Raw genomic sequence first — 72,089 nt, 5'->3', positions numbered from 1 at the left:
TTGGGGGAAAACCACCCTTCGAAAAAGTCTCTATACATGGACAACCAAACTCTGTCAGATGTTGTAAAGTTGTAAGGTCATGCATCCGATTAGGTAGGGACTTAAGATTCTCATAGCCAAAGATTAACGGTGTTTTGAGGTTATGGATGGGCAACTTACTTTCTGGAAATACTCCAAGGAAGAGCATTGATTTACATGCAACTCTGTGAGATGTACAAAGGAGGAAAGGAAATGAGGTAAAGCGCTCAAATTTTTACAGTTTCTAAACTAATGAATTCAAGGGACCTACTATTCAGCAGCAAGCTCTCTGGAATATAATCCAACAAATTGTAATCCTAAATCTCAAGGTTCTTAAGAGCATTTGGTAACTCATCAGCTAGAAACAATAGGAGAGATGGAAATCTCAGAATCGTCAAGCGTTCAAGATGACACTTAGTGATGCTATTGCTACCATTGTACACCAATCCTTTAGGTAGAGACTGTAATGAGGCACATTCCAAGATTACTAGTTTCTTTAGAAGAGAAAGAAAACTTTCACTTGGAAAAGACAATAGTTTGGGGAATCATCTAATACTTAATTCTTTCAATGTTCTAAGCTTTTGAATTCCAAGATGGGAACCTTAATCCTTCATAAAACAATATGCTGAGTTTCTTTAGATTGTGATAGGGTTCTAGCATGTTAGGAACTTCAAATTCATCTACTGCATTCTGAATATCATTAAGAGCACTACTTCATTTCATTATTAAATCATCAAGTCCACGTTCCTCATTTAAATTGGCAACCCTTACATCTCGAATCTCTGCCACATTTTTCAGGTCAAATAATGAAAGCTGCCCTTGAAGATAAGACATGCCTTTCAGCTCTGTTATGAAAATTTTTACATGATGAGCTCATCCTTGTTCTTGATATTCATATGAAGTACTTGACTAACATGCTTGATAAGGATATGTGCTAGGTCTTTTGGCCAAATTGTTTGAGTATGCTTTGAATACTTACCTTAATTGTAATTGAATGGGAAGTTAAAATTTCTATTATACAAACTTACTAAGCATAAAATGCTTACTCTGTTTTATTTCCTTTGTTTTATAGTATTTTGAAGCTCGTAAAGGTTAGAAGCTGGTCGGAGCTACATCACACTATCCACCGGCCTTTAACGGTATAATTACTAAATCAACTTTGGTTATAATGGCATGTATAGGTTAATTAGCCAATCTAGACATGTAAAATTTTTGGTATACTAGCCATTGGAAATGGCTTGTGACAGACATGTTGTGATATGTATATAAGAGGTTATTACATGTTTGATGTATTCTTTTTGAATTGGTTGATTGATAGAATTATTGGTATATTGATGATCTAATTGAGTTAGCATATTTGAGAAAATATGCATATATGAGAATATGGAAAGTTAGGTAAGTTTGTATACTTGGGTATATGAAGTATTATATCATGCATAAGACTTGAATTTGGCTTGGCTTAAATGTTTTGAATTAGCTTGGAAATGTGTTGAAGTGTTAATGTAGGTGTAAGGCAAATTGGGTGAGAAAACTGGCCTTGGAAATGAGCTATTTTCGTCCACACAGGCAGAGCCACAAACGTGTGTCTCAGCCGTGTGTCACATGCGCGTGTATCTTGGCCGTGTGTCCCCTGCATCTTAAAAATTCAAAACAGAATGCTTGGGATTTTTCACATGGCCTAGCACATAGGGGTGTGGCTTGGCCGTGTGACCCCTACAACTATACACAGCCTAGCACATGGGCGTGTGACTTGGCCGTGTGACCAAGTCAGAGAGTTACACGGGTACAGATAAGGGCGAGGACACGGTCGTGTGCCCTATTTCGAATGCCCACTCGGCCTGTGATACGGGTGTGTCTCTTTGCTATGTGAGCCGTATCTTATAGTTAGTTAAGCCATATCGTAACGAAACACTCAGTGAACTGCCTATCTACGTTTGATATACCATTCATATTGCCCTCTGATAGAAATAGAAATTTACTTTAAAAAAAGGAATTATTTTGATTCAATATTCTCTTGCCTGCTCAAATTCTATATTTTTGACACCGACGAAACTAATCACACAATATTCACAGTTTTTTTTATCTCTTTTGTGCGATTCAGGATATAGTAACCGATTTCATAGATCTATGTAGTTCCAAAAAAATAATTTATTTATCTTATTATTAATCAAGGATTTCGTATATAGCTAGAAGGACCTTAACAAATTGCGACTACTAATTTGTTAAGAATTAATGGAATTGAAGCTATATCGTCATCATTTGCTGAAATCGAAATATCTACGAACTCGGCATCTTTGAGCAGGGACTGGATCTTGAGGAGAATGGTTTGCCTATTATTGAAATGGTTAGGGGCTGTTCTTTGCGAGCAAACTCCAATAGCATAGGGGAGACCAGTTCCTCAGACAAAGTCTAAGGAGAGAAGAGATCTCAACCACTACTGTGGTTTCACAGTCGAAAAAAGAAATGCTATTATCATTATAACACCCATTACCCGTATCCAACACCGGAATAGGGTACGAGGCATTACCAAAACACATACACTTGTAAACGTATTAAACCGAGTTATAATTTCATCTGAATTAAAACTTTCAAAATAGTTAACATGCTTCTATAACTTTTCACAATATAACCTCAAAATATTATAACCATAATAATTAGGGCCTACGAGACCCGGTACATATTCATGCAATTCAATGCTTCATTTCCATTTCATTCAATTCGCAATTTCTCATGCTCACAATTTAAATCATATCACTAGCAATTTCCATTTAATTCACGTACAATTCAATGACATTAAGTTCAACACTAATACGTATTTACCATTTATCTTAATGTTTATCGATTATACCATTCAATAACATATTTATGAAATTCTCAATTTTGCAATGAAAATATCAGTTTAGCTTAAATAACAACATCATCCTGTTATAAATACACGACCACTTATCCATTTGCTTTAATTCTTTTGGGCCCATTTGTCACTTACCATCCTTAATCAAATTAGGGAACGGAAAATTGAGTACTTCACTTCCTCTTGGCCATAGTATAACTATGGTATTACGTATGATCACTTATCACTTGTCCCTGATCAGATAAGTGTAGCTAGGCTACCACTTATCACTTTGTGACTTGATCAGATAAGTGTAGCTAAAGCTACCACTTATCACTTTGTCACTTGATCAGATAAGTGTAGCTAGGCTACCACTTATCACTTTGTCACTTGATTAGATAAGTGTAGCTAAAGCTACCACTTATCATTTTGTCACTTGATTAGATAAGTGTAGCTAGGCTACCACTTATCACTTTGTCACTTGATCAGATAAGTGTAGCTAAAGCTACCACTTATTACTTTGTCACTTGATCAGAAGTACTCAAATCCAGCGTTCCGCTCAATTTGATCATTTAATCAGTTTTCGCATTTTTATTTTATTCTCATTTCAACAATAAATATATATTTCATCATAAATTATATAATTCATGAAATTAACATTTAATCATTAAATTTCAGCCATATGAACTTACTATTTCGTTATCTTTCCACACTTGTTCCTATGCACATCACACAAGATATAAACATATCATTCAACCATAGTTGCAAGCTAGTGTATTTAAACATAACTCTTTTTGGAACTAGCCACATGATAAACCATTCATGACATTATTTCATCATGCCAAATCATATACCGAGTATACCATACACACATACTATGAAACTTTATTTTCACACATGAGCTTAAACCATGACCAATAATGCACAAATATAAGCATCATTCATATTTCATCGTTTATCAGTTATAATCAAACATATGACCAATTATACACAAATCATGCATATATTTCCCAATTTTCCTCCACCTCCTCTCCATTCCTCATCCTTAATGTGTATAACACATTTAAACAACATTATTCGTACTTTCACTATTTTCTTGTATGTAAAATTCAAGTTGTCCGTCTGAGTTAGAGTCACTAAGTTATTTTTCCTTGGAGCTACAAAACTCCAAATTAATATCCGTAAATTTTAACCAAAACTAGATTCACATATCTTCTTACTATAAAAATTTCAGAATTTTTGGCTTAGCCAAATAGTACAGTTTATTCTTTAAAGTTCCCCTATTTCGCTGTCTGACAGTTCTGACATATCTTCACTAATAATTAATTATCTCATTGTACAGAATTTGGATGATGTTTCTGTTTATTTCTTTCGAAAATAGACTCATTAAGGATTCTAATAATATAAACTATAACTCATAATTATTTTTTTACAATTTTTAACAATTTTCCAAAGTCAGAATAGGGGATTCCAAACTCATTCTGAGTCGGTCTAACTAAACTTCAAATATCTCAAAATTTACAATTCCATTACTTACACTGTTTCTTCTATGAGAAACTAGACTCAACAAGATTTAATTTTATATTTTATTCATCCTCTAATTCAATTCCCACAATGTTTGGTGATTTTTCAAAGTTAGACTACTGTTGCTGTCCAAAACTGCTTTAGTGCAAAATGTTAATTTCCATTTTGCCCCAAATTTCACAGTTTATACAATTCGGTCCTTTCTCAATTAACCCCTCAATTAATCTAATTTTCTCAATTAATACTTTACCTAGACATTATAAGTTGTTACACAACTATTGAAATTCAGAATTTCCGCATATAACTCTATCTTCAAACTCTTTTACTATTAGGTCCCAAACATTCACTTTCTATTCAATTCTTTCAATAAAATCGGCATATGAAAAATTTAAAGCTCTAATTCCATGCTAAATCATCATATACTTCCAGCACATATTTATAGCAACTTTCAACTTCTTTCATAGAATAAAAAACTAATGAATTCAACAAGTGGGCCTAGTTGTAAAAGTCACAAAAACATAAAATTTTCAAGAAATAATCAAGAATTGAACTTACCTGCAGTAAAAATAGGAAGAACTAGATTAAGGAAACCCTTCTATGGTGTTTTTTCTGATGAGAATGCAGAAAAATAAAGAGAAATCTAGATAATTCGACTTTGGTCCTAACTTTATTAAGTAAATTTTACAATATTCCAATTTTGCCCTTAATTCTCCTTACTTTGTTGCAAATTTCATGCCTTTTCCGTCCAGCCCAAATAGACATTGGGTCTATTTACCTTTTAAGCCCTCTTCCTTTTATCATTTAAGCTATTTAATCATTTCCCATAATTTTGCATTTGTTACAATTTAGTCCTTTTTGTTCAATTAATTATCGGAACTTTAAAATTTCTTAACAAAACTTTAATACTAACTTTTTAACACTACATAAATATTTATAAAAATATTTATGGCTCAGTTTAAAATCCTCGAGGTCTCGATACCTCATTTTCGATTCTAATTATTTTAATATTTATTTCTAGTGTACTATTCACTATTTCAAAAATTTTCCTAACTTCACATTTAACTTATACTCACTAAATTAATAATATTTTCTACCCATTTGTCAAATTTAGTGATCTCAAATCACCGTTCTGACACCTCTGAAAATTCAGGCCATTACATTTTTCCTCGTCGGATTTGTGTTCCCAAAACCACTGTTTCGACTAGACCCAAGATCGGGTTGTTACAATCATCCTCACTAAATATTCACTCAAAGCCGTCAAAGTGTTTAATGTTCAAGTAATTTACACTCAACAGTCGAATAAGAAACACTATTACCATATGCTTGCTTGAAGACCAAATCTCCACCGGTAAAGAAATGAGATGACACACCAATCAAGAGATCTTAATAAGGTTGTAACAGAGCTTAGGTTAAGGGTATGGAAACTGTAAGAAGAGTTGGCTACAATGAAGAGTCGAGTTAAAAAGTTACCAAATTAGAAAAAATCGGTTGCTGAATTAAAAGAATTTACATAAATAAGATATAAAAGGCAGATGTGAGCTTTTATACAAACGATGAGATTCACAATTCAAGAAATTTTTTTATTTTTTCATTTATTATTTTTTATCTCTTTTTTGTTTTAGAAAAAAGAGAAACTTCAATAATGTAAGTGATGAAATATAATCAGAAAACTAATCAAATCGAATATTGACAAAAAAAGAGTCAATAAATTTTTTTTACAACTTTAATATGGGTTACGGATTAACACAAATGGGTGATAAGGAAAAAATGTGTTAGGATTAATGGGATTTACTAGGGGTTAATTCAACAGATAAGCTGATTAAAGGTTAAGCGGGTTAAATCTTAAGTGTCTCTATCATCTCAGTAAATCAAATCAATAATGTGGTCTTGACATGTATAATCGAAAAAAGTTCGAGAATAAAAATCAAGTTGGCATACTCACAACCAAAAATAAAATGAGCATGAAAAAAATATATGCTCTATGCTCACAAATTTTTTTTTGGTTTTGATGTCAAATTTGCAAATTTAAAATTTCAAGTTAATGCTTCAGTTTAGGGAGACAACTTAAAATAATAGTGTCTGAAAAACTACTTATCATGCTTGACTCTCTCGTGGTTTAAAGTATAAAAAACACAATGTATAAAAATTCACAAATTAATCCTAAACAAAATAAATAAAAAAACTCCAAAATAAAAAGAAATTAACTTTAATGGTAGGTGTAAGAAAATTATTTAAACACAAACAATAATTCAGGGACTATATCACATAAACATATAAAATCCTCCCTACATTTAATATGTACTTTGCTCTCAATGTACAAACAAATATAATCACAGTAAGTAAGATATCATAAGAAAATAGAGAAAAAGAATTGAAAATGCCTTGAATTTGGATGATTTCTCCAGAATAGTGAAATTTGGAATCATAGGAGATTCTAAATGAGGTACGTGTTTTCAAGTACATTAATAATAAGATAGAGAAAAATAAATAAGATAAAGAGATAACAAAATAGAAAAACAACCGATAAAACAATAAAAGTGTAACATCCTATACCTGGCCTGGATATTACAGTTGGATCATGGAGATTACATCGTACAAACAAAAGAAACAACCGTTTAGCTTTGAGGAAAACCAAGTTCGACAAACGGATGATCTAATTGAACAACTCTTTTGAAAACACTGCGACTTTCCGAAATCACAACTTAATTGTATTATCAAAATCAACACCTACTTATTGGAAAAGACTTATGTACCAAAACATTTTGGGAAGAATCTCAAATAGTCTTGTAGCGGAAAAACCTTATAGCTTTTTGTATATAAACCACAGTTCTTTTTAGTTATCCCAAGTTAAAACACTCTTAGACGTTAATGAAAAACTTGTGTGTGATAAATATAAAAATAATGCTAATGAACTAACCAAAATTAAAACGTCCATAACAAAAATAAAAAACCAAAACATTCCATAATGTACAAAATTAAAAATAGTCCATAGCGCATAATAAAAAATTGTGAAACCCGAGCTTTGGAGTCGCCATCCAATCCTAGGTCGGAGGATTACCTGAAACAAACCATACAAATCATGAGCTTTAAGCCCAATGTGTGATATGACTCGTATCTTTAGTATATATACAAACGTATCACAGAAAATTTCATTGCAATATTTCAAAATATTTCATAACGTACAAAAATCCATACAGACTGTATTTTATCATATCATAGCATTTCATGTTATATCAAATTGTAGTACTTCATACCAGATCAGACCATATCATATCATATCAAATCAAATCATAGCATAACAAAACATAACCTACCCCCATTCGCTACACACCATCTCTGTCCAACCAATCACACCATATAGGACTACAAGAGTCTATCCACCCAATCACACCAATATGTGGCAATGTGCCACTCTTAAATTTCCAACTGAGCTGCCATACATAAAGTTGCGGTCTAGCCTCCATATTTGTAGTATGAACTGCTATATACACTTCCCCTATCATATCATAACCCGCCCCCAAAACTCATGCATTTCATAATCATATATCACACATATTTATATCACAATACATATTTATATCACATAACATATCGCGACATATACAGATATTTCCATATAAATCATAACTTAACATATGGTTTATTTGTAAGTTGTCCTACCTAGTATACCTTTAAGCTTATACATATGTAATTATGTACTAAAATTACATTTTTTTGGCCCCATAACATGCCTACAAACCCAGATTTTGAGTCCCTCAAATAGCCCATAATCGAGCCTTAAAGTTGGGCAAAAAGGCCCATACGGCCCAAAAACCCAGCTCGTGTGGTCCACACGGTATGCACAATTTTACATGGCCGTGTGCCACACACGACCTGACCACATGGTCTACAGAGTTTCACGCAACCGTGTCCACACAAGGTCTATAGAGTTTTACACAGCCGTGTGTCACACACAGTCTACCACACGGCTTGACACATGATCGAGTGGCACTGGGTAGTTTCAAAAAACAACCATTGTTTCATGATTTTTTGAGTTTCTATCAAGCTTAAGGGTCATTTTCACACACGTAATTGTCAATTTGATGAAACCCACGATTAATGCTCTTCAAAGCCTACAAATTACATTTAATCGAACTAATTAAAACACGATTTAACTCCAAACGCATACAGCACACTCCTAATTTCATAAAGAATCTATCCCGAAATTAACTTTCAAACACTTACCTCACCGAAACAGTAAACAAGAAGACAATTACTCCGCTAGAAGGTCCTAATTCTCACCCCTCTCGCTTAAATAAGAAAACCAATAAATATTCAACAATTATTTTACGAGAATAACTCCAACAAATTCATCCTTATACCATGAAAACCATAGTACCCAAAATCACAGCCAAAATAATTAAAAACTTACATTATTTTTAGATATAATCAAATGCAAAGAATCACCAAAATTCTATAAGAAATCCCAAGAAAGTGAAAAGAAAACAAAGAAGGAATAAGCCAAAGGAAAGAAAATCACTACAAAGAGGAAAAGAGAAGAAAGAAACAAACGTGTATGGGAAAGGAAAATAATAGACGGTTAATTGTGATGAGCAAAAGTAGGGATTGGGTAAAGATTAATTTAAAATAGAATAAAATAATAAAATATTTATCCACCAGACTTCCTAGAATTGAAATTAAATTCTAACACCCAACTAAAGCCTAAGCAAAAAGAATAATGTTTCCCACTTGCGTATCATAGGATTCAAACACAAGACCAAAAAACAATTCACGAGCACCTTACCACTAAACCAGTAGGCTCATTTTGACATAATTTACCAAGAAATAAGATTTAAACCAAATAATCAAATATAATAATAGAAAAAAATTTAACAAAATTTTCAAAGAGAAACTCAAACCCAAAACCTCACGCACATAGTCACAACACCCAACCACTATACCATATTAACTTATATGACATAATTCCACATTCCATAATTTAAGAAATTCAGGACGTTGCAAAAATTAAAATGTATAATAAAACAAAACAAAACAAAACAAAACAAAACATATAAGTCTTAAAAATAAAATAAAAACAACTAATAATAAAAATAAAAGTACAAATAAAAATAAAACATAAAACTAAATAGAGTTAGTGATCGACATCATGTAGGTTGTCAGGATTGCGAGGATAGGTACAATAGTGGGATCTGGTGAAGAAATGTGAAAATGCTGGCACATCTACCGTATATAGGATTTGATGCGATCCTACTGACGCTGAAGCTGGCTGAAGTGCTCCAAATGTCACTACTCAAAGATATCGAGCCACTCAGACTGCCGCTGCTCAAGGTAGTCGATTCACTCGGATTGTTGCTATTGTGTGCGATAAATATCCTTAAGCATGACTGAATGTGCAGCAGTGGAGTGACTCGAAAAAGGAGAGGATCGAGTTGGGCCTACACGTCGAGGTGGGTCATCATCCAGGAGCTCTTCATACTCATGCTAAGGATTCGAATGAAATAAAGTATATCAATGTGAACCCACTCTGTGCTGGTGTTCAATCATTTGCATATGGATCATAATAGATAGTCTCTGTGGGACCATCTATCCAACCAAAGAGAAAGATGAAGTCTACTCTGGAATGTCGAGGAGCCTGAAATACCTCGCCAAACAAGTCACGTAAGGACCCATACAGATAAGGATATTTCTACTTACTCGGGTTATATTGCAACTCAGTCCCGAAAATGTCAGACCAACAGAGTGAGGTTGGTTGATGGATGTGTCTGGACAATTTCGGGAACTTAGAGGCACTCATAAACTCATAGGAATAAAGTCCAAGGGAAACTTCGACGCCCGGGACACTCAAGTAACATGTCATACCCCCAAAGTGGGAAAGATATAGCACAATGCTCATCCTAGCATGATATCGCCAGCTATAAAAAGAAAGTCCAATATAAATCCAGTGTGAGTTCTGTATACATGGAACCCATTATGGTGTAAAATCGGTCCCATAGTGTCGTGTCAATCAGTACCTGAACCCTGACAGCTAAGCGAGCCGCTTGTAGAGCCTCCCAATCAATGCAATGACCCAACCCTAAAGGTCACTCTTTAAAATGTTGATACTAGTCCTCATTTGGACCCTTAGTAAATTGGAGACATAGATTTCTCGTAAATATGGTAGGGGCCGAAGAGGAAGTGGCACCCAGTGTCTTCTACTTTTTGGAGACAATGATAGCGACCTTGGTTTACCTCTAGTATTTGTCATTATGTATTTGAAATAAAATATAACAACAAAATATTATAGAAATAGAAAAATCAACACCACCAATAACTAATCTAACAAATTAACAGATCAACAAAAAAAAAACAAGATAATTCGACAAACAATCCACTTATGATGAAAATCGATTCATCAAATAAGAAAAAACTAATATACTTAAATATAATAAGAGTAGAACTAAAAATAATGAGGAAACACTGACTAAACTAAATTGACATAATAATAATAGAAATAATAATAAAATAAAAAGAGAGTGGATGGAGTCAAATGGTGGTGGGAGTTGAATGGCCAATGGTGGCGCGAGGTACGGTGGTAGGAGAAAGAGGACAATGGCATAGGGCGAAAGGGGACTGAAAGAGAGAAAGTGAGAGAACAGTTGTGGTTGAGAGGGGTTGAATGAACGTTGGTTGGGGGGAAAAAGGACAAGAGAGATGAGACGAGGGGAGTCGGCATCTTGAGAGTGGTTGGGTCGCCAAAAAGAAGAGGAATGAGAGGGAAAGTGTTGAGCATGGATAAAGGGGGCAAAGGGAAAAATGGTGGTTCATGAATAGGGGAAACAATAAAAGGGAGGGATGTGATTGTGAGGTACGAAGATGACAATGAGGGTTTAGAGGTGTTTCAGAGGTAGGTTAAGGTTGAACTGCGATAAGGGGAAGAGGAATGAATGTGGGTGTGAGTAATCAGCGACGGAAAGGGATGTCGGTGACTAGAAGGGGAGACAACGACTAGGGTTTGGCTAAAAATAGAAAAAATAAAAAGATTAACAAACCCTAACAATAAAAAGGGGTACACGACCACGTGTCAGGCCATGTAGGCCACACAACCGTGTAACTTTCTAAGGCCATGTGGCTTATTAAAATTTAAAAGTATATTTGCTCTAGTGTTCACACGGCCGTGTGGTCTATCTCAAAATGTATGATGTTTTCGTTCACTTCTCTCACGATCGTATATAGGGGCATGTGTGTCACACGGTCATGTCACCAAGCTGTTTGCTTTCACTTAGGCCGTGTCTGTCGATTCTTTTTGAAAAATTAGCTCCAGTAATCACACAGTCAATGACACGCCCTTGCGTTCCACACAATTGCATCTCCAAGCCGTGTGGGTGTATTGTTCGCTTCTCCCACAATTGTGCCAAGGGGTGTGTGGGTCACACGGTTGTGTTTCTAGTCCGTGTAGCTCTCTTTATGGCCACGTGTGTCAAAATTTTTTGAAAAATTGGCTCCAGTAATCATACGGTCCATGACAAGCCCGTGTGTCTTGGTCGTGTGTTCCACTCGGTTGTGTCTCCAGGCCTTGTGGATTACCCCAAACCATGTGACACCTTTTTTTTAAAAGATGGAGAAATAATGAGAAATAATGAAGGATGGATTACCCCAGGCCATGCCTTATTTGAAGGATGGAGAAATAATGAGATAAAAAAATTAAAAAAAAAAAGAAGAAGAAAAATGGATGGAGTTGAAAATATAATTAGTGCTCATATTGGGGAAGTAGGGAATGATACTTTAAGGTTTTTATGATTCGTAAGTAACTAATGCTTAAGATTTGAGCTTAAATTGACCTTTCATCCTTATAACACCCTCTACTCGGCCTGGTCACAAAGCCCGAATATAAAGATGTCACACCACCGTCTCACTACTTGTACGTTACAACGTTCATTTTATTAAATTTGACACATGTTATTCTTTGCATTTGCACAGGTTTTAAGACATAAATGCATTAATCATCATTAAATCATGCATCCTTGTAACACCCTATACTCGTCCTGGTTGTAAAGCTCGAATATAAAGATGTCACACCACCGTCTCACTACTTATACGTTACAACGTTTATTTTATTAAAGTCGACACATGTTATTCTTCGCATTTGCACAGGTTTTAAGACATACATGCATTAATCATCATTAAATCATGCTAGGCATACATCAATGTAACTAACCGTGTAAAAAATTAAAGCATTTGAACCACTTAGCAAAATTTCCAAGACAATCACGTAGGTAATGATATTGACCTTAGGGTATCGATATTTTCCCAAAATGGTATCGATACCACATACAAAAATGATACCAAACTTGCATTTTGTTTCTCACCAAAATTCAAAATGTCAAAAATTATCAGTACCTTTCTTAAAGTATCGACAAATATACCTCGAGTATTGATACTCGAGTTAGGGTATCAATACCAAATCTTTATTTTGACTTCTTGCATGTTTTAAAGCATAGAGGTATCATTTTTAAAAACTAGAATATTGATACCTCTGCCTCTGAACATAAAAATACAGCATACAAGTGTATATTTCCATTCCAAATATGTTTCTAATCATCATGCATCAACTACTAAGACAAATAATCATCCAAATGGCTAAATCAATAGTTCAAAATACTAAAAACATGTTTGAGCAAGTATCATCATGCCATTATAAATATTCATAAACTCAAACAAATATATAAACCCATAAACCTCTAAAACAACAAAAGAAAAACCGACAAATAGTCCAAACACATCATGACATTAAACAAGTCTACCACATTGGCTTATTCCCCAATACGTAAATAAATAAATGAACACATATGATAACTAACAAGTCTTCCATGGATCACTCCCTCAGAAAACCACACCGTCCATACTAAAATGTCACTAATCTGCATATGTTGAAAAGAGTGGGTGAGCTTTAACAAGCTCAGTGAATGAGTAGGATAACCACAACGCAAACATGCCATCATGCATCCACAAACAACTATATAGCACAAACACATTGTTTTTATGACTAGTGTCATACCTTACTTATTCATGTATTATTTAGTAGTCCATTTACATAGCAATTGCATACTCATTCAGGCACAAATCTCATATCACATTTTCATTTAAGCATAAAACATGATTCACGCAGTCACATATAATAAGATAGATTGGAACTTGAGTTATGAAACATATAGTGAGGTCTATCATCACACATCGAATAAACAAATCTCCAATCACACAAAGTGAGTCAGAAAGTCAAATATGTCCCAAAAGCGAAACATATAGCTAACACTCTCCTTATTTCCCTTCACATGTCCTGTTGAATTAAGCTTAGCTCACATTCCGTTATCTCTCCAACATGTCCCAGGGACTCAACGCCCAAAATCACTGTACATATAGGTGAGTACTCACAATCCTATGGCATGCCAACTATATCCAATGATTTCAAGATCACAAGGCCAAAATATCCAATAAATAATCACATTTCACTTACCAATTATCCATGCACTATCACTGCATGTTAGCATCTTTTGCAAAACACTATCACTGTTATATAACATATATATATCATGTATACATTTGCACTTTCACAACAGTTAGCATATCCACATATCACATATTTGATCTTCTCATCACCATGCACAATTTCATAATCATGTAAGCACAAAACCAAAAAACGAATATAAATACAAGAAAAATTACACTCAAAATTAAGAGTAGGGATTTATGCTACTACTAAATTCCCAAATAACACATGACTCGTGTCTATGAGTAGCGATCTCAAACACTTGCCACTTTATGCTTTCGTCGGAAAGTCGAAAGCTCAACTAACTTTTCCTTAACTCGTAGCAGGGTCTAATGAATCAGAGGCTTCACACACAAAAATCATACAATAAACACAGTCAAATAGAAACCAATGACTCACTTTAACCAACCAAAACACAAGTCTAACCTAAGATATCATGTAACCAAAACCTTTAACATAACAAACTTTAAATTGGAATATCTTGATCTATACTCAGTCTTTTCACCTGAAACCAAATTCGTTCATCTTATGTTTCACCTACATCTAATTCCCAACCTTTAAACTACACAAAACTACGTAATTCATGGTATCGATATTTTTCGACATGTTTTAAAGCTATTTTCCAAAAATTCATTAAAACCTTAGAAATTTTTAATGAAACTTCAAAGTAAGTTTAGAAATCTTCTAATTATATCAAACCTAATTGAAAAACACTTTGAAACCACGCTTTTACTCAAAATCTCGAAACCTACCATTAACGACCCAATTTTTGGCTTTTAATCAAAACTTGCGATTTTGTAACTAAAAACTTAGTTTTAAAGTCTAAATATCATTAAAAACCAATGGGTAGATGAATGGTTACCTTTGATGAAAGAATGAATGAGTTTTGATGTAAATTCGAGAAACCTACAATTGAAGAAGATGATGAAATCTATGGAGTTTTTGGGTGTTTTTATTGGAGATTTATGAAGATAAATTGACTTAGGATTGATAGGAAATCAAAGTATAATAGCTTGGGAATAAAAAATAAATAAAAGAAACAAGGGAAAGCAAAGGATGAAAATACTAAAGAGAAGGGAAGAAGCTATCGTGAAAAAAGTTGGGAGTGGGGTTTATTAGGTTCAATTCTAAAAATTGGTGAAACTGCAACATAAATGCTCACATTTTTTACTCTATTACAAATCAACCCTTTTTCCAAAATTAAAGGTTTCTAAAGCACATTTTCGAAAATTGATTTGAATTTCTAAAAATTATAATCGAGAACATTATCGATATACCATGTTGTGAATTTCTAAACACTCTAAGGCTAAAATTCCTAAAATACCCCTAAAACTCCTAGACCCTATTTCGGGGTGTTACAATCCTACCTTAGCCCTAGCCTAATGTTACAAGCCAAAAGATCAAGTAAACTTGTTATGCATATTAGAATCAGATTAAAGGAGAGGGGAACTATTAACGGACTTACGAAATCATGATTATTATGCTTAACTTACAACCTATTACTGTTTAATGCGTTGATAAGATTGCATACAGGTAACTGCACACAAGCATAGATTTCTAAGGTTTCTAATTTTGCCTAATTATATAAATATTCATCTGACTATTTATATTTTGTCTAGCATCTATGGTTTCTATTTTCATCATCACTTCTTGTTTTATAATACTTTTGTACTTTTTTTACATTTTATTTAAATTTGTGTACTATTTTTGGGTAGCAGCAATTTTTTTTATTTTGTTGCTTGAGGACAAGCAAAAATTTAAGTGTAGGGGTATGATAAGTCATCATCATATGATTATTTTGAACTCTATCTTACTTACATTTGCTTGGTTTCCTAAGCATTTTTACATGTTTTAAATTCATTTTAGTGATTTGACCTTTTTTTTATTTGTATTGTAAATATTGTGTATTTTTAGTGTTTTTCATGCATTTAGTTTCAATAAAATATTCCATGTGGAATTTGCAGGTAAAATAGGTTTGGGAAGAAGATGTCAATACATAGAACCATGAGATTAATTGCACTAAGCCTAAAGTTGACCCAAGATAATGAGTGAAAGTTCAAAACTCAAAAGATTAAAAATTTGCAATTTGAACACTTTCAGAACTTTAAGTCGAAACACTTCTTAGTGTTTTGATCATGTCTTGAGCTTTAGGACTTCATTTTGGGTGTACCTTATATCGTCGAAAAGGGGATTTGAAGATCTATTCAAATATTAGAACATCAACACCAAAATACATCAGGAAGAAATACAAAAGTAATGATAATGTTACAAGTTTCACATTGATGGATAGTTTTGACGCATTTTCGTGTTTAGCTCATATCTCCTAACACAATTGGAGTTTGGATTTGAAATTTTTACAGCATATAGGCAAGATGCAGACCATCAATCAATTGTCTTGGATTTTTCCCATTGAGAGCCATTAACTTGGACCAAAGGAGTCTTCTTTGAACATGTGACAAATGCCTCAAAAGATGACAAAAAAGTAGGCCTAGAAGTTTAATATTAGCAAGTCCTTTGTATTGTCATTTTCCTCTTCACAAATTTGTATAAAAAGCCTTTGGTTTCAGCATAGAAGACATCTTGAAGTTAAGTTCAAGACCATTTTCTTGTTAAGTTTTTGTTTGTTTCATTATTCGTGTTAAATTTCAAGTTCCTTATTTCTAATATGTTTATTGCATCTAAGTTTGAGTTGTTTAATTTTGCTATGTTATTTTAAGTTTTCAATGCTGAGGTGAAAGGGTGAAACTCTCGGGAAATATTAAGGGAAATTCCATACTCATCAGTTGAGCTAAAATTAATTATCAATCACTTGTTATAATCATACTTGTAAAGTAAGATATTGTATTTATTATAGACAATATATGGCATAATGAATGCTTGGATAAATTAACCTTGATTTGTTGTAGACATAAAAATTGGCATAATAAATTTTTGAAATCTTTTTATAAGTCTTGAAGTTATCATGTGCTTATAATACCATATGGTTATACTAAACTTAAACAGTTGAACTGTCATATTGCACCATCATTTGCTTATGGATTCATTTGCTAAAATCTCGGACTTATTGGACAATCATTTTGGACACTTCATTGATGAACATACATTTGCTCATAGATTCATATGCTTAATTAGTGAACATTGATGGTCGTCGAGTCCACCAATATAAACCTACGCCTAATTTGCAATTTAAGTAGTATAGGGAGTAGGGTCGATCCCTCAGAGACTAGGTTTACTGAAAATTGTTTCTCTTTCTCAACCAGATTCTTGTTTGCGCAGTTGTCGTGCCCAAGAAATTTGGGGGGAGGATAAAATTGAAAACCTGAAAGAAACAGAAAAATAAGAAAACGTAAAAAGTAAAAGTTGAAAATAGAATAATAATAACAGTTAAATAAATCTGAAGAAAATTAATTAAGATTAGCTCAGCTTCAGGTACGGGTTTTTCCTCGTCTTTGAACTGATCCTCAAAATTAGATGAACACCTCTTTTCCAATAAGCTAGTTATAGCTACCAAGGACGCCTCAGACACCAACTCTTCCTTGTGTAAATTAGTTATGGAACGTCCTATAACTAATCTTTACCGATCGAACAACCAACGAAACGTTCGTGATTTAGAACTCCGGCAGCTTTGCGTTCTAGAAAAGCCTAGCTCAAACCAATTCTATAAATCGCATGGGACATTTAAATCCGGTTACTACTTCCCTTGACCGAACCAAACAACAATCCCCACTTGGCACGCCAATGTGTTCACGAAAAACCGATTAGACAATCGATCCTTTTGGAATTCCAACTGTATGTCTAACCACATTAACTCAAACGACATCTTTTTTGACTTAGTGTTGATTTCACTTTGTGAGTTGACGAAGTCATACTCTTAATCTGGAGAAATAATAAGTACTAAAATTAGGAATTAAATTGCTCGGGTTCGTAACTCATGGGTCTTTGACGGGGTTAACACAGACCTAAAGCTGAAAGGAGTTTAGTTGGCTAAAGTTTGAGGCATGTTGGAGTTGGACATATTTGGAGAGGGTTGAATAAAATAAATGAAAGTAGATGGATGTGGGTGACGGAAGGTTTTGAGTGCAGTATTTTTAAAGCTGAAAATTAAATAATGAAAAAGAAAATAAGGAACTAATTCTAGCAAATAAAGAAGAAACGAAAGATTATATTTCAGAAGATGAAAGCTTGATTGAAAACTTGATTAAAAACACTTGATGAAAAGACTTGATGGAAAGCTTAAAAACAACTTGATGCAAAACTTAATAAAAAAACTTGGTAATTAAAAACTTGATGAAAAACACTTTATGATTAAATGAAAAAAGTAGCCCCCTATTTATACTAGTGGCTTTGCTAAATTAAGTGCCACTAGCCATAGAAAATTAAGGAAATAAAATATTCCATGATATAAAAATCCCTACATAATCTCCCACAAAGTCAACATAAAATTTCAGCTAATTACATCTTGGAAAAATTCTGCTTTGGCCCGCCTTCTTTGCTCCTCTCTTCAATCTAGCCCAATTGTTTCCTTTTTCTTTTATTTAGCCCCAAATTGCACCCCTGTATAAAATTCAATATAAATATGGAAAAAATCAGTGGTGCATTCTTATAAATTGACCAATTAAATTACATAAAATATGTATTTTTAGCGTTTAATCAAATCCCCCTATTTAGTTCATGCTAGTCATCGAGCATTTTGTATGTATCTGCAAAAGGAAAAATTTCCTCCATAATAGGACTTGACCCCCATGGTTTGCACAATTTAACAATTTAGTCCTTACATATTATCATCTCAAATAACCTAGCTTGAGAAATAAGAAGGGCCTACCCCTCTTTTTATTATTTTTGTACTTAGGACATTTTCAAATTTTTTGACACGAGACATGATGACAATCCACGCACCATGTTCCAGTTACTCGATTCGGATGTCTCTAAGCGGTTTATTTCGCCTTACTTGTGATAGCTTGTTAGCAGAGTGAATGCAAAGAAATTGGACAGGCACACGAACATTTTTACACGAGATGTGATGACAACCCAAGCACCATATTCCGGTTACTCGGTCCAGTGTACAACCCCAATTTTCACTCTTAACGTTCATATCAGAGGAGTATTATTATTATTTCTTCTTCTTCTTTTTTTGCTTTAAGTCAATTCTATTGAAAAGTTTATACATAAAGATCTAAATAGCTAAGTATGTTAAACCATAAGTGGACCATCCCAATTTATCAAGGAAATTATTTACCTTCCACGAGAAACATGCAAAAATCGACAATGGATAAGCAAATTAGAATCAATTTATGTTCCCCTTGTAATACCCCGAAAATTACTACAGTAACAAAGTAAGATAATATCATTGATATAGTGAAATAAGGAAATAAAGTGATAAAAAGGGTAATTTTGAGTTATGTCAACATTGGGAAGTATATTATGACATATTAATTCAAGAAAGGATTAAATTGCAAAAGTGAGAAAAGTTTTGTTGCCCAAGAGTAAATACTCAAAATTTGAGGGGTTAAAGTGTAAATATGAAAAAATGAAGGACCAATAGTGTAAATATTTTAAGGGTGGAATAATTTAGAAACTAAGGAAAATGGATGAATTAGGACTGTAATACCCAATTTTAGCCCGGGCCCACATATGGAAACATAATTTTTGAGGATATGCAATCTTAGATATGATATATGCAATCTTAGATATGATATGCAATCTTAGATATGATGTATAATCTTAAATATGATATGCAATCTTAGAAGATATGATTTTGTAATCTTAGAGATTTAATTTGTAGATACCCTTTAATCTCAACCGTTGATGTAATTGATCTGTACCGTTGGATTTGGGGAGGCTTAACTATAAATAGAGGCCTCTCCCTTCATTGTAAAAGGGAGGAGAGGAGGAGGAATAAAAAAGAGAACGATTGGCAGTTTCTTAAATGTGGCTTACTATTTTTTTCTTTCGATTATTTTTTACTTATTTACGATTTTAAAAAAGGGGAAAAGGTGATACCACTGCGAATTTTATTTATTTATTTTATTTAGCCCCTTCGCCTTTTAATGTTTTTGTAATTAATTTTTTTTATTTTTTTAATTTACCCTTTTATTTATTTTAAATTCCAATTTAATCCTTTTGAACGACGCCGTTTTAGAGGAGAAGGGAAAATAGCCCGTCTATGTAATTCGAGCGTTCAATTAAGTCCTCCAGACTTTATTTATTTGCGAATTTACCCCGGATCTTTACTGGCAGTCCAATTTAGTCCATTTTCATATTTTCTTTAAAAATCAATATTTTTGATAATGTAATTGTATTCTTTTATTTTTATTTTATAATTCTCATATGCAATTATTATTATTTTTATATATGTATATTTTTAAGCATGTATTTATGTTTTTAATACTAAAATTTTCGCGTACTTATATTTTATATACACATGTTTAATTTATTTAATTAATTTTAATATTATATTAATTGTTTAAAACTTATGTATTTTTTTATGTGTACAGGTATATTTTTTTATCATTCGCTTATTAATTTATGTTTGCATATTTTTATTATTATCTTGCCTATTTATTTGATATTTTGCACGTCATTATTTTATATTCATTTGTTTATATCATTTCTATGCTATTGTTGTATTTGTTATCACAATATTTGCACATATAATATAACGTTACATCATCTTTTACTCAAATTTAAAAATGGAAAATTTTCAAAATTGAGATAATGCTCGTATTTAGGATTTTCAAGGATATTGAGCCCTAACGTATTGGGTTTCGATTTTCTTCGTTAAATCTAACAATTGAGCATTTCTCTTTAATCAAAAAATAAGAACTCATTATTGGGAATTCAACACGTTGTGTCCTAACGTATTGGATGTGACGCATTGATTTCTCGAAATGAAGAATTTTTCTAAAAAATAATAAAGGAAATATTCCGAGTTTGGGATTTTAAAAGAATTGTGCCCTAACGTATTGGGCCGCGATTTCTTAAATCTTGAATAAATGGATATTCTTTTACATTTTTTTATTGCACTAGTATTTTGCCCTAATTCATTTTTGGGGAAAATTAGAATGTCGTGCCCTAACGTATTGGGTGTGGTATTTTCTTTCTCTGAAATGATAAGGGTCTTAATACGTAACGTTTTTAAGTTTTGCTAAGGATTACGTTTTTTTTCAAATTTTCGACATTAAGACATTAATTAATTAACTAGGTACCAATTTTTGGGCGTAATGAGGGTGCTAATCCTTCCTCACACGTAACCGACTCCCGGACCCGTTTTTCTAAAATTCGTAGACCAAAGTCGTTTTTAGGTGACCCAATCACACTTTAATAAAAGATTGGTGGCGACTCCCAATTTTCATTTTTTAAGTCGACAACCTAAATTTTTTGTTTTTCAAAAAAGATGGTTTCGACAAGGACCAAATTGAAAAGGTGAAGAATTTTGAGGGACTAAATTACAATTTTACCAAATTAAGTGATGACTCAAGGATGGAATTTTAAAAGATCTAAAGGGCAAAATGGTCAATTAGAAGAAAGAGAAATCTAGAAAATAATGATGATGTTGGAGATATTTTAGATTAAATAAATAAATAAATATTAATTTATTAATATTTTAATTTGATTTTTAAATGAGATTTTATTATTTTATTATTTTATTTAATATATATATGGAAGGAAAGATGAAGAATCATCAACCTCCCATCCCATGCATTACGTGTGAGAAAAAAAGAAAGAAAGTTTCTTTTCATTACAATTTGGTCCTTTCACCAAAAATTCACTATTTTCACTTAGAAATCAAAAGAATTTCCATAGCCATCAAGAGAGAAAGATAACAAGGAGACTATGGGGAGCTAGAATATCAAGTTGGATTCAAGAAATAGAAGCTGGAGGAGAGAGAAAATCAAGTTAAAGGTTGAAACCAATAGGACAAGGTAAGAACATTGAGATTTCAATATATATTTAAGTTTGTTATTATTGAAAAATCTTGGAAATGATTTTATAGTAGAGTTTTCTTAAATAAAATCTTATGTTCTTTATATATTAGTAAAGGGAAATAAGAGAAAGTGATGAGAAATAGTGTAGAGAAACAAAATAAGGTTGTTATAAACATGGTAATAAACATCTTGCATTAAAACAATTTTGGACAGCAGCAGTAGGTTAACTTTGAAAAATCACCATAAATCGTGAAAATTAAATTAGAGGATGAACAAAATATGGAATTAAATCTTACTGAGCCTAGTTTCTCATAGAAGAAACAACGTAAGTAATGGAATTGTAAATCATGAGATATAATAGATTATGTGAGACAAGGTCAGAATGAATTCGGGTTCCCCTGTTCTGACTTTGGAAAATTATCAAAAATTGGATAAAAATAATTATAGGCTTAAATTTATATGTTTAAAATTCTGAATGATTCTATTTTTAGTGAAACAAACAGGAACATCATTAGAATCCTGTACGATGAGATAATTAATTTTTAGTGAAGAAGAGTCGGAACTATCAGACAATAGAATAGGGATGACTTTAAAGAATAAACTGTACTTATTGACTAAACCAAAAATTCTGAAAATTTTATAGTAAGAAGATATATAAGTCTAGTTTCAGATAAAATTAACGGATCTCAATTCGGAGTTACATAGATCAAGATATAGATAATTATGTGACAATGACTCAAGTGGACAGCTTTGAATGAACAGATAAATAAATAGTGAAATTATAGATAATTTTCATGTTTTAGGTTCAGGGGCTAAATTGAATAAAAGTAATATTTTGAGGGTAAATTTGTAAAAATGTCAAAAATGACCAAATTGTATTAAATGAATTGTTTTATTATTTAAATTAATAAATTGAATGAAATATTAATTTATATCAAGATTGGGTGGAAATTCGAGGAAAATAAAAAATTTCCAAAATGTCCCTGAATTTTGGTAATTCTGCAATTTAGCCTGGTAAGTTCGTGTAACTTGAATTATATTCTTAGATGATTGAAATTTATATATATGATTGAGAAATTGAATTGAATTGTGAACATGAGAAATTGTGACTTGAATGAAATGGAAATGAAGCTTTGAATTACATGAGTAAATATCGGGTCTCGTAGGCCCTATTTGTTATGAATATAATATTTCGAGGATATGTTGTAAAGAATTATAAAAGCACGTTAATAATTTAAAAGTTTTAATTTGGATGATATTTTGTAAATCGGTTTAATACGTATGCAAATGTATGTCTTCTAGTAATGCCTCGTACCCTATTCCGGCGTTGAATACGTGTAAGGGGTGTTACAATGTGACATTGCCAGATTCGGTCATAATGTTTAGACCGGGTTTGGGGTGTTACACCCCTCCCCCTACTTATTTTACATTGTCCCAATGTAATTTAAAGAATAAAAAGTAAAGATAAGTAGGAAAAAGAGAGAAAAGGAAACTCTCTATATATTTCAACGCCGTGGAGGGTGGATTGGGCCTCGGCTGAAATTAAAGGAATTTTGTAGGCTGAAATGGAAGCTTAAATTTTGTCTTGGAAGGTCTACCTGCAAAATAAAATAAAATAGAAGGAAGAAGAAAAATAAAATAAAATGTGCAATTTTTATTTCTCGTATTTATAGCTTAGCTAATGCTATGTTTAAATATTCAAGAAATAAATTCTTAAAAACCAAGATTATGAGATTTAGTAAAACAGTCGTGATAAATACACCAGGTAAGTTCCCAGGAAAGAGAGGTGAGTCACAATGGACATTCTCAAGTACCAAGTCTTTCCTTAGACAGAACCGATCCTCGACATGCATTTTCACTTTCCGTTTTACCTTCCCAAAAATTTTATTTGCATAAAGGAAAATTTTGGGTTGCCTCCCAACAGCGCTTTGTTTAACGTCGTTTAGCTCGACGACTTGTTATTCAAATTCTTTATCCTTTTGTAATAGACTGCAAAGTGGTTGCGCGATCTTTGAGAAGTCTTTTATGAATCGTCTGTAAAATCCTACATGGCCAAGAAACGAATGAACTTCCCTCACAGATGTGGGGTAAGGTAATGAGTCAATAATATCTGTTTTTACTTTATCGACCTCAATCCCTTTCGAGGAAACTATATGACCCAAAATTAATCCTTTGTCAACCATGACGTGGCATTTTTCATAATTTAAAACAAGATTAAATTCTAGGCATCTTTGTAATATCTTAGCAAGATTATCAAGACATTCGTTAAAAGAGTTTCCGTACACCGTGAAGTCATCCATGAAGACTTCAATGATTTTCTCGACATAATTGGAGAATATGCTCACCATGCATCTCTGGAAAGTGGCCGGAGCATTACAGAGTGTAACACGCCCTAACCCGTATCCGTCACCGGACTAGGGTTACGAGGCATTATTGAACAAAACACACCTTAATACAAACGTTCAATAGAATTCAAGAATTTAACATTGATATGCAATTCGTTTGAATACAGGTTTAAATCAACTATTTCTAATTCAAAATATAAGCATTGTATATATATAAATTGAAATATATTAAGCTTAGCCAAATTTTAAGTAAGTATAACTATAAATTCTACTTTAACCTTTTTAAAACAAAACATAACATTTTGATCCCGTTAAACCATAAGAAAATAAGCCATTTTCGTATGGCTATTAATTTCATATACAATATATCAAAGTACGACTTTCCAAAACATTTATCTAGCCTGTACATGCCAAAGTTAAAATTTAAACAGTTTAATACCGAGACAGTAGATAGAGTGATGAACTTGCTGACGATCCCTGAGCTTGAAGCTTGATCTTAAGTCTAAAAATCAGAAAGACATAAACAAACAAAGTAAGCTTTTATAGCTTAGTAAGTCTATAGCATAACAGAAATTATAAAAATAATTATGTAATTTCTTGATACACTTAATGAATTCGCAAATACTATATTTGGTAACTATTACATATAGTCAAAAGCATACTTAATTATCAACTCTTAAAATCGAATGTAAATTCACCATAAACATGAATAGCCGAATGCTTATATACATATATGCTTAACAAATATTAGCTCCAAATATATATACAATTATTATAACTAAATGTATATATGTATTTATCACCTGCATATATCTAAATGCATATATGTGCTTATCGCTTGCACTTCATCGAATGCATATATATATTGTTCAAATACATATGCCAAAAGCATATACTTATACTTATCAACCACATGTGCCGAATGCACATATATATATTTACTATAATCCACATATGTCGAGTACATACACATATATGTATCCAACAATTTCATGATAACCAACATATATATATACTCACTAAACACAAAGATTCGAACGTTTATATGCTCATCAAATACTTAGAAACAAATGTTCATATATTTATCCATTACATATAACCAAAATCATATATATACCCAATGCAAATAATCACTTAATTTAAACAGATTCACTGGCACTTAGCCCTGTTAGGCTTAAAGCCTGATTCAGATCACCGACACTTAGCCTGCTAGGCTTATAACCTGATTTAGATCATCGGCACTTAGCCTGCTAGGCTTATAGCCTGATTCAGTTCACCGGCACTTAGCCTGCTAGGCTTATAGCCTGATTCAGTTCACCGGCACTTAGCCTGCTAGGCTTATAGCCTGATTCAGATCACCGGCACTTAGCCTGCTAGGTTTTAAAACCTGAAAATTTCAATTTCTCATATACAGAATAATTCCTCAAATATTTATTAACAGCAAACACATATTCACCGTAGTCCATGCTCAAACATAAATGAGTTTGCAAATCATATTTTCAATCCAATTCAAGTACTAATAACTTATAATCATATAAATATATTCGAACCTCATTTATAAAAACATAAACTTTTATGCTTTAATTCAATCTAAAAACTTGTACACAAATGTACATATAGATATATTCAAACTCCCGTATACGTATTTAACATTTATACCTTTTAAATAAAAATTAAAAGCCCATACAAGTATGTTTATTTATATTCGAACCTATATGAATTTATATATATACACATTCTTGCCTTTACCTAAGTTCACAACTTATTCATGTATATATAAATATACTTAAATAAATTTAATACAAATAATTTATATGTACTTATGTATACACACCTATTCGAGCATAACATATATATATGTATCTAAGCTCAATATGATAACATATTTATGTACATCCATACATATTCAAAACTATACATACATGCTTAACATTCATATCTTATAATATAATCAATACTTAATTATATATATAAATGTTCCATCTCACATATAATCACCTTATTTAAAAAAATTACCTATACAATTACAATATACATATTACTAATCAAACCCAAAGCTTTTACATATATATATGTATATTCGAAAACCCATGTATATATGAGTATAATACATACCTTTAATCAAAGCAAGAATTTATACATGTATTTATTTTCTCATATTCGAATCTTATGTGTATATATATATAACCTTCATACAATCAATTAAATTCAGAACATATTCATATAGATACATATATAAATATTAATACATTATATATTTATATATATATGCTTTTATAGCATTCCCACTTTAACTTAATTCAAAAATTTATACAAGCATATATATATTCGAACACTTTATACACATATATATACCATTTATAATTCTAATTTATTCAATCAAATTACTTCAAATTAAAGCTCAACAACAACTACAATCGATATACATACATATATACTAATTTAATATCATTAAATAGCTAATAGACTTACCTCGGATATAGACGAAGACGTTCGACTATTCGACTACTTTTGTTTTTCCCCAATCCAATTCCATTTCCTTCGTTTCTTGATCTAAACATATTCAAATTTAGCCTTTTTATCCATCAAATCATTCAATTAAATCCAAAAATACATAAATGGGAAAATTACCATTTTACCCCTAACATTTTACACTTTTTTTAAGTCCTTTTTGCACAAAACACAAAATACACAAAATTTAATCACACTATACCAGGGCCAAATGTTCCTAGTGTTCATACAAGTCCACAAATTTCATTTATCTCACATTTTAGTCTCTCAAAAATTTATTTTCACAATTTAGCCCTAATTACTCAATTTCACCAAAATTTCAAAGACAAAACATGTTAATCTTTCACATATCTTTCATTTTTCATCTTCAACTATCACAAAGCTCAAGCATTCATCAATGGCACATTTCAAAATCATCAACAATTCACAAAATTAAGACATGGGTTTTGAAGAATTCAAAGCAACGATCTCAAAAACGTAAAAATTATCAAAAACTGAACAAAAACTAACCTTGAATTAAGCTTCAAAAGATGGCCGAACCTAGCTTAGGTTTCTTTCTTTCTCTTTTCTCTAGTTTCGATCAAAATAAGATGAAAATGTGGCTTTTAATTTGTTTGTCTTTTAATATATATTAACTTTATAATATAATATATTATTATAACCTTTATACATAATAAAAACTATAAATTATAAGCATAATGCCGTCCACTATCATGATTAATGGCCTAATTTCCTATTAAGGACTTCACATTATAAAGACATTAGCAAGTTAGCACTTTACACATTAATTAGTCAATTTTAAATTTTACGCGATTAAGTCCTTTTATTAAATTAAGCACACAAACAATAAAATTAATTCCCGAAACTTTCACACATGTAAATTAACACATAATAAACACAAAAAATAATATTAAAATATTTTTTAGACTCGAATTCGTAGTCCCGAAACCACTATGTCTGATTAGGGTCGAAATCAGGCTGTGACACAGAGTCCAAACGACATTCGTCTATACGCAAACGTTCTGAAGGGGCATGTGAAAGCTATTTTGTCTTGATCCTCTAGCGTCACTGGAATTTGGAAAAATCCCGAATGCCCATCGAGACAACAATAATGGGCCTTACCAACTAATCGCGTGAGCATTTGATTGATGAAGGGAAGTGGAAAATGGTCTTTTCGGGTAGCTGCATTCAACTTCCTATAATCGATGCAAACCCTCCATTCATTTTGGAGTCGGGTAGGGACCAGCTCCCGTGAGTTTTTCACCACTGTCACGCCAGTTTTTTTGGGCACGACATGAACGAAGCTAACCCAATCACTGTCGGATATCGGGCATATCATTCCAGCATCCAACAGTTTCTGGATTTCCTTCTTTACTACCTCCATTATGGGTGGATTAAGGCGCCTCTGAGCATCTATCTTTGGTTTCGTGTTATCTTCGGTGGAAATTCTGTGCATACAAGTGGATGGACTTAGCCCTTTTATGTCAGCTATTGTCCAACCAATAGCTCCTTTATAATCCCTCAGAACTCGAACTAGACTTTCCTCCTCGTCTTTGGTTACTTTGTTTGACACTATCACTAGTAAGGTATCTTTCTCTCCCAAAAAGACGTACTTAAGGTGGTCCGTTAATGCTTTAAGCTCCAAGGTTGGTGGCTGCAAAATCGAGGGTAACATTTTAGTTTGGAAAGGTAATAGCTCAAATTGGTTACCTCGTTTCGTCAATGATGGTTGCATCTCCAAGTGTTTGACAATTTCTCGCAACGGTTCTTCTATAATTGCTAATTCCTTGAGATGATTTAAAACATCCATGTCAATGCTTCTGTAAAGGACAGTTTCCAACTCATCATAGTCATGATATTTGAAATAAGATTGAGTTAAACAATCCATAATATCGATACTAGAAATATTTAATAGTGAGTTAGGATGACCCATAGCTTCGTAGACATTGAATTTCACGATTTCGCCATCGAACTCCATTGTCAGTGTTCCGCTCTGAACGTCAATTTTTGCGCTTGCGGTACTTAGGAAAGGCCTTCCAAGCAAAATGTCAAATGAATTAGTTGAATTATCGTCCTCCATATTAATAATGTAGAAATCTACAGGGAAAACTAATTCGTTAACTTTAACCAGTACGTCTTCAAGCAACCTTTCGGGATAGACGACTGACCTATCCGCCAACTGGATTATTACTCACGTCTCTTTTAAAGGACCCACGTTAATCAACTTATAAAAAGAATAATGCATAACACTAATGGAAGCCCCTAAATCACACATGGCTTTCTTAATGCCTACATTATCTATCTCACAGGAAATAGCAAACATACCTTGGTCTTTGTATTTGGGCGGAACTTTCTTTTGCATTACTTCGGAGACATTTTCTCCTATATTTACTCTTTCGTTACCTATTAACCTCCTCTTGCTAGTACACAATTCCTTAAGTAATTTTGCATAACAAGGGATTTGTCTGATAACGCCAAGCAAATGGATATTTACCTCTACCTTTTTGAATGTTTCGAGGATTTCTTTTCCTCATTCTCTTTTTTATCCTTTGCAAGTCTTCATGGAAAAGGAGGTGTCATCACAACTGGTCTCTGAATTTCTGATTTCGATCTTGCTTTTGGATCAGAGATCTACTTTTCCCGTTCCTTGTCTTGCCCATGACTTTTGTCTGGAACTGTTTCCAGAACTTTTTTGCTACGAAGAGTTATTGCACTTACATTCTGCCGAGGATTCGGCTTTGTCTGGAAAGGTAATTTACCTTGAGATTCCAAATGATTAACTGCCATCGAGAGTTTACTAACTTGATTAGTTAACTCTTGTATTGATGTGTCTGTCCTCTGTTGGTATTTTACAGTATCGACGGTAAGTCTTTCCACAACAGCTTCTAGAGATGTGCTCTGCTTGGGTTGTTGTTGTTGTGGTTGCAGAGGTCTCGGTTGGTATGATGGATTATATCGAGGATTAGCTTCGTAATTCAAATTGGAATGATCCTTCCCCCCAGGATTATAGGTGTTGGAGAAAGGATCATAGCGCCTTTGCGGAGGTCTCGAAAAACCTCCGACAACATCAACATGTGCCGCTGAATTATCGTTAAGGATTCGGCACAAATCCGTCGGATGTTCAGATGTAGTACAAATTCCACATAGTTGGGTCAGATTCTTCTTTTCTGTAAGCATAGATTGAACAATATTAGTAAGCTTATCCAATTTATCTTCTAATGATGAAATGTTTACCCCCATTAACCTGTCTTATGGGTTCTGAATTCGATCGATACTGTTGAGAATTTACCGCCATTGTGGATATTAGTTCTCTTGTCCTTTGAGGAGTCATATTGACAAGCGCGTCTCTACTAGCGGCGTCAACCATCTTCATTTCCATAGGGAGAAAACCCTCATAGAAATACTGAATAAGTGATTGTTCGGTCAAACCGTGTTGAGGACAACTTGCACACAGTTTTTTGTACCACTCTCAATAGTCATAGAGCGATTCACTCTCCATTTGGTGAATTCCCACTATGTCTCTCCTAAGTTCAGATACTCACGATGTTGGGAAAAATCTGTCAAGAAATACAGGAGATAAGTCATCCCACGTTGTAAAAGAACTGAGGGTAAGTAAAATAACCATTCTCTTGTTGTATTAACTAAAGAAAAAGGAAAGGCCCGAAGTTTAATTTCATTTTCTGCTACTCTCTGAGTTTTCATGCTTGAGCAGACTATGTGGAATTCTCTCAAGTGAGTGTGGATTTTCGTTCTTCAAGCCTCAAAAAATGGGCAAAAGGTGAATTAAACCTGATTTCAACTCGAACGGGGTTTCCTCGGTTGGATAATTGATGCATAACGGTGTTTGCTCGTTGGGAGCAGCGGCTAGTTGACGGATGGTTTGATTTGCCATCCTTTCTGGTTCACCAAGGTTGTCTTCTGCTTCTTTCATTTCAGGAAGTGGTTCGGTCTCAGGTTCAACCACTTCGACTTGTTTCCCACGTCGAATTGCCTCTGCACGAATTGATTGTCTCAACTTTTCAACGTCGGATTCTAGGATCCCTTATCCTAGCTCAACTTCTATTTTACTTGTCGTTTAAGAGCTTCTGTCTCTTTTCATCATGCTAGTGTCGATTTCTCGATCTCTGGGTTGTATTTGAGATCTTCAGATGGAGATCTGGTCATGAAGACGATTTAAACAATTGTAAGTGTTGCTAGTCCTCGGCAACGGCGCCAAAACGGATGGTCGTCAAGTCCACCAATATAAACCTACGCCTAATTTGCAATTTAAGCAGTATAGGGAGTAGGATCGATCCCTCAGAGACTGGGTTTACTGAAAATTATTTCTCTTTCTCAACCAGATTCGTGTCTGGGCAGTTGTCGTGCCCAAGAAATTTAGGGGGAGGATAAAATTGAAAACCTGACATAAATAGAAAAAAAGAAAACGTAAAAAGTAAAAGCTAAAAACAGAATAATAATAACAGTTAAATAAATCTGAAGAAAAATTAATTAAGATTAGCTCAGCTTTAGGCACAGGTTTTTCCTCGCCTTTGAACCGATCCTCGAAATTAGATGAACACCTCTTTTCCAATAAGCTAGTTATAGCTACCAAGGGCACCTCGGACACCAACTCTTCCTTGTGTAAATTAGTTATGGAACATCTTATAACTAATCTTTACCGATCGAACAACCAATGAAACGTTCGTGATTTAGAACTCCGGAAGCTTTGCGTTCTAGAAGAGCCTAGCTCGAACCAATGCCATCAACTGCGTGGGACATTTAAATCCAGTTACTACTTCCCTTGACGGAACCAAACAACAATCCCACCTGGAACGCCAATGTGTTCATGGAAAATCGATTAGACAATCGATCCTTTCGGAATTCCAACTGTACGTCTAACAACACTAACTCAAACGACATCTTTTTTGACTTAGTGTTGATTTGACTTTGTGAGTAGACGAAGTCATACTCTTAATTCGGAGAAATAATAAGTACTAAAAATTAGGAATTAAATTACTCGAGTTCGTAACTCACGGGTCTTTGACGGGGTTAACACCGACCTAAAGCTGAAAGGGGTTTAGTTGGCTAAAGTTTGAGGCATGTTAGAGTTAGGCATATTTGGAGAAGGTTGAATAAAATAAATGAAAGTAGATGGATGTGGGTGACGCAAGGTTTGAGTGCAGTATTTCTAAACCTGAAAATTAAATAATGAAAAAGAAAATAAGGAACTAATGCTAGCAAATAAAGAAGAAAGGAAAGATTATATTTCAGAAGATGAAAGCTTGATTGAAAACTTGATTAAAAACACTTGATGAAAAGACTTGATGAAAGCTTAAAAATAACTTTATGTAAAACTTAATGAAAAGACTTGATGAAAGCTTAAAAAACTTGGTAATTAAAAACTTGATGACTTGATGAAAACCACTTGATGATTAAATGGACAAAGTAGCCCCTTATTTATACTAGTGACTTTGCTAAATTAAGAACCATTAGCCATAGAAGATTAAGGAAATAAAATATTCCATGATATAAAAATCCCTACATAATCTCCCACTAAGTCAACATAAAATTTCAACTAATTACATCTTGGAAAAATTCTGCTTTGGCCCTCCTTCTTTGCTCATTTCTTCAATCTAGCCCAATTGTTTTCTTTTTCTTTTATTTAGCCCCAAATTGCACCCCTGTACAAAATTCAATATAAAAATGGAAAAAATCAGTGGTGCATTCTCATAAATTGACCAATTAAAATACATAAAATATGTATTTTTAGCATTTAATCAGACGTACATTGCTAGATCATCCGATTGGGACCTCCATTTATGTGTGGATTCGAATTGAGTAATAACATTAAATATTAAAATTTAATCATAATATGACACTAAGAGTTGATCTTCTAACCTTAGCATATTTTCTTCCAGGTATTTGTTTTTATTTTCTTGCGTTGACTTTTTTATTTTTAGTGTTTCTATCTACCACTTTCATTATCAATACTTATTCCAAAGTTATGTGTAACACCCCAAACCTGACCTAGACATTATGATCAAGTTTGAGGTATTACATTTAGTGGCATCAGAGCCAGGCTATAAAATTTAGGACGTGAATTTTGAGTTCTAAAATTGTGTTTAAAAAGGAACCCATTTTAAAATAATTTGGATTAATTTTTGAGTAAGTATGTGGTACACCAAGTCTCCGGCGCCGATCCTGTAAGTATTTCTAGACTTAGAATTTTTCTAAAAACACTGTAGTTAGTACTTTCTGAAACTACACTGAGTTAGTTAGAAATTTAAACCTCTGAAATATTTCTGAACTTCTGATAATTTAAAGCATAAAATATTTGCTAATAAATACTTAAACTAATGCATAAAATTTTATAATGTAGATAAATTTGAAATATACGATGAGCGGTCGTGGAACTTATTGGCGCAATAGGGGCCTTAGGGGGCTCAAGCTGAGTCTTTCTTTCTAGGCGGTATGTCAAAATTAGATACAAGTGAGACACCGATTTCACTTGCTACTGAGACTGGGTCATAAAGTCGCTCGGCTGGGGATGACTCATTGTCCCAAGCCATGTTGAGGGTGTTGGAGAGGGTCGTTAGTCCCCATTCTGGATTTAGGGGCCGTGGGTCGGTAACTAAACGACTCCAATCCAATGGAGCTGAGTTGTTTAGGGGTGTTACTGGAGTCGCCCCTACTATGGCCAAGTATTGGTTAGAAGCCACTGGGAGGATTATGAATGACATTGACTGTACTCCTGAGCAAAAACTAAAGGGTGCAGTATCTTTGCTTTACGATGAGGCATACCAGTAGTGGTTTTCAGTTGAAGAGGGTACTCAACCAGATTGTCTAAATTGGGATTATTTTAATACTGTCTTCCAAGGGAAGTATATGGGCTCAAGCTATGCTGATGCTCGTAGACGTGAGTTCATGAATCTCACACAAGGCAACAAATCTGTGGCCAAGTATGAGGCCAAGTTTTTGAGGTTGAGCCGCTACGCTTGAGGCATGGTGGCATCTAAGTATGAAAAATACATCCACTTTGAGAACAGTTTGAGGGCTCTGATTGTTCTGTAGAGGGAGTGTGAGTTTGCTATTCTGGTGGATAAGGCGAAGATTACCGAAGATGTTAAGTGCGTGGAGCACCAGAATAGGAGCCGTGAGAGGCAAGAATAAGAGGGATTTGAAGCCCTCTAATTCTACTTAGAGGCCTAAGAAATGGGTCAGACTTAATGGGCCTATTAAAGTGGGGGTTCATGTTGCTCCTACTGGATTTAGTCATGTGGTGATTGTGGTAGGCATCATCTGGGCGAGTGTTGGAAGAGGTTAGGGGATTGTCTGAGGTGTGAGTCTTTGGAGCATCGGATTAGAGAGTGTCCACATTGTGCTGATCAAATGCAAGTTTCACGATCGAGATCTGTACATCCTCAGAGGGCAGTTCAGCAGCCACCTAGGGGTCGTGGACAGGCTAGGGATGGTAATGGTATGGACCGAGGACAGAGAGCACCGGGTAAAGGTGCTAGTCAGACTGGGGTGAGACAGCCTACACTGGTTTATACTGCTCGGCACCGAGAGGATAGAGATGCTCCTGATGTGATCATGGGTACGTTTTTAATTTTTGATGTTCCATAAACTGCTCTGATAAACATTGGTTCAACACATTCCTATATAGCTAGTACTGTTTCTGAGAACTTGGGGATTTTTGTTAAGTGTACTACTAGTGATATTACTGCACTCAGTTTGTTGGGGCAGTCTGTTCGAGTAAGTAGACTTTATAGGAATGTTCCATTGGAAGTACAAGGGATTATGTTTCTGGCAAATCTGATGGAGCTATCGTTTGGGGAGTTCAACTTAATTCTGGGTATGGACTGGTTAGTTGAGCATCGGGTTATTCTGGACTATGTGACTAAGAGGGTTGTTCTGAGGACCACGGACGACAAGGAAATAATAATGATCAGTGAGCATCAAGATTATTTGTCTAATGTGACCCCCGCACTCGTGGCTGAGAAATTGGTTCGGACCATGGTTTTATCCGTCCTAGTGTGTCTCCGTAGAGGGCACCTAATCTGTTTATAAAGAAAAAAGATGGTACCATAAGGATGCGCATTGACTACCGACAATTGAATAAACTGACTATGAAGAATAAGTATCCACTTTCGATGATCAACGATTTGTTTGATCAGTTTCAAAGGGCTTCAGTATTCTCGAAAATAGATCTCCAATTGAAATATCGTCAGCTTAGAGTTAAGGAGGTTGATATTCATAAGATGGCATTTAGGACTCGTTATGGGCATTACGAGTTCCTAGTTATGCCATTTGGCTTGACAAATGCTCCGACTGCGTTCATGTATCTGATGAATTGAGTTTTTTAGTCATATCTGAATCAGTTCGTCGTGGTCTTCATTGACTATATTTTGGTTTACTCTAAGAATAAGGATGAGCATGATGAGCATCTTAAAGTAGTGCTTCAGATACTCCTAGAGAAACAACTCTACGCTAAGTTGAGCAAGTGTGAGTTCTGGTTGCGAAAAGTAACTTTTCTAGGGCACGTGGTTTCTGCTGAGGGGATCCAAGTTGATTCTAGAAAGATTCAAGTTGTGCTTGATTGGAAATAGCCTAAGAACGTATCTGAGATCCGCAGTTTTCTAGGTCTTGCGGGATAAACAGTTAAGGGATGAGTTTATGGGTTTGCGGTTTCGTTAGATTGAGAGTGGCAGTACTTCTGATTTTGGACTGAATAAGGATAGAGTTTTGTGTTTTCGAGGTCAGGTTTGTGTACCAAGTAGTTCTGATATGAGGTAGTCAATTCTGAGAGAGGCGCATAGTAGCCCTTATGCTTTGTATCCCAGTGGTAATAAGATGTATCGGGATCTTTATGAATTGTATTGGTGGTCGGGTTTGAAATGTGAGGTTATAGATTTTGTTACCCGTTTTCTGACATGCCAACAGAGTAAGGCTGAGCACCAGTTACCTTCGAATTTGCTCCAACCTATTAAGATTCCCTTATGGAAATGAGAACAAGTGACGATGGACTTCGTTAGTGGGTTGCCCTTGACACCCACTTAAAAGGATTTTTTTTTTGGGTCATGGTGGATCGATTGACCAAGTTCGCTCATTTTATTCCGGTTCGGATGGACTACTCTCCATAAAAGTTAGCGAAACTCTATTTCTTCTAGATTGTAAGACTGTATGGGGTTTCAGTTCCGATAATCTTTGATAGGGATCCTCGCTTTACTTCTCGATTCTGGAAGAAATTACATGAGGCTCTGGGTTTGAGATTAGACTTCAGTACTGCATTCCATCCTCAGACCGATGGTCAATCTGAGAGGGTGATTCAGATACTGGAGGATATGCTTTGAAGTTGTGTGATTAATTTTCAAGGTAGTTGGGAGGACTTTCTGCTTTTAGCTGAGTTCGCCTACAATAACAGTTTCCAGTCTAGCATCCAGATGACACCTTACGAGGCTTTGTATGGTCATAAATTTCGTACTCCGTTATGTTGGACTGAGTTGGGTGAGCGATGGATTTTGGGTCCTGAGTTGGTTTTCGAGACTGAAGATAAGGTTAGACTAATTCGGGATCATCTGAAGGCTGCTTCTGATAGACAGAAGTCTTATACAGATCTGAAAAGGAGAGAAATCAAGTACTCTGTGGGTGACTTCATTTTTCTTAAAGTTTCTCCGTGGAAGAAAGTTCTGAGGTTTGGTCGTAAGGGCAAGTTGAGCCCTATGTTCATTGGGTCGTACCGAGTTTTGAAGTGTATGAGACTGGTCACTTATCAGTTGGAGCTACCTCTAGAGTTGAACCATTTCCATGATGTGTTTCACGTCTCGATGTTAAGGTGGTATCGGTCTAATCTATCTCATGTTGTCTCTATTGAGGAGATCGAGGTTAGACCAGACTTGACTTTTGAGGAGGAGTCGGTTTAGATTTTGGATCGAGATATTAAGGTTCTGAAGAGGAAGTCCATCCCATTGGTTAAGGTTCTGTGGCGGAACCATGGCACTGAGGAACCCACGTGGGAACCTAAGGACTCGATGTGTCAGCAGTATCCTCATTTGTTAGGATCAAGTAAATTTCGAGGTCAAAATTTCTTTTAGGGGATAGAGTTGTAATGCCCTGAATAATTTAAGTCTGTTTTTGTGGAATCTGACATAAATGAATATTTGCTTCAGTGGTTAAGTGTTCTAGGTATGTGTATGAGGTTTTGGATTCAAGTCCTACTTTTAAGAAAATTATGTTATTTTAAAGCCAAGCCTTACTCTTATTGAGTGGGCTTATATTAAATTGTTTGTTAATCCATATCAGAATGAGCCTGTTGGTTCGGGTGGTGAGGAGTTAGTGTGTTGGAGGTCCTGTGTTCGAGTCCCTGCATGAACGTGGATGTTAATTTTTGGGTTCGGTTGGCTGAGAGAGTTTTGATGGGATCGAAAGCCTAACTGAGTGGGTAGTTGAGATTGAGTTGTTAGTGGGGAGTTGGGGATTTATCTGATTTGGTTTTATTTTTGTTTTTTTCCAAAAACGGTTTCTCTCTCCTCTCAATTCTCTCCGGTCTTTTCCTTCGCCATTAATAGTTTTTTTCTTCTTTTTACTTTATTTTGTCAATTCGTGTTCCAAATCACTGTGATGCGAACCCTTGATCTCTCCATGTGCTTAGGTAAGCTAAGGGGTGAGTTCTAGTTCATTTCTGTGGCAACGGTTTGTGATAATTCATGTTGATATTTCTTTTCATACAGCAATGAATCAGGAAGATCGAGACTCTCTTCTCACGTTATTGTAGTCGAAATTGTTCAGGGTAGTGGGTAAGTGGCGAACACTTGAATTGAACCATGGTCAGTTTCGTTGGTTCAGTTTAGTTGAGAATTAAAACTGATTTTAGGAGTTTGGTTTGTCGATTTTAGGTTCTAGTGGTCTCGAGAGTGTTTTCGTATCAAAATCGAACGAAGTGTATACTCTTAACGCAAAAAATTGAGTTTCGGTGAAAGCAGAAAGTGTTGTCTGTCAACGCCACACGGGCATGTGCCTGGCCGTGTAGTTGGCCGTGTGCAAGACACGACCGTGTGTTTGATGAAGGCGTGGTCATGCGCAGGACACGACCGTGTAATGGTGTGAGTGTGGTTGTGTGGACCACACGGGCAAGGCCATATTGGCCGTGTGGGCCCACACGGGCATGACACGAGCATGTGAGTTCTGGGCCAAGCCATCTGGGCCATACGAGAATGTGCGCCCATAATTCTAAAATTTTCTCTAGAGTCATACGGGTCGTTCCGATCAACTGTGGGCCTACCGTAGGGTCGGTAAGGGCTAACCAAACCCCATTTTGTGTGCTATGATATTCTGATAGACTCATCTGAGTAGGATACTAAATGTATGTCTGACTGTACTATTTAAGTATGCATGTTATTTGTATACAAGCATGTTAAGCATGTTTAATCTGTTATTTTTGCATCTGTATTATGTATCTATAATTGGGGTGGGTCTTGTATATGTGGAGAAAGTGATCTGTATGGCGACATTTCGTCTATTTTCTGGCAGCTTGACTACATATGATATGTAATGTGTCCCATAGACACTATATGCTGTGTAGGGATGGGTGCGTGTTTTTAACCCCACATGGTGTGATAGGATCGTCGGATATGGTGTGTAAAGGATTGGCATAAGATTCACTATATCTGTTCTGTTTATCTGATTCTGATAACTGTATCTGTTATGAACTTAGATCCGAATCTGTACCTGACTGATCATGAAATTTGTGTATGTTGCATGTCTATTTCTGTTGGGCGACACATTGAGTTTACGAAAACTCACATCTGTTTGTCTGTTCTGTTCAGGTAATTCACATACTTAGGCGGATCGGTGCGACAGAGTCTCACGGTGACCATTACGAGGTCATGAACTGTTTTAATTAATGGTTTTTATTTAATTTAAAGGTTATTTTTCTGGGAGTTCTGTAATTATTGGACTCTCTAGGCTGTTTGATTTTTATTTGGGTTTTGGATGCGTTTTAACTTTTATTATGACGTTTGACTAAAATCACAGTTTTACAAAAACAAAAGTTTTTCCGAACATACGAATTGGATTTCCAAAATATAAAGGTTTCTAAGACTTTCACTGTAAATTATGTTTTGGCAAATGAATTAATTAAATAACACTTTCAGTAACAGTTATAAAACTTGGATGATTTATCGAACAACCATACAAAGCTTTATCAAAATAACACCGTTTTCAAAATCCTTCTTTGTATCATCTCTAGACTCAGCCATAAGGTCTAGGCGGGGTTTGGGGTGTTACATTAGTGTTAAATTTCTGTTCTAGCATAATACTTGTAATCTTGTAAGTCCTAATCAAATTTTCTGTGGATTGACCTCGAACTCCCAAGATTTTATCACTTGAATATAACCTGCACTTGGGTTGTAGACCTAGAAAGCCATTATCAATGAGATAAACCTTTCGGTAGAATATTAGAAACCAAATAATTTGCAATATCTGCAAACCAAGGGACTTCAGATTCATTTACCACGTAAAGCCTCTCTTCAAGAAACCAATCATTTATCATGTCATCAAGCTTCTCAATATGGGGATTCTCGAGCCTTGAGAGGTGGTTTTCTACAAGATTTTCATCTCCTTTCTTGTCTCTAATCTCCAAATTAAATTCTTGCAACAATAAAATTCACCTTATAAGTCTAAGTTTTGCATCCGGTTTAGTAAAAAAGGTAGCAAAAAGCAAAGTGGTCAGTATACACAATAACTTTAGACAATATTAAATAAGGTATAAATTTATCAAATGCAAAAACCACAACTAGCAATTCTTTTTCTGTAGTTGTGTAATTCTCTTGTGCATCTGTCAGAGTCTTGCTAGCATAATAGATCGGCTGAAAGTGTTTGTCTCTTTGTTGTCTAAGAACTGCAACTACTATAAAATCACTCACATCACACATTAGTTCAAAGGGTAAATTCCAATCAGGTGCAACCATAACCAGGGCGTTGATTAATTTTTCCTTAAGAACATTAAATGCCTCTAAACATTCCTGACTGAAATTAAATGACACATCTTTTTCTAGCAGATTAGTTAAAGACTTCTTTATTTTGGAAAAATCTTTGATAAATCTCTTATAGAAACCAACATGTCCTAAAAAACTTCTGATAGCCTTAATTGAATTAAGGGGAGGTACTTTCTCGATGGTTTAATTTTGTGCTTTATCAACCTCAATCCCTTTACTAGAAATTTTGTGACCCAAAACAATCCCTTCATGAACCATAAAGCGACATTTTTCCCAATTAAGCATAAGGTTCGTTTTCTCACATCTTATTAAAAATTGTTTCAAATTTTTAAGGTATAGATGGATAGAATTACTGAATACTGAGAAGTCGTCCATAAATACTTCCACAAATTCGCCAAAGATGGCTAACATGCAATGCTAAAAAGTAGCAAGGGCATTACATAATCCAAAAGACATTCTTCAGTAAGCAAACGTACCATATGGACATGTAAATGTCGTATTTTCTTGATCCTCGAGAGCTATCAGGATTTGAAAGTAACCAAAAAGTCCATCCAAAAGGTAGTAGTACATATAACCAAACAACCTCTCCAACATTTCATCCACGAACGATAGAGGAAAATGGTTTTTCCTTGTAGCATCATTCAGCTTCCTGTAGTCAATACAGACTCTTCACCTTGTGACTGTTCTTGTTGGAATCAACTCATTTTTCTCATTAGCCACAATAGTCATGCGTCCTTTCTCAGGAACAACCTGCACAAGACTCACCCAAGTACCATCAAATATAGGGTAAATAACTCTGTTATCTAGAAGTTTAATTACATCAGCCTTTACAACTTCCTTCATATTTGGATTTAACCTCCTTTGAGATTGCACACATGGCTTATCCTTGTCTTCCACTAAGATCTTGTGGGTGCAAAAAGAGGGGCTGATCCCTCTGATATCATAAATTTTCCAGGCTATAACTCTTTTATGTTCCTTTAGCACTTGAAGTAACTCATCCTTCTCATGTGACTAAGTCTAAAGCAATAATTAATGGAAATGTAGAGTTTTCTCCAAGGAATACATGCTCCAAATGATTCAGTAATTGTTTTAGCTCCAATTTGGGAGGTTTTTCAATGGAGGGCTTCGACTTCAGTTCTTTACGTACCTCAATGGTCTCGAACTCTTTTTGTCTCAGTGAAGACTCATTAGCATCCAGATTAATTCTCATTTCACTTGACACAAAATTATCCTCATCAACCTTCTCACCTCGAACAATGCACAGTTCCAACGTGTCCTTGTAAACAATTTCCTACAATGAATCTTGAATCGCATGATCAATAGAATTGATAAAATAAAAGGAATCATCTACTAGAAACTCGCATGGCATCATGTATTTGAAAAACGATCTCCTCATCACCTACCCTAACCACAAGTTTACCATTACCCTTGTCAATAATAGCTCTAGTAGTGACTAAAAAAGGTAGACCTAAAATCAAAGGCACCTCAATATCCTTATCCATATCAAGTATAACAAAATTAACATAGAATATAAATTTATCTACTTTCACAAGTACATCTTCAATAATACCTCTAGGATATTTAATAGATATATCAGCTAATTGAATATTCATCCTAGTGGGTTTTGGTTCACCAAGACCAAGTTACTTGAACATTTTATAAGGCTAAATTTATACTAGCACCCAAATCAGCCAATGCTTTTTTAATGTTTAAACTACCAATAAAACAAGGGATAGTAAAACTCCCTAGATCTTTCACTTTAATGGGCAGTTTGTTTTGGATAATGACCAAGCACTCCTTATTTAGTTCCATGGTGGATAGCTCTTTTAACTTCTGTTTATTTGTTAACAACTCTTTTAAAAATTTTGCATATTTGGGCATGTGACACCTTATACCTGACCCAGTTGTTGGATTCGAATACAAAATGCCACATTTCGTTGCCAAAGCAACTAATTTTTTAATTTTTTTCTTGAAAAGGAAACGTAGTGGTAAAATTATTTTATAAAAATTTTGGCAACAGTTCTACCTATTTTACGTAAAAATCCCCTGCAAAAATTTAGATTTCACAATATAATCACATTCAAATCATCTCCTAAATCAATTTCCCACACTTCGATTTCTCAAAACATACCAGTAAACTAGATTTCTATGCTTTACTTTTTCATCCAAAACATTAGTTATAAAGTACTAGTAAAGAAAATATAACGAAAATATTTAAATTCAGTTTACGACATAATATTATAAATATACAAGCCTAGGTACATGCCATTTACATCAACTATAAAGTAAATTTTTTACCAACATTGTTTGAGCTGAACTTTGCTTCTTCGGATGCTGCTGGAACGATCTAGCGAATCTAACTACCTACACATGGAAAAATAGACAAACCGTACGCTGAGCAATTTTTATGCTCAGTGGTGCTAATATCATATAAATCATTACATAAGTATTGGACACAAATTAATTGATAGAAACAAACTAAAACATGATTATAAATATCATTAATAACATTACAATAAAAGAAATTTCTAATATTAATAAAATTTAATATTTTGATGTTGACAAATCGAATAAAGAAAATAAGCTTTTTAATTAAATTCAAAATCGCGTAATTAATTTAATTTTCACAATATGGAAATTCAAATAATTTCAAGTTTTGTTTTTTCTTTTCTTTTCTTTCAATTTGGACCATGTATTAAAGTTTAGACTCATAACCAGATACATGAATTCATCACCCTGAGTTGTTCAACAACGATGGCTATCAGAGTAGTCCACGACCCTCTGAGAATTGGGGCTAACAATAATAACAACTGACTAACTTGGCATTTTCTCCCTCAACCCTCTAGGAATTGGGGAGATCTAAATTCTCTTATATAAAGACTTTATGGTATGCCAACTATATTTGATTTAGTCTAACTTAGTGAAACGGGGTAAAAACTAAATTTCATGATCCATTTCAATTCCATTTTCATATAATTCTCATTTCAATTCCGTTTCATGTTTAAATCACATATCGCCTAGTGTAAAATTAGGCTTCCAATTCAGAACATATTAATCATTTTCTTGCTCTGTCATCTAAAATCATAATACTTAAATCCAAATCATAACCATGAATTTGCTAATTTGATCTTATGAAAAACATAGTATTCATCTCGAAACATAATTTTATAAATATTAACTAAATCATTTAAACTCATCCAAAACTCATAAAAATAAAATAAAATAAATATAACTAGTCATAGTAAACTATATATTCTAAAGCTTTATGTAATGAAAATAAGATATTAGCACAAACCGAAGTTTTAATTGCTTTACTCCTTTTCTTCGCCTTTCTCCTTCAAGATGTTCGCTTTGTTTTTAGCTACAATAGGAGCAATTCAATACGAAACAACATCATTTATTGATTCAAAAACTAAAACTAATAAAAATAAACTTAAATATGTATGATTATTCATATTGGCAACTTAAGTTTTCTAGTCCAAAATTCGCATATCTTTCAACTCGATTATCTGTTTTCAATTCCTTCTTCACTAAAGTACTCACTACTTCAGAAGCTATCATTTAGCACCAATATTACACAAAGTGGTCAATGTTCTCTACTTCCCCTTTAACATAGCCAAATATACCAAATAAACTTTTCATCCATTTTTGTTTCTTTTTCACACTTCTAACAAGCTAGAACTCATCTTCTAATAATTTCCTATCAAAAAATATATCTATTTCACTCCATTAAGAAAAATAATATTTTTTTTCTTTTTTTCCCAAAATTTCGTGAGAAAGATGAGAAAGAACTTATCTTTCTCTCTTTATATATATATATATATATTATAATATTTACTAAATTACTATTATTTTAAATAAAATGTTAAATAATAATTATTTAATCATCATTAAACTTTTGATTTTTTTAAGAAATGGTAAAATTTCCATTAAGTCATTTCCATAAAAAAATAGAATAGTTACACTTTAGTCTCTATACTTTTCTAACTTATTCAATTTAATCCCTAAACTCGATATTGAATTTCTAACTTAACCACATACTCCTACTAATAATCGTCTATGTTTTCATGTTTGACAGTTTTCTCTAAAAACGATCACAATTTCTTATATTACTATTTATTTATAAATCACTTATTCAAGGACTTCTACCATAAATATTCTTCTTCTCTATTTTTTTTAAAAGGGGGATGTTACAGGGCATCTGCGAAAGAGCTTCAACAAAAGGTAAGTTAATATGTAATTATTTAAAAAGATTAAGAAATTTACCCAATTATTCATCCATGCAGTCTTTTTTTCAACTTTGCTAGATATGGAATTGATAGTTTGAATTTCTTAACCATCGGTGTTTGAATTTTCTCATTTTCTGCCACCCCAATTTTTTTCTCATCAGTTTTTTGTTTCAACTTCTTTTCCAATTCGGACAACACTTTTCCACCTTCTCAATGTAACTATGTTTACATGCTCTTTTGGGTTGGGTTCAGTGTTACTAGGTAAGCTACCTTGTTGTCTTTCTGAAACAAGTTTAGCAAGTTGTCCAATTTGATTTTCAAGTCCCTAAATTGATGCTTGTTGATTTTTTTAAGTTGTCTTAGTGTTTTGAAATCTAGTTTCAAACACTGAAATAAATTTAGCTAATATCTTCTCAAGGTTCAGTTTCTTTTCTTACTAATAAGGTTGCTGAAAACCCATAGAGGGTTGTGACTAGAGGTGCTTATGGGCCGAGTTGGGCCGGGCCCAGAAAAAAATTTCGTCCTGGGCCCGGCCCGGCCTGAGAAAAAATTCCTAAGCCCGAGCCCGGCCAGGCCCATTTTTTTAATAAACATCAAAAATTTATTTTAAAAATAAAAAATAAAAAATAAAGTATTTTAAAAATATTTATTATAGATTCGGGTCGGGACGGGCCCGGGCCAAAAAGGTGGTGCTTGAGGCCCGGCCCGTTTTCTAAACAGGCCTCATTTTTTTACCCAAACCCATATTTCGGGCCTATATTTTTACCCGAACCCTCCCATATTTCTGGCTGGCCGTCGGGCCAGGCTGAGCCGCTCGACCCATGAGCACCTCTAGTTGTGACCTTTGATTTCCTTGACCACCCCAAGAAAAATTTAAATGATTCCACCATTCTAGATTATAGTTATTGCTATAGGGGTTATTCTGAGGTCTAAAATTATCACCCATAAAGTAGACTTGCTCATACTTCATGTTAGACTTGAAAGGAAAACATTTCGGATTAATCATCCCCGCTCTAGTTGCATCATATTGCATTGCCAAATTCAAATGCTTAGCCAAACTCAAACCACCAATTTTCTTACCAAGAGCTTCAACTTGACTCGCCAACATAGAGACTGCATCAATATCAAAAACTCCAGGTGTCTTGGTAGGTTTTACTCTCGTAACTTGCCCCTAATAATTATTCAGTGTCATATCTTCAATAAACTCTTGGGTTGACTCAGTATTTTGTTATTCAGTGTTTCGCCAGTTGTTGCATCAATCATCTGTCTAGTTGAAGGGTTCAAAACATTGTAAAAAGTTTGAACTTTGAGCCACAAAGGTTGTCCATGACGAGGACACCTTCTCAACAAATCCTTAAATCTCTCCTATGTATTGTAAAGTGTCTCAAGGTCAAATTGAACAAAAGAAGAGATATCATTTCTTAACTTAGTTGTTTTAGCTTGTGGAAAATATTTCAACAAAAAATTCTAAGTCATCTACACCCAAGTAGTGATGGAACCTCGTGGAAGTGAATTCAACCACTGTTTTGCCTTGTTACTCAAAGAGAATGAGAACAATAGTTAGCGTATGACATCATCAGTAAAACCATTAATCTTAAATGTGTTGCGAATCTCCAGAAAGTTAGCTAAATGAGCATTCGGATCTTCATCTTGTAACCCATTAAACTAAACATACTGTTGCACCATCTAAATTGTGTTCGACATAATCTCAAAATTGTTTGCAACAATAGTCTATTTGAAAATACTCAATTCAGACCCAATCAGAGTGGGCTCAGCATAGTCATACATAATCCAAGAAGTAGGACATGCATAAGGTCGCTGATTACCAAGATTATTATCCATCTCATCCTTTTGCTCTTGATTATCTATTAAAATCTGTTGATCTTTTCTTACATCTCTAACTTTTCTCTGATTTTTGCGAGTAGCCTTTTCAATCTCATTATAAAAAAAAAATTAACGGTTTCAATGGGTTGTCTCTAGTCATAAAAACAAAAGAAGAATTAGAATGTAATAATTAAATTAAAACAAAAAATATTATAATTAAAATGAAAAATGGCTAAATTAATAGAAATAAAGTTTTCCTAATATTTTAATTTTCGGCAACGGTGCCAAGAACTTGATGCGTCGTGAAACTAACTAAAAATTTTACTAAGACAAGTGCACCTATCAATTAATAGTATAGCTACCGTGAGCAAAAAAATTTTACTAAGACAAGTGCACCTATCAATTAATAGTATAGCTACCGTGAGCAAAGATATCGTTCTCACGAAAACTAAAAGTACTAGTAATTACCGTCTTTCTATTATTTAATCGAATAATTTGAGGTATTGATTAAAAATTAAAATTAACTAAATTAATTAACTAACAAATATGAAAAAGAACAAATCACGAAATTAATTGATTAACAACCAAAAAGCGAAACAATACCCAAGAAATAATTCACCTAGATTTTATTTGTCATTATCAATCTAAATTACGCAATTTCTTTACTTAGCACCTTGATCCGTAGAAATCTCTAAAGTGTGCAAGTATCTTTTTCAAGCATAAGAGCAACTGACTCTAGGTTGATTAATTGAAATTTCATCCTAATTAAAACCCTTATTATTGCATTAGCTCATGCTATGAATTCCCCTATTAGATTTGACTCTAACCCGGTAGATTTATGTCGTCCTATTTCTAGGATTGCATGCAACTCTACTGAATTACGCAAGATCTACTCTTAAACAGGGTCTATTCAACCTCCGATTTAAACACATCAAATATGGATCAATAATTTAGAAATCTTAAACCAAAAATAAAACACACATAGTTGAGAACAAAAAACTAAATATTTATTGCGTAAAATAAAAATCAAACGATAGAATCCATCATAAGGTTCATCTCCCCTAGGTATTTAGAAAATTAGTTCTTGCTTGAAAATAAAAGCATCCAAGATACAGTATAACTGAAAGAAATAAAGAAACACGTGATAACTTTCTAAGAAATCAAATGAGAATCTTAATGGTGTTTTTCGAGTTGTTTTCTTGAATATTCTTTGACGACTCACTCTTATCTTCTTATTTTTGTCATATATAAGTCTTAGAATGCCCGAAAAATTTAAAAATAATAATTTTTTAAAATTCAGTGTGAAATATCGTGAAATCAACACAGCCTACCACACGCCCGTGTGGATCAAACGGCCATGTGGAATGATCCAACCCATGTGGCTCCTGTAACTTGCTCCAACGCTTCAATTTTCAATCTTTTTGCTCCCAAGTGCTCTATTAAGCATTAAAACATACATTTAAAGGGTTATGAGTAAAAAATTCACAATTAATATCGAATAATAACCCAAAAACGCAATAAGAATGATGTTAAAATATGTTACTTTTAACACTTATCAAATATCCCCACACTTAAGCGTGTATTTGTCCTCAAGCAAAATTCTCAACCCATATTCAAGTTAATTTCTCTTAAGTTATTATTTTCACTGAAAATGTCTTAGGATAATTCTCACATTCAAGATGGAAAAAGCTTTCAGCTCTAATCATTCTATTATATTAACAATTTCAAAAAACTACTCATACTGTGAGCATAGTATGGTCTCGGTCAAGCAAGTATGTCCCCATTGTCTAACGGTTACTTAATTTTCAAGTCATATTTTTTTAATAAAAAAAATCCATTCATGCTAAAAAATATTAAGAATTAGCGATAAAAACTAAAATAATGCATCATATTTATCTCATTGGCGAAAATTTTAATATTCTTCTTCTATTTATTTTTCAATCTTAAAATTTAAAATTTAAAATTTTAAAATACCAAATTTTATTAAATAAATTATTGAAAACATTTCGTGCGAACCAATTTATTACTATAATATTTAAATAATTTTCAATTTAAAATAAACTTAAATATCTCCGTCTTTCCTGAGTCAGAACCTTTCAAGCATCATCAATATAAGTGAATAGAAATGATCTGCGACTCATCATGCTTGTAGTGTGGGCTATATCAGGAAATACTTTCATGGGAATTTGTTTGATGATCTATGGGCTCCTCCAGATATCACCGCTTTGGAAGGCGATTCACCTCGGCATATGAATCTTCCAATGGCAACAACTTGTTTCTTTTTCATGGATCGAATATGTTTGAACTACAATCCAAGATGGAGATCATGCTTCAAATTGAACTGAACAATAAAGATGACAAAACAGCTGCAGACAATAATTTTATACTAGTTTGGGTTAGGTAGGGAGAACCACCAATTCAGGAGCTTTAAAAACATCTTTTAGACTACATAACGAATACCTCAACTACTTACTAGAAGATTATTAACGTTAAAAAAGCATTAATATATACTAATGATGAGTCAAGGAACGTCGGAGCTCTACATCAGAAATCAGAATGGCACATCATACTCGTTTTGTCATATTTGAGAGATTTTTTTCTTCTTTTTTTCAACAAAATTTCGCTTCAAGTGTTAAGTGTTGACATCTGAAATTCCCTTTTTCTGTTAACCTAAAAAAAGGAGCAAGCAGGCTTACTAATATTGAAAAGAAGTATGATGCTAATGGCCATACCTGTATGGCAATGACAGAGGAGTTCGCCTTTTATTGCGTCTGAACTCCAAAACTTTCTCCATTTCATATAAACAGAAGATAGCTGGAATCTAGAATTCTGGTAATGTAGAACTAGGAGGCAATACTCGGCTAAGAATCTAAATTACGTTCTAACATTGATGGTTTTCTTCTGAAAATCACTACATTAGGAGGCACCACTTAGCATATGATCTCCTGAGTAAAACAGCAGCCATTTCTTTAGGATCAAAGATGATCAAACCTGCAATCTATAACCAAACAGATTCATCATGCATGTGATATTTGCGAGAACTAGTAAGGGGAAATGTTACTATTATCATTCACTTGACAACAAACCGAGAGAGACAATGTCCTAACAAGAAGGTTACAGTGTGACAGTGCGACAGGCTTAATGTGACCTATGATAGGGAGCGGCTAACCCAGTTATCAGAGGCATATAATTAATTTTGAAATATAAAACTAAAGAAATCTATGAGAATGTGTTCATGAGTATGCTCATTTTTTAAACTATTTCTTCTGGAGGGCAACAGTGTCATGCAACATGCCCCTTGTGAGTTAGATGCAGAAATAGATAGGGAGGTAATATAAATTGTTTCTAAGTCTTCTTTTACCCAAAATGCACAGAAAGAATATGCAACAGTAAATGTGTGCAAGTTGAGGGCCAAAGGAGTAGTTCAAACAAGGATTTACCCGGTTGAACAGGAGGAATTAGTTTTTGCTGTCCATCTAGGAATGCAATCTGCTTGTGCTTGATGTCAACATGAATTATCCTTACTAGTGAAGGTGAGAAGTAATAGGCCAATATGCACCTTTCTTTGCTATCCATCTAGAAATGCAATCTGCTTGTTCTTGTTCAGCGGATGTCAACATAATTTATCCTCACACGAGAAAGGTTAGAAATAATTGGCCAATATGCACCTTTCTCATTTCGGCATTCTTCTTCAAGTAGAGGGAAATTTCTTATATGAAGTACACCGAGAGTGATAGGCAAGCCCTTTTCTGGCAAGCACTGGAGGTTAGGGCAATTCCAAACATCTAATACTTCAAGAGAAATAAGGTCCAGGAGCCCCTCAGATATAGATTTCAGCTTAGGTAGTCTCTAGATTTGCAGGTGGACAAGATTTGGAGGAATCGTAAAGTCTTCTGGAAAGGAAACCATATCCCTATCAAAATCACCGACAATTAAGTCTTTAAGAGAAGTGAGCTTGTGCAGGTGCCACATTGCACAGCATAACTTGAGTTGCTGGCAACCCAATATAGTAAATGATAGCAGTTTTGGGGGAAAACCACCCTCTGGAAAAGTCTCTATACATGGACAACCAAACACTGTCAGATGTTGTAGAGTTGTGAGGTCATACATCCGATTGGGTAGGGACTTGAGATTCTCACATTCAAAGATTAACAGTGCCCTGAGGTTATAGATGGGCAACCCGCTTTCTGGGAAATACTCCAAGGAAGAGCATTGATTTACATGTAACTCTGTAAGATGTTCAAAGGTGGACAGGCAATGAGGTAAGGCTCTCAAATTTTTGCAGTTTCCAATTTGAATGAATTCAAGTGACCTACTGTTCGGCAGCAACCTCTCTGGAATATAATCCAACCAATCGCAATCCCAAATCTCAAGGCGCTTAAGAGCAGCTGGTAACTCACCAGATGGAAACAAAAGAGATGGACATCCCACAATCTCCAATTGTTTAAGATGACATCTGGTGATGCTGCTGCTACCATCGTGCACCACTCCTTTAGGTAGAGACTGTAATGAGGTACATTCCAAGATTACCAGATTCTTTAGAAGAGAAGGTAAACTTTCACTTGGAAAAGACAATAGTTTGGGACACCATTTAATATGTAAGTCGTTCAATGTTCTAAGCTTTTGCATCCCTTTTGGAAGCTTTACCAGGTTACTGCAATCTTCTATTTCAATATACTCTAGGCTGGAGGGCAGCTCTTCGTCTTCATCTATCAACTGCAACAGTTGAGGACACTTTATGACTGCTAAGCGCTTCAAACAAGAAAGGTTTTCAAATCCGGCACCTTCTTGCCACAGGGATCTCAGTTCACCACTATCTTCAACCTCAAGAACTTGAAGTGATACCAAGCAGGTAAAGTCTTGAGGTAAGCAAGAAAGATTGGAAATGTTCTCAATTTTCAACCTAGTGAGAGCAGTGAGGTCCTTGAGCCTTGTAAGAAACCGCTCATCACATTGTTCTAAATTCAACTCACGAAGAGATGGGAGACTCAGAGTTGGTGCTGTGAGCAATGGGCACTCAAAAATGGAAAGCTTTATGAGGGAAGTAAGTGTTAACATTAATGGGAGACAACATTAATGGCAAACAATACAAAGTGGTGCAAGTTTAGCACCCTAAAGTTGACTTTGAAAAAGTGGCATGGGATAATTTTTTTGGTCCTTGAGATAATGGGCTATTTATTGTTTGGTCCTTAAACCTCAACTATAAATAGGCCTTCTCATTTCTCATTTCAATTCATCCCAACCAATCTTTCTCTCTTAGTTTTCTCTCTTCTCCCATTTGAGAATTCTTAAGGAATTCTAATTGTTTGTAATACTTTGAAGATAGTAAAGTTATCATCTGGTGTTAGTGCCCGAGGACGTAGGTATAATTTAACGAACCTCGTTAAAACTCTTGTGTTCTTTCTTGTCCTATTTTTCTTTCAATATTTGAGGGTATAATAGTAGTATTTAATTGTGCTATTAAATTACTATAGAAGGGATATTCTGTCTAAGGAAAGACTTGGTATTTAAGAGATCCATGTGATCCACCTCTCTTTCTTGGGAATTGAACTTTGTGTGATTTTTAGTACAATAATTTACACGCTTCCGACCCTATTGGAACAACAAGTGGTATCAAGAGCCGAAGGTTAATCGTAGTATGCTCTGTGGTTGCAGTTTGAACTGATCTTCCACATCAGAAAAGATTTCCTTAGGTATATTGAAAGATTATGGAGAAAACGGTCGGTGTAGGAGCTTCAACATCGTCCATGTGGACAAGACCGACAATTGCAAATGCAAGATTAGCCGTGGAGATCTTTGATGGCACGGGCCATTTTGGTATGTGGCAAAGTGAGGTTCTAGATGCCCTTTTTCAGCAGGGTCTAGACATTGCCATTGATGAAGAGAAACCAGATGATGTACAGGAGAAAGATTGGAAGGCGATCAATCGGTTGGCATGTGGCACAATTCGATCATGCCTTTCTCGAGAGCAGAGGTATGCTTTTTCAAAGGAGACTTCTGTAAATAAGTTGTGGGTGGCACTTGAAGAAAAATTTTTGAAGAAAAACAGTCAAAATAAGCTCCACTTGAAGAAAAGACTGTTTCGCTTCACATACGTCCCAAGTACCACAATGAATGATCACATCACCAAATTTAATCAGTTAGTTACTGATTTGCTGAATATGGATGAGACATTCAAAGATGAAGATTTGGCTTTGATGCTGTTGGGGTCACTTCCTGAGGAGTTTGAGTTCCTAGAAACTACTCTACTTCATGGCAGGAGTGATGTATCTCTAAGCGAAGTCTGTGCGGCCTTATACAGTTATGAGTAGAGAAAGAAGGACAAACAGAAAAACTCAATCAGAGATACAGAAGCTTTAGTAGTCCGAGGCCGTTCATACACTCGGAAGAAAACTCAAAATGGGAGATCAAAGTCAAAGTCCAGACTCGGGAAAGATGAATGTGCTTTTTGTCATGAGAAAGGCCACTGGAAGAAAAATTGTCCAAAGCTGAAGAATAAGGGAAAAGCTGCTGTAGATGCTTGTGTTGCTAAGCATGATACTAGTGACTCTGAACTATCACTGGTTGCATCATCATCGTCGTTCCATTCAGATGAGTGGATATTGGATACGGGTTGTACCTAACATATGTCCCCTAACCGGGAGTGGTTCTCTGATTTAGTAGAACTAAATGGAGGAGTTGTTTATATGGGCAATGACAATGCCTGTAAAACTGTTGGGATAGGTTCAATCCAATTAAAGAATAAAGATGGATCAACCAGAGTTCTGACTGATGTTCGGTACGTGCCCAGTTTGAAGAAAAATCTCATCTCATTGGGAGCCTTGGAATCCAATGGTTCAGTTGTTACTATGAGAGATGGGGTTTTGAAAGTGACATCTGGCGCACTTGTGATATTGAAGGGCATCAGGAAAAATAACTTGTATTACTACCAAGGTAGTACAGTTATTGGAGCAGTCGCTGCAGCTTCCGGTAACAAAGACTTGGACTCAATGCAGTTGTGGCATATGAAGTTGGGACATGCCAGCGAAAAATCCTTGCAAATTCTGGCAAAGCAAGGATTGTTGAAAGGTGCAAAGGCTTGCAAATTAAAATTTTGTGAGCACTGTGTTCTGGGAAAGCAAAAGAGAGTGAAATTCGGTACTGCTATCCATAATATAAAAGGTATTTTGGAATATGTTCACTCAGATGTGTGGGGGCCTTCCAAGACACCTTCATTGGAAGGAAAACACTACTTTGTTACTTTTGTTGATGACTTTTCCAGAAGAGTTTGGGTGTATACCATGAGAACTAAGGATGAAGTGCTTAGAGTTTTTCTTAAATGGAAAACTATGATCGAAAACCAGACTGGCAAGAAAATCAAGCGGCTTAGGACGGACAATAGAGGGGAATATAAAAGTGATCCGTTCTTCGATGTGTGCCAAGAGTATGGTATTATTCGACACTTCACAGTTAGGGATACACCACAGCAGAATGGATTGGCAGAGCGTATGAATCGAACATTGCTTGAGAAAGTTCGATGTATGTTGTCCAATGCTGGGTTGGGCAAGCAATTTTGGGCTGAGGCTGTGACATACGCTGGCCATCTTATTAATCGTTTGCCATCATCTGCATTAGAAAGAAAAACTCCTATGGAGGTATGGTCTGGAAAACCGGCTACAGATTATGATTCCTTACATGTGTTTGGATCCACTGCATATTACCATGTGAAGGAGTCAAAGTTAGATCCGAGGGCAAAGAAAGCTCTCTTTATGGGAATCACTTCTGAAGTGAAGGGATTTCGTCTTTGGTGCTTAAGCACAAAGAAAATGATCTGTAGCAGAGATGTTACCTTTGATGAATCTGCCACATTGAAAAAGGTAGCAGATAAAGATATTCAGACGAGCAATACTCCACAGCAGGTGGAGTGTACTCCAAAACAGGTGGAGTTTGAGCAGATGGGGATTTGCCCAGTTAATAAGTCTAATTCTCCAGCCACAATGGAGGAATTAGAGGTTGAAGAGGTTCTGACCCAAGAACCACTAAGTACACCAGAACCAGTTGCAGTTGCAAGGCCACGGAGAGAAATTCGTAAACCTGCTCGATTTACTGATATGGTGGCCTACGCCCTTCCCGTTGTTGATGATATTCCTATCACTTATCAAGAAGCAATGCAAAGCTTAGAAAGTGATAAATGGAAAAGTGCCATGGATGAAGAAATGCAGTCTCTCCTGAAGAACAATACTTGGGAATTGGCGCAATTACCGAAAGGTAAAAGGGCAATCAGATGCAAGTGGGTATTCGTAAAGAAAGATGGATCTCCTAGCAAGAAGGATATTCGCTACAAGGCAAGATTGGTAGCTAAAGGCTACGCTCAGAAGGAGGGAATTGACTACAATGATGTATTTTCCCCTGTTGTGAAGCATTCCTCCATTAGAATTTTGTTGGCCTTGGTAGCACAGTTGAATTTGGAGCTAGCTCAACTTGATGTTAAGACGGCTTTCTTGCATGGTGAGTTAGAAAAGGAGATCTATATGACTCAGCCCGAAGGATACACAGATACTGGTGGTAGAAATTGGGTTTGTAAGCTGAACAAATCGCTATATGGATTGAAGCAATCCCCGAGGCAGTGGTACAAGCGATTTGATAGCTTTATGAGAAGGCAGAAGTACACAAGAAGCAAATATGACAATTTTGTATATTTGCAGAAGCTGCATGACGGATCTTTCATTTATCTACTCTTGTATGTTGATGATATGTTAATCGCTTCGAAGAGCCAAAATGAGATAGATAAGCTGAAGGCTCAGTTGAATCAAGAGTTCGAGATGAAAGATCTAGGTGAGGCCAAGAAGATTCTCGGCATGGAGATAAGTAGAGATAGACCGAGAGGCAAGCTCTGTTTAAATCAGAAGTAATATCTAAAAAAGGTATTACAATGTTTTGGTGTAAATGAAAACACAAAACATGTAAGTACCCCACTTGCTTCTCATTTGAAACTTAGTGCTCAATTATTTCCGAAGACTGAAGATGAAAGAGAATATATGGCGAAAGTCCCATATGCTAATACAGTTGGGAGTTTGATGTATGCGATGGTGTGTACGAGGCCTGACATTTCACAAACTGTTGGAGTTGTGAGCAGGTATATGCATGATCCTGGAAAAGGACATTGGCAAGCAGTGAAATAGATTCTACGGTATCTTCGAAAAACAGTAGATGTTGGTTTAATTTTTGAACAGGATGAAGCACTTGGTCAGTTAGTAGTTGGATATGTTGATTCCAACTTTGCTGGTGATTTAGATAAACGTCGTTCAACTACGGGGTATCTGTTTACTCTTGCGAAAGCCCCAGTGAGTTGGAAGTCTACCTTACAGTCTACAGTAGCTGTGTCTACTACAGAGGCAGAATATATGGCAGTTACAGAAGCTGTTAAGGAGGCTATTTGGCTTAATGGATTGTTGAAAGACTTAGGAGTTGTTCAAAGTCACATAAGTTTATATTGTGACAATCAGAGCGCTATTCATTTAGCGAAAAATCAAGTCTATCATTCAAGAACCAAGCATATCGACGTAAGATATCACTTTGTGCGGGAAGTCTTTGAAAAAGGAAAAATTCTACTTCAGAAGATTCCGACAGCAGATAATCCCGCAGATATGATGACCAAGGTGGTAACAACAATCAAGTTTAATCATTGTTTGAACTTGATTAACATCCTAAGAATTTGAGCACCTTCAGGTGTATGGCGCTCGAGAGTGCATTTGTAGGCACTACAAAAGATAGCTTTATCGAATTTGGGGAGTTGAAGGAAGTGTGTGAAGATGTGATTATCCTAATCAAATCTTCAAGGTGGAGATTGTTAACATTAATGGGAGACAACATTAATGGCAAACAATACAAAGTGGTGCAAGTTTAGCACCCTAAAGTTGACTTTGAAAAAGTGGCATGGGATAATTTTTTTTGGTCCTTGAGATAATGGGCTATTTATTGTTTGGTCCTTAAACCTCAACTATAAATAGGCCTTCTCATTTCTCATTTTAATTCATCCCAACCAATCTTTCTCTCTTAGTTTTCTCTCTTCTCCCATTTGAGAATTCTTAAGGAATTCTATTTGTTTGTAATACTTTGAAGATAGTAAAGTTATCATCTGGTGTTAGTGCCCGAGGACGTAGGTATAATTTACCGAACCTCGTTAAAACTCTTGTGTTCTTTCTTGTCCTATTTTTCTTTCAATATTTGAGGGTATAATAGTAGTATTTAATTGTGCGATTAAATTACTATAGAAGGGATATTCTGTCTAAGGAAAGACTTGGTATTTAAGAGATCCATGTGATCCACCTCTCTTTCCTGGGAATTGAACTTTGTGTGATTTTTTAGTACAATAATTTACACGCTTCCGACCCTATTGGAACAACAGTAAGCAGGTTGGGCAAATCGCCTACCAACTTTGGACAACTCTGCAACACAAGTTGATTAAGATAAGGGAATACTTTTTCTGCAGCTTCAAACTCCAAAGGTTGAAACCATTTCTCCCACTTCGACATTTCTCTAAATGTTAGAGTCTCTAGGGATGGAAAAAGCTTATCAGAATAAGGAGTAGCCCCGTAAAATTCAGAATCCACCAGACTTACTCCACACATTCTCTCAATGTGTAAGTCCTTTAGGAGAGGTAATCTCCCAAGTGAAGGTAATGATGTTATGTTTGAACAATCACAGATATTTAGATACACCATATTAACAAAAGAAGGATTCCCAATCCAAGATGGGAACTTTGATCCTTCATAAAAGAATATGCTGAGTTTCTTTAGATTTTGATAAGGTTCTAGCATGTCAAGAACTTCAAATTCATCTACTTCACTCCGAATATCATTCGAAGCACTACTCCATTTCATTATTAAATCGTCAAGTCCACGTTTCTCCTTTAAATTGGCAACCCTTACATCTCGAATCTCAGCCACATTTTGCAGGTCAAATAATGAAAGCTGCCATTGAAGATGAGACAGGCCTTTCAGCTCTGTTATCCTACGCCCATTGCCTTTTGCCACAATAAACTTTGACAGCTTCTTGAGATTGATCAACTTACCGATATGAAGTGGCATCTCTGTCATATTATCAGTACGTACAATATTTAGATAATGGAGGCTAATTAAATTCCCCATTCCTTGAGTCAATTTAGTAAGTTTCTTTCAATGACTCAAGTCTAATGTCTGTAAATTGCAGAGAGCACACAGTGACTCAGGTAAGTATCTAATTTTGGTGCGAGACAAATTCAGGTACCGTAAGTGACTGAGATCGCCAATACAATCTGGCAGCTCACTGATGCAATAACCAGTCAAAGATAGCATCCTTAAGAAACCAAGTTTTGCCAGCAGGTCTTGGAACACTTTATTAGTTAAATAGCATTCTACTGCCAGATCTGGCACAAAGACAGGTAAAGCTAGGAATGTTCTTAAGCATTTTGTTTTGTAGAAGGGTTCAAATTTTCTGAAGACGTCATACTTCTGACGAATGAATGAGGAGTGACGAACCCTCTCAGAAACATTGTACTGTCCATTGCTATTAACCTTGTCCTCCAACCTAAAGCAAACTTCCCCAGCAACATATTGAGCTAAATCGTTGATGAGGTCATGCATCATGTAACAAGATTTACTAACACTTGATTGTTGAAAAAAGGACCTTGATAATAAATCATGAAAATACTCAGAACCCAAGTCTTCCACTTTCTTCATTCCCTTTGGTTGATGGATAAATCCTTTAGCTATCCATAAATGAACTACTTCATCCTTTTGAAATTCATAGCCCTTGGGGAATAATGAACAGTAAGCAAAACATTGTTTCAAATGAGAAGGAAGATAATAGTAGCTCAACCTCAGGGCTGGTAGAATATCACAACTTATTTTTGGTAAATCCCATATCTTGCTATTCGGTATATCTTCCCATTCATGATAACCCATCTTGCAGCGCAATAGGCCTGCAAGGGTTTTCATGGCCAAAGGCAAGCCCTTACACCTTTTCACAATTGCCTCACCAACTACTTTTAAATTTGGATGATTATCAAAATTTGTACTCCCTAAAGCATGTTGTGCGAACAAAGACAAACAATGATCATACGACATTTCTTTCAAATGGTAAGCAGAAACAATTCCCATCATTGATGCAACTTGTTGATTACGGGTTGTAACGATGATTTTACTTTCTGGAGAACCTGCTTCAAAAGGACTGCGAAGAGCCATCCAGTCGTTATAGTTCTCGTTCCAAACATCATCTAGAACTATCAGAAATCTATTCTTAGACAGCATTTTCGTCACTTCAGTTTGCAGACCGTTCAAGTCATTCTTATCAGAAGCCGTTGAATTCAAGGATTCTAACAACGTTTTCATCACCCTAACAATATCAAATTCCTTAGAAACATAAACCCAAGCTCTTAATTTAAAGAAAGTCTTAACTCTATCATCATTATAAACGAGCTGAGCAAGAGTAGTTTTCCCCAAGCCCCCCATTCCAACTATGGGAATCACAGGAACCCCAACCTCACATGATTCTTCCTCCCCAAAAAGAAGTTTATTAATAATGAAGTCTTTCTCACTCTCCCTGCCAAACACAAGAGATTTATTTACCAAAGAAGTACTGGGAATCCTTTGCTGCCTCCTATTACGGCTACCCCCACTTCTCTCTATCAAATCAAGTTCATCTTTTTGTTTAGCGATCGTTTGCATTCTTGTGGTTATCTCCTTTATTTGAGCCGCCAATGAGTATTTAAAAGTAAATTGATCGAAAAAGGAATACATGTATTTTCGTATCTTGCCGATGATTGTTTGACTTTCTTCCTTAGATTTTTGACGCAGAGCCGCCGTGGAAAAATCATGAAGCACATCCTCGATATCGTAGGCCAAGTCTTTGAGGTCGTTAAGCCATATTTTAACGAAGCGATCAGTGAACTGCCTCTCCTCTGCATCTTCGAGCACGGCCTGGATCTTGAGGAGAATAGTTTGCCAATTATTGAAATGGTTATGGAGCTGTTCTTTACGAGCAAACTCCAGCAGCATAGGGGAGATATTGGGAATTATCCATATTTATGGAAAATCAAAGATATGGGTATCAAATAATGGAAAGTCAAAGATATGGGTATCAAATATTAAAAAGTCAAAGATATGGGTATCAAATATTGGAAAGTCAAAGGTATGGGTATCGAGATATTGGCATAATAAAATCTGAGATATTTGCAGTATATGGTCCCTAAATTGTAAAGTGACTTTTCAAGTTGATCCCTGAACCTCAACTATAAATAGGCATAACCATCTCTCATTCTGTATCTCAAACTTGCCATTCTCTACTTAAGGCATTGTTTTCTCTCTCTCTCTTTGTAAATTCTCACTTGTATTTTGGAGTGAAATATATTTGGTAGTGCCCGAGGACGTAGGCAAAATTTGCTGAACCTCGTTAAATTCTTGTGTTCTTTATTGTATTATTCTGCATGAATTGTGTGTGTGATTGTAGTGATTTATTGTGCTATTAAATTACGATTGAGGGATATTCTGGCTAGGAAAGACCTGGTACTTAAGCGATCCTTGCGATCCACCTCTCTTTCCTGGGAATTGAACTTAGTGTGATTTTTAGTACAATAATTTTACTCTTTTACACGCTTCCGCACAATAATTGGTATCAGAGCTAGATTCGTACTTGGGGAATACGATCGTTCACGGCACTGTTCACGTACTGTAGTTGGGATTGAGGAGAAAAAAATGGAAAAGTCATCGTCAAAGACTACTGTGACCAATGCGAAATTTGAAGTAGAGAAATTTGATGGTACCAATAATTTTGGTATGCGGCAATGTGAGATCCTGGATGTCTTATGTCAGCAAGAGCTGGATATAGCCCTTGAAGAAAAACCTGACAAGATGGATGACAAGGAGTGGGCCAAGATCAATAGACAGGCATGTGGAACAATTCGCCTATGTTTGGCCAAAGAGCAGAAGTACTCTGTCATGAGGGAGACATCAGCGAAGAAGTTGTGGGATACACTGGAAGAAAAATTTCTAACAAAAAGTCTTGAAAATAGGCTTTATATGAAAAAGAAACTTTATCGATTCACATATGCACCCGGTATGTCGATGAATGACCATGTGAACTCATTCAATAAAATTTTAGCAGACTTGCTAAATTTGGATGAGAAATTTGAAGATGAAGACAAGGCATTACTGTTGTTGAATTCTCTTCCTGATGAATATGATCATCTTACCACCACATTGCTTCATGGGAAGGATACAATCACATTTGATGCAGTCTGTAGTGCGTTGTATAGATCTGAGACTCGAAAGAAAGATAAAAAAGATCACAGAGATACAACTACAGAAGTCTTAACAGTAAGAAGTCGTTCGCGCAGCAACAAATCTGGTAGAAGGAGTAACTCCAAAGGGAGACCTGCCAAAGATGAATGTACTTTTTGTCGTGAGAAAGGGCATTGGAAAAAGAATTGTCCTAAGTTACAAAAGGGTAAAGCTATTTCTGATGCATGTGTAGCGGAGCATGATGAGGAGTCAGACTTTAGCTTGGTTGGCATGGCAATGGCATGTCATACAGATGAGTGGATTTTGGATTCGGGATGTACTTACCATATGTGTCCTAATAAGGACTGGTTTTCTAGTCTTAAAGAACTAGAAGGTGGAGTTGTTTTTATGGGCAATGATAGCGCTTATAAGACAATGGGAGTAGGTACAATCCAATTGAAGAATCACGACGGCTCAATTCAAGTCTTGACAGATGTTCGCTACATACCTAGCTTGAAAAAAAATCTTATCTCATTAGGGGTCCTAGAATCTAAAGGGCTCACAATCACTTTGAGAGATGGATTACTAAAGGTAGTAGCTGGGGTATTGACGGTGATGAAAGGCACAAGAAGGAATAATCTGTACTATTTAAATGGAAGTACAGTTATTGGATCAACATCAACAGCTTTTACGAAAGATGCAGATTCAGAGGCTACCAGGTTATGGCATATGCGATTGGGACATGCTGGTGAAAAAGCTTTGCAGAAATTGGTGAAGCAAGGCTTATTGAAAGGTGCAAATTCTTGCAAAATGGAATTCTGTGAACATTGTGTTCTGGGCAAGCAGAAGAGGGTAAAATTTGGTCCAGCAATTCACAATACGAAAGGAATTCTGGACTACGTTCACAGTGATGTGTGGGGACCTACCAAAGTAGCTTCTTTGGGAGGTATGCACTATTTTGTTACTTTTGTTGATGATTATTCAAGAAAAGTATGGGTGTATCTAATGAAAAGAAAAAGTAAAGTTTTGGATGCATTTCTGAAATGGAAGAAGATGGTGGAGACTCAGACTGGTTGAAAGGTCAAACGACTTCGATCAGATAATGGTACGGAGTACAAAAATGATCCATTTCTATAAGTATGCCAAGATGAGGGCATTGTGCGACACTTCACTGTTCGGGATACACCACAGCAAAATGGGGTGGCAGAACGAATGAATCGAACTATACTGGAGAAAGTTCGATGTATGTTGTCCAATGCTGGATTGGGCAAAGAATTTTGGGCTGAGGCAGTTACATATGCGTGCCATCTAATTAACCGTTTGCCATCAGCTGCAATAAATGGAAAAACTCCTATGGAGATGTGGACTTTTAAATCTCCTACTGATTATGATTCTTTGAATGTATTTGGTTCCACTGCATATTATCATGTAAAAGAATCTAAGTTAGACCCAAGAGCAAAGAAAGCATTATTCTTGGGTATAACTGATGGAGTAAAAGGATATCGTCTCTGGTGTCCTGATACAAGGAAGATTGTTTTCAGTAGAGATGTGACTTTTGATGAATCAACCATGTTGAAGTACAAGGATTCACAAAAGGATGACAAAACCAGTAGTACTTTGCAGCAGGTGGAGCTTGAAAAGGTTAACGATGATCCAGCTAATATTGAAGGGACAAATGATGAAGAGGTTCCTACCTAAGAATCTCTACAGCAACAAGATTCAATTGCATATAGAAGGCCAAGAAGAGAGATTCGTAAGCCTGCTCGCTTTGATGATATAGTGGCCTATGCACTTCCAATTACAGATGATGATGTTCCTTCTACTTACACAGAAGTAATAAGTAACCCTGATGGTGTAAAGTGGAAGCAAGAAATGAATGAAGAAATGCAGTCTCTTCATAAAAATAAGACCTGGGAGTTGGTGACACTACCTAAGGGAAAGAAGGCAATTGGATGCAAATGGGTATATGCAAAGAAGGAAGGATTTCCTGATAAAAATGAAGTTCGATACAAGGCTAGATTGGTAGCAAAGGGTTACGCTCAGAAAGAAAGAATAGACTACAATGAAGTATTTTCTCCAGTTGTGAAGCATTCGTCTATTCGGATTTTACTAGCCTTGGTTGCGCAATATGATCTTGAACTAGTTCAGCTCGATGTGAAGACCGCATTTTTACACGGTGATTTGGAAGAGGAAATCTATATGACTCAGCCAGATGGATTCAAGGCTGCTGATAAAGAAAATTGGGTTTGCAAACTGACAAAGTCGCTTTATGGATTGAAACAATCTCCAAGGCAGTGGTACAAGCGATTTGATCAGTTCATGAAAGGGCAAAGGTATACAAGAAGTAAATTTGATCATTGCGTGTATTTTCAGAAGCTACAAGAAGGATTTTTCGTATACTTGCTCTTATATGTTGATGATATGTTGATAGCATCTAAGAGTAAAGTTGAAATTGAGAGATTGAAGACTCAACTCAACCTTGAGTTTGAGATGAAAGATCTAGGTGAAGCTAAGAGATCCTTGGCATGGAAATATGTAGGGATAGAGCTCATGGCAGAGTTAGTTTATCTCAGAAGCAATATTTAAAGAAGATACTACAGAAGTTTGGCATGAACGAGCAGACTAAAGCTGTAAGTACCCCGTTGGCTTCTCATTTCAAGCTTTCTGCACAACTATCTCCTTCGACAAATACGGAACAAGAATACATGTTACAAGTTCCGTATTCTAATGCAGTAGGTAGCTTGATGTATGCAATGGTGTGTACAAGACCCGACATTTCACAGGCAGTTAGTATAGTGAGCAGGTATATGCATAATCCTGGAAAAGGACATTGGCAAGCTATGAAATGGATTCTACGGTATATTCATAAGACCATGGATATTGGATTACTGTTCAAGCAGGATACTACACTTGGTAAAGGTGTTGTTGGGTACGTTGATTCTGATTATGCCGGTGATTTGGACAAACGAAGATCAACCACTGGTTATGTGTTTACTCTTGCTGGAGGACCAATAAGTTGGAAGTCTACACTGCAGTCTACAGTTGCGTTGTCAACCACAGAAGCTGAATACATGGCTGTAACAGAGGCTGTAAAGGAAGCTATTTGGTTACAAGGTATGGTTAAAACCTTAGGATTGGTCCAGGAGCATATTAATGTGTATTGTGATAGTCAAAGTGCTATTCATTTAGCAAAGAATCAAGTCTATCATGCACGTACAAAGCATATCGATGTACGTTTCCACTTTGTGCGAGAAATTATTGATGAGGGGAACATTCACCTTCAGAAGATTAAGACTGCAGATAATCCCGCAGATATGATGACCAAGGTGGTAACAACAATCAAGTTCGAACATTGTTTGAACTTGATCAATATTCTGCATGTTTAACAGTTGAAGAAGGCACTATCAAGTGTTGTTGACAAAGGCAGAGAGAATTGTGTGAAGATAAGATTACTCGAATCAAATCTTCAAGGTGGAGATTATTGGGAATTATCCATATTTATGGAAAATCAAAGATATGGGTATCAAATAATGGAAAGTCAAAGATATGGGTATCAAATATTGGAAAGTCAAAGATATGGGTATCAAATATTGGAAAGTCAAAGGTATGGGTATCGAGATATTGGCATAATAAAATCTGAGATATTTGCAATATATGGTCCCTAAATTGTAAAGTGACTTTGCAAGTTGATCTCTGAACCTCAACTATAAATAGGCATAACCATCTCTCATTCTGTATCTCAAACTTGCCATTCTCTACTTAAGGCATTTTTTCTCTCTCTCTCTTTGTAAATTCTCACTTGTATTTTGGAGTGAAATATATTTGGTAGTGCCCGAGGACGTAAGCAAAATTTGCTGAACCTCGTTAAATTCTTGTGTTCTTTATTGTATTATTCTGCATGAATTGTGTGTGTGATTGTAGTGATTTATTGTGCTATTAAATTACGATTGAGGGATATTCTGGCTAGGAAAGACCTGGTACTTAAGCGATCCTTGCGATCCACCTCTCTTTCCTGGGAATTGAACTTAGTGTGATTTTTTAGTACAATAATTTTACTCTTTTACACGCTTCCGCACAACAGGAGACCAATTCCTCGGACAAAGTCTCAAGGAGAGAAGAGATAATGTTCTCGACCACCACAGCAGCTACACAGTCCATGGAACGGAAGCAGAATCTTTCGACCGGAAAACACAAAGGCGATGATGGTAGTAAAAAAATAGAGATGACCCACCAAATTAGCAACGAGTGAGCAGGAGTTAAAGTACAAAAGGCGAAGAAGGAGGCGTGCTTGCACTCCTTTATCTTTTTTAAGTATAAAGGAAGCTGAGGCACTTATTATTATTATTATATATATACAAGTTTGTCTGTATGAATTAACCAAGGATTAAGTTAAACAGCCCTGGTTGCTGCTCACTGGAAATGAAATCTCTGTGTTTCGCCTTCATCATCAAGTTATGATGCATGTGTTGAATAATTGAGGAATCATCTGCTTCGAGACAACTGATGAATAAGTTTCTACTACCTAATCTGTATGATGTTTTTAATTTTGTACATAAAAGAAATCTTTATAATTTTTTCACATAGATTTTTATTGTATATGTAAAATTATATCCATAATATTACATTTACATTTCCTAACTTATAGGTGGCTTTTATTTTGATTATCAATTTTTTTTAAGTATTCATTCAAGCTAACAAAATTAAAAATTAAAGTAAAAAAAAAAGGATAAAAACTAAAACAATGCATTATGTTTATCCCATTTGTGAAAATTTTAATATTCTTTTTTAATATTAAAATTTTAAATTTCTAAACACCAAAATTAATTAAATAAATTATAGCAAATATTCACACTGTATCAAATATCTAATATATCATATAAATATATATGTATATAACCCAATAAATTTTTAAAAGATAATCCATTTATATTATTTATTTAAATTCAATCTCCCAATTTTTAAGTTAATTTTCTTGGAATATCAGAAATTTCTGTTTCTTCCTTGTATAAAACCCAATAATTTTTTAAAATATAATCCACTTATTTCTGATTAAATTTTGATATTTTAGTTTAGAAGATAAATATGAAATATATAAATTTAAATAAAACAACTCCTAGGCACCACCAACTAACACAAAAAAAACCCTTTTGAAACCAAAACGCACCTCCATTGCTGTCAAACCTCCGATCAGGACGCAAGTTCTTCAACCTAAAAGGCGAGTATCCATCGCTACCCTCCGTCCAGATTCGCACATGACAACATCAACAATGTTGGTACAATGGATAGACCGTCGTTAGCGCGTGATCCCAGGAGAGCAAGGTATTCTTGATTGTTTTCTCCATTGCCAAGAGTTTAGTAACCCATCAGAGACATCACCTGCAGCCCTGAGAAGCAGTAGCAAATTCATGGGAAGCCCTTCAGCCGTGCAGGCGGGTTCATTGAAGCCAAGGCATCCGATCGTTGTTGCTTTGCAACGGAAATCGTTGGTGTGGAGTCCACTCAAGTTAAAAGGTATGCAAAGTAGTTACCGGAAGTCATCGTTTTTGCCTTTACGACCTTCGTCCGATAAGGAATGAAGGTTCGACAAATTCGACTCACAGTTGCACCCTATTAAATAGATTAATTACCAGAGATGAACATGTTGTTCTCTATACATTCATTCTTTTATTATTGTGTTCCATATTTTCTTTAATTTCTAGGCCAAGAAGGTTCCATATTAACCATTGACGGCGGCTGAAGGAGTGGCAGCCACTAGGTTTTGCTGGGAAAAAAGGAGGAGGAGCAGGGAAAAAGGAAGAAAAAATTAATAAAAATAGAAAAAGAAAAAAATAAAGGTAAAACATGGAAGATTTTAGGTTTACGTGAACCAAAAAAAAAAAAAGGGGAGCATTTCTCCTTAGGTCCCTTTACTCTTTATATTCATGCTATTCTTTCTGGGTGAATTTTCTTTTTAATCCCTGATATTTTCAATGTTTTATTTGCTTAAATTTTAGTATATTGTTTGCTATGTGTTATTATTGTTATCTTTTTTTTCTCATGAAAAATGAAACAGAATGTAAATGGGGGGGGGGGTGTGATATTTTTAGTTTTATTTAGTTATTTTACAACCTCAAAGGTAAGATAATTCTCATCAATTTTATATTAATATATATTTAATTATTACAAAATATCATTTATTGATTGATATTAAATTTTATTTTATATTATTAATTTGATTAAAGACGTTATGCCTTCTATTTGCAATGCATAATATTAATAGTCAAAAAAAAAATCCTGTACTCAGTTGCTTTTAAGTAGTTCTAGATTTAGAAATTAAATTGTAAATATGATTAATAAATTTTGCAAGCATATTTAAACAAATTCAAGGTTTTTATTTTTTTTATATTTAAAAACACTGCTTAACAAATAATGTTTACAATAATATTGTTTTTAATTTTAAAATACTATTTTAATATTGTTTGTAAAACAATTTATAAATATTCTTTTAATTGTTCTAAAAATACTATTTTAACAGTATTAAAATACTTTGTAAAACACTATTTTAATTCCATATTTATTATATGAATTAATCTAATTAATTCCTCTAAGTGATAATTCAAATAATTATCTGCACTACAACAACATAAAATTATCATTCTTCTATTTTAGATCTAAAAGATGAACATCTTCAATAAGTTAAGGCAACAAATTATGTAAAATCCAAATAGATGCCTTATTCCTCCTTTCACTCATCCATTTTCTGATGGAGTTGTAGGAAAAGTAATTATTATATCATCTAACTGAAACTACTAACAGTAAGAACCAAATAATTAAAAATAAAAACCAAGGATTTCAAACGTTTCTTCTCACTTTCAGACTTAGAGACACATCATATTGAACTGAAAAATCACAGTAACTGATGTCAAATTGGATGCTTTTATGTTTTCTTCAAAGGATACTCATTTTCCTGTCTCTTCTTCAATGTGAGTTTTGCTTTGCCTTTGACAACAAAAATAAGTTGATTTTTTTTATTTATCAGTTACCATACTTAAGTCTATAACTAACTCATTCTTAAAAGGACTTTCCTTCATGCCTTCAAATGCTGGAAACGGTAAGTGTTGTTTCCTTTCAAGGGCGACTCTTGAGGAACAAAAATAAAACATAATTACGATGCCATTAGCCCACTAGAAACCAATTGCTTTCACTGCACATTGCAAAGCAAATTTGTATTCCAGTGATTATTGGCATTTGACACTACTAAGAATTAATGCCACTCGACCATTAAATAAGAAAACCAAGGCATTTGGCTTTTAAGTGCAAAATGATATTTCACCATTTACTCTCAAAGAAAAAGAATGACTTCTTGTAGTTGTTGGATATATAAATACAATGATCGTATTTCACTACATTACGAAGAATTTAGACGGTGAAAAGTAGATCATTTCTGTTATGTGATTTTGTCTCAAACCAATGAATCAAGCTCAGTTTCGCATCCAATGATCGTGTAACTTCATTAATTTAATTCCACACTTACTTTTGTGTAATAGAGTATTAGACTTGATCATCTTCATAAAGCATATAGCGCAAGCCCAATTCATGCCTTATATGCACATGTCAATGGCAGAGGACTCCGATAATTTATCTTTGTAGTTTAGAATTAGATTCCTCCAACGATGGATGTAATTGATGATTGACCCATCTTTCTACTGTCGTGCACTTGTAAACTTAATCATGCTACCAATGCGACGAGTGCTATAAAATTGGTTGAAATTTTCTCATTCCAATTCTTCTCAACTCTCAATCATCCTAAGCTCATACCAATGTCGATGTTATTGCTTTAATGATCAGACGAATTGCTCCACGAAGAGATTTCCATCAATTTGATGTTATTGCAAGTTTCCACAAAGTGTGCAATATGCTAATGTGGATTTCTTTTACCATCAAACTATTGAAACTTTGAAAGTTGATAAGTTTTGAGTATTATCAAGCAATCAATCCTTTGAGTACATGGCTTTGCATACACATATCAATTTGAAACAAGGTCAACTTGATTTTTGATGCAAGATAATCAATATTGCACAGTGGACGAACCGTTTTTATAATTCAACTGGTACGTACTGATATTTTTTAAAAAATATTTAATATATGTATATAAAAATATTTTCAAATCTTGAATAAACGATATTAAATAAAATTTAAATATTTCAATTATATCAAATATTTATTAATAGAGTCCACAAATAAAAATTTATCATTTAATAAATTCAAAATTAACAAAAAAAACCTTAAAAGTGGGGATTTCTTTCAATAAAAGAAGATGAAGATGATGAGTGAGGATTCTTTTCTTTGATAATCAAGTGGGTGAGTTTTTTTATTATATTTTAATTTTTGCACTTTAAATGTGAAAGTATATCTCAAAAAATTTAAAATGTAAAACTTCAACTTCCCTATGTATTATTTTTTAATTGGTCAGTGCATTCTAATTAAGTCTTTAGCATAATAATAAATAGTTAAAAAATATTTTTTCAATATTATTTATGTATCAGCCGGTGCACCATGTTCCAACCGGTGCGACCGGAATTGATCGAAATGAGTCGGTGCGACCAACATGGACTGAAATTTTCACCAGTGCAAAAAGAGGTACTACTTGTTCCATTTTGATATTAGAACGGAGCACACCGGCCAGAACTGATGGGAACCGACCATCATGCTTTGATGGCTTCCTTGATGAGGTGCATAAGTTGATCTAAAAAAAAACATTTTTGAACTCTTTCACTACACTAAAACAGGCTTTTAGCGGCGTTTTTTGTAAAAACGCCGCAAAAAATCGATCATTCGCGATGAACTCAAATAAACGCCGCAAAATGTCATCAATAGCGGCGTTTTCCCAAAAGCGCCACAAAAGAGTTAAGCCAACGATGTCGTTTTTTTGTTCAGCTTCAAAGATATTAGTGGCGCTTTTAAAAAAACGTCGCAAAAGACAAGTATTAGCGGCGCTATCACATAGCGCCGCAAAAGAGTTAAGTTAAACGACGCCGTTTTTTTGTTGAGCTTTAGCGACATTGGTGGTGCTTTTCTAGGAACGCTGCAAAAGACAAGCATTAGCGGCACTATCACAAAGCGCCGCAAAAAAGTTAAGTCAAACGACGCCGTTTTCTTGTTGAGCTTTAGCGACATTGGTGGCGCTTTTCTAGAAACGCCAAAATATTCAAGAATTAGCGGCGCTTTATCAAAAGCGCCGCAAAAGTGTTAAGCAAACGATGTCATTTTATTTTAAGCAAACGTCTTCATTTTTTCTTAAGATTTAGAGACATTAGTGGCGATTCTATAAAAAGGCCGCAAAGTCAAACAATAGTGGTGCTTTCTCAAAAGCGCCGTAAAAATGTTAAGCAAACGAGGTCATTTTTTATTGAGCTTTTAGAGACAATAGTGGCGCTCTTTGAAAAACACCGCAGAAGTCAAGCATTAGCGGCGATTTCACAAAAGCGCCGCAAAAGTTTTAAGCAAACGATGTTTTTTTTTAGCTTTAGAGACACTGGTGGCGCTTTTTGAAAAACGCCGCAAAAGTTTAAGCAAACGATGTTGTTTTTCTTTAGCTTTAGAGACATTGGTGGCGTTTTTTAAAAAGTGCCGCAATAGTCAAGCATTAGCGACGCTTTTTTTAAAATGCCGCAAAAAGTTTAGCAAAACAACCTCTTTTTTTGTTGAGTTTTAGAGGCATTAGCGGTTTAGGGATTATGGATTTAAGGGTTATGGTTTATTGTTTATTGTTTAAGGGTTGGGTTTTAGAGTTTATAGTTTATAAATATATATTCTATGATTTAGGGTTTAGGGTTTATAGTTTATATATGTTCTATGATTTAGGGTTTAAGGGATATAGGTTAGGGGTTTAGGGATTATGGTTTAAGGGTTAGGGTTTAGGGTTTAGGGGTTAGGGGTTAAGGGTTAGGGGTTTAAGGTTTATAGTTAATGTTTTATGATTCAAAGTTTAGGGGATATGGGTTAAGGGTTTAAGGATTAGTATGCTTTGTGGTTTATGGTTTAAGGATCAGGGCTAGGGTTTAGGTGTTAGGGCTTAGGGGTTTATGATTTATAGGTTTTGGATTTAAGGTTCAGGGAATAAGGGCTCATAGTTAATTTAGGGTTTAGGGTTTAAGGTTTAGAGTTTAAGGTTTAGGATTTTATGGGTTTAGAGTTTAAGGTTTAGGGCCTATGATCTAGGTCGTAATTCTAGGGTTTATGGTTTTCAGGATAGGGGTTATGGTTTATAGGGTTTAGATTAATTAGTATTTTGAAAAATACAACCTGACTTCATAGAATTAATTTTCTAATTTGAAGTTTTAGAAAAATACAAACACTACGGATTAAATTCCTACTATAAAACTTTTGAATAATACAAGCACTATAAATTAAATTTCCTAATTGATAGAATTATTAAAATTTTAGTAAGATACGAAAATTAAATTATTTTTTAATAGTAGATGAAGAATTGTCTTCCATCATTATTCAATTTTAAAATTGAACAATTAAATAATGTCATATTAAAAATTTTAAAAATTTAACAATTAAAAATAATGTCATATTAATGCATCAAATTTAAATTCTATAAAATTATTAAATAATTGAAAATTTTTAACAATAGTTGCATTTGCACCACAAACGCCGTAACAATGTATTAAAAATTATACAAAACGATGCCGTTTGGTTATAGGAATTTGATTGTTAGTGGCGTTTCTATCCAAAATGCCGCAGAAGATATGAAATAGTGGCGTTTTTATAAAAACGCCGTAAAATTTTATCAAAAATTGTACAAAAACGGCGTAGTTTGCTTAAATGATTTTAACCTTTTAGTGGTGTTTTCTCAGAATCACCGCAAACTGTTAGCTTTAGCGGCGTTTTGGCTAAAAACGCCGCAACCATGTATTAGAAAATCCGCAGAACGTCGTCTTTTCAGTTCGGGAACTTAAAAATTATTCAGAACGTCGTCGTTTTGCTTAGCTTAGCAGTTTTCTTCCCCTTTCCCGCACCCAGCCCCTAATTCCAGATTTCTTCCATTCAAAATCCCTAATTCCCTTTCAAAATCTCTTCCAAATCCCTAATTCCAGTCATTCACTGAGTCGAACCTACATTGGTTTTGTTTATTCGATTCATCATTTCCCTAATTCCAAATCCTTACTTATTTAGATCATTTGCTTCGGTTTCTTCACAAGATTTAGACGAAGACAGCACAGAGGAGATTCTGTTTTTTGGGTAAGCTTGAACCAGTTTCAGATGCTTATTATTTTTTGCGTGTTTAGGGTTTGGGTTATATATGTATCTTGTGTGAATTCTTTGTTTATTTCAACATTATTGACCCTGAAATCTAGTGAATTCGTCCTTTGTTTTAGGTAATGTCTAAAACCCACTTCAAATTTAACCCTACCAAAACAAAAATAGGTTTCTTCTATTTCACACTTTCGATTTTTTCCTGAGAAAATAAAAACAAACAGAAAATAACTCTTTTCCAGATGGGAAAGTCAGGATTGTTGGATCTTGAAAACCATTTTACGTTTTATGGGGCATATCACAGTAACCCAATTAACATTTTGATACATACTTTATTTGTGTGGCCGATATTTAATCATGCTTTGGTTCTCAATTATGGATATGCTTTTTCTATTTTCCTATGCTTGTTTTATGTAGTTTTGGATAAGAAAGATGGGTCTTTGGCCGCTTTACTGTGCTTAGCTTGCTGGGTTGGAGCTAGTTTCATCGCTGCAAAACTTGGCTATTCTCTGGCCTGGAAGGTAAATTTTTGTTCTTTTGTTGTAAAGTATCAGCCTTAGAGTGCGTTTGGTTCGCTGTATTAGATTAGAGGTGTATTGGATTAAAGTTGTATTGGATTAGAGGTGTAATAGCAAATCAACTGTTTGGTTGAATGTAATGGAATAGAGGCGTAATAGTAATCTTGTGTTTGGTTGAATAGAATAGAGTTGTAATAGCATAATGGAAAAAACTAAAATGACTAGAATACTCTTAGCATAAATTTGTTTTGGTAAATGATTATTGTTATTGTTATTTAAATTTTAATAAGATTATTATTATCAGTAATAAATTTTTTAATCATATTTAAACATAATTATTATTAAATATATTTTAATTAAAATATATAATTTAATAAAATTCTTATA

General features: G+C 34.7%; 4 protein-coding genes across 4 annotated transcripts in view; all 4 read right to left on the bottom strand.

Moving 5' to 3' along the window:
• Positions 1–39,082: 39,082 nt before the first annotated feature.
• LOC107899891 (uncharacterized) lies at positions 39,083–41,152 on the bottom strand. Its single transcript, XM_016825630.1, has 5 exons — positions 41,054–41,152; positions 40,798–40,941; positions 40,324–40,400; positions 39,444–39,681; positions 39,083–39,289 (listed from the first exon to the last, which is right to left on the bottom strand). The coding sequence occupies exons 1-5, from the start codon at positions 41,150–41,152 to the stop codon at positions 39,083–39,085; spliced, it is 765 nt and encodes a 254-aa protein (XP_016681119.1).
• An 8,400-nt stretch (positions 41,153–49,552) lies between these two features.
• Positions 49,553–56,781, bottom strand: LOC107899892 (putative disease resistance protein At3g14460). Its single transcript, XM_041100046.1, has 2 exons — positions 56,116–56,781; positions 49,553–50,734 (listed from the first exon to the last, which is right to left on the bottom strand). Exons 1-2 carry the CDS (start codon positions 56,779–56,781, stop codon positions 49,553–49,555), a joined length of 1,848 nt encoding a protein of 615 aa, XP_040955980.1.
• A 78-nt stretch (positions 56,782–56,859) lies between these two features.
• On the bottom strand, positions 56,860–58,719 carry LOC121220356 (putative disease resistance RPP13-like protein 1). Its single transcript, XM_041100045.1, has one exon. The coding sequence runs from the start codon at positions 58,717–58,719 to the stop codon at positions 56,860–56,862; it is 1,860 nt and encodes a 619-aa protein (XP_040955979.1).
• A 12,881-nt stretch (positions 58,720–71,600) lies between these two features.
• The window catches only part of LOC107944805 (probable magnesium transporter NIPA7), a gene marked incomplete at its 5' end in the record, with an annotated part of 4,425 nt that continues 3,936 nt past the window's right edge, over positions 71,601–72,089 (bottom strand). Inside the window, one exon of the mRNA XM_041098383.1 lies at positions 71,601–72,089. This exon is cut by the window's right edge and continues 1,370 nt beyond it.

Source organism: Gossypium hirsutum, chromosome D08, assembly GCF_007990345.1.
Source record: "Gossypium hirsutum isolate 1008001.06 chromosome D08, Gossypium_hirsutum_v2.1, whole genome shotgun sequence".
NCBI lineage: Eukaryota > Viridiplantae > Streptophyta > Magnoliopsida > Malvales > Malvaceae > Gossypium > Gossypium hirsutum.
Note: the sequence above shows the minus strand (reverse complement) of the source record. Positions and strands in the feature narration are given on the sequence as shown.

Coding starts and splice junctions, on each gene's coding strand:
- LOC107899891 (XM_016825630.1), bottom strand. CDS start 41,152: ATGGATAAGGATATTGAGGTGCCTTTGATTTTAGGTCTACCTTTTTTA. Junction 40,942..41,053: donor ATGGTAAACTTGTGGTTAGG/GTAGGTGATGAG, acceptor GATTCATTGTAG/GAAATTGTTTACAAGGACAC. Junction 39,682..40,323: donor CCAACAAGAACAGTCACAAG/GTGAAGAGTCTG, acceptor ATTTAATTTCAG/TCAGGAATGTTTAGAGGCAT.
- LOC107899892 (XM_041100046.1), bottom strand. CDS start 56,781: ATGACAGAGATGCCACTTCATATCGGTAAGTTGATCAATCTCAAGAAG. Junction 50,735..56,115: donor TGCAGAGTTGTCCAAAGTTG/GTAGGCGATTTG, acceptor TCCCTCATAAAG/CTTTCCATTTTTGAGTGCCC.
- LOC121220356 (XM_041100045.1), bottom strand. CDS start 58,719: ATGCTGCTGGAGTTTGCTCGTAAAGAACAGCTCCATAACCATTTCAAT.